We start from the raw sequence: 60948 nt of genomic DNA on the forward strand, positions 1-60948 counted from the left end.
AGCACACTTGTTAGCAGAAAGATGAAAGATTTCTACCCTAGGGCCATCACAATGAAAAATACAGAAAAAGTCCCAGTTTAAGGTAGTTGTAAGAGGTATGATAATAGGGGGGTTCTGATGATGAAGAAGAATGAGATAATAGTTTTAGTGAGATCATATCATGATCAGAAGCATCTAATAGTGAATGTGGAGAAACTGAGCACTGACTAGGATCAGAAGCAAGATATAAGTTGAGTAGAGAAGGTAAATGGTTTGGGATGTCTGAAAAGCGAGTTGGAAAGTTGACTATTTGAGTTAGAGATTGAGAAAGGCAAAAGTAGTGGGCTTTAAAAGTTGTGGGCAGAGTCACTGACACATTTAGCATTTAAATTGATTTATTCAATTTAACATACTCAAACAAGTCCAACTCATTCAGAAGTGTTTAAAATTAAAAGTTGTAATTGTCCTGCTATGTGGAGTTTTTAAAATAAATTAAATACTTGAATGAACTTTTCCATGATAATATTTAACTTTTCTGGAAAATTTTAAGTAATTGCTTATGGTTGGTTTTTCTAGTTAAAAGAGCATCAAATATTATGACCATCAAATAAGCACTGTGATGTCACACTGAAATAGCCTGCTATCTGGGGCTTCAGTACATACCTCAACTAATATATAGCCTGATGCCACAAATGAGTGCTGCTACATTGACTGAGGGTTTGGGATGGAGCAGCTATCTTTTCTTTTATCATTCTTCATTTTTTCTGCTTTTTTTGAAAAAGCTGTATGCTATAAAGGTAAGCAAAACTAGTTAGCATTTGCTGATCTATATACGCTATATGTTTAGTTTCAGTTAATATATATTTTTTCATTTTAATTCACATTCCCAAGGCTGAGAAGGTCACTATAGTCAAGGAAGCTACTTTAGTTATGGTTGCAACCCTCTCTTAACTCTATAACTCCGAAACATGAGCCTTGATAAACAAAACTCCTGTGTGGAAAAGTTGAGCTAAATAAGTTCAGCACGGTACCACCAAGGATGTGGTGGGGATTCAGCTTGGAACTTCTTGCATATGAGACAAGTGCTCTACCACTACACCACTACTACAGTTTTATATAATTTATATATTTATTAGTGCTGTTTATTATTTGTATGTATTTATTAGATTTACTACTAATAAACTAGAAGTCCATTTAGTTGGGTTATCATTTTAACAGCCTTTTTTTAAATATTTTTATTTGATTTAACTTTATCTTTAATTTTGTTGTAATAATAACCAATTAGTAAAGAAATATAAATAGTTTATTATATTGAAATTTATTTTATTAGATTAAGTACAAACCACTGTTATTCATTAGGGGCAACCAACCAGTGTTCATTTTGTCAGAAAATAAAAGTTGGAAAAAAATAAATAATAATAAAAGTTGGTTGGCTCAAATAAGTTTTAAAGAAGGGCTGGGGGCGACAATATCCGGCACCTATTCGACCCCTGTTATAATTTTATGGTTATAACTTTTATACTTAACAAAACTTTCAATTATGTGTTTTGTTAATTTTTTTTTGCTTACTTTAAATAGATATGAACATTTTACCTAGTAAATTTATTCACAAACAAAAATAATCAATATAAGTTATTCAAGTCAAATATCTGTGATAATATTTTTAATTTGATATATAGGTGTGTTATTTGCATGTGTGATTTTGATATTGGAGATCCAATGCGATTTCTTCCTTGTTTACACACTTATCATAAACAGTGTATAGATAATTGGTTACTTCGATCATTTACTTGCCCATCTTGCATGGAACCTGTTGATGCTGCTCTTTTATCAACTTTCTTTACATCCGAGTAATATATATATATATATATATATATATATATATATATATATATATATATATATATATATATATATATATATATATATATATATATATATATATATACATATATATATATATATATATATATATATATATATATATATATATATATATATATATATATATATATATATATATATATATATATATATATATCTGCATGTGTGCGTGTATTTATGTATACAGTATAAATAAGTATTTGTATATAGTAGGGTGTAATAATTTTTAAAATTGTGAATTTGAAAGATTTTAAGGATGCATTTATATATATATATATATATATATATATATATATATATATATATATATATTATATATATATATATATATATATCTATCTATCTGTGTATGTGTGTGTTGAGGCATCAGATTTCTTCCTTTTTTATTCTTTAAAATCTTTTTAGTTATATGTATGTATATATATGCATATAAATGTATGTATATATAAATAAATATATATATAAATATATATATATATATATATATATATATATATATATATATATATATATATATAAAACTTCAACGTGGATTTGTATTTATATTTATTTTTTAATTTGATTATTTTTATACTTTTTAATTTAAATTTTCTTTTATTCTTAGAGTAACATATGTTTGCTTTTCTTATTACATACATTTCATTATTTTTACATATTCTTATAAAAATATCACTTGACACATCATTTACTTTTCATTCACACATTTTATATGCATCTTTACATTCTTTGTTATCACTAAAAAATGTTTTTGTAGTTTGTAAAGATTTTGATTATTTGTAAAACCAGGTAGAAGAAGCCAGGTAGAAGTTTATGAATTGAGACTATTTGTGTTTGAGTAATTTATTATGCAATGTATATCTTATTGTAAATATATAGTGATTTTTGTTAAATATAAGTTATTTAACTTTTTATTGTAAATTACCGGAACCTTTTTGTGAGTTTCTTTGGGGAAATATAAAAAGGTTGAGAGTGGTAGGGAGAGGATAAAGATTCACATTTTTTGTAAATATTAAAATGTAATCTTAATAATTAATTTGGGTAACATGTTCAAGTTGCATTGAGTTTAATAAAAAAAAATTTTAAACTCAACCGGGGCCTCCAAAAAAAAAGGTGCACCAACTAACCTCGTTGTAAGTAACCTCGGGTAAGTTGTCACAAAATGTAAGAATAATTATTTATGTATTAATGAATGCAAAGTTTATTGAAGTTTGTTTTCTAACAATTTTGGCATTAATGTTAAACAAAAAGTTCATTATTCCTTTGAGTTGGTAGCAAACAATGTTTTGAACAATAAACCAAAACGGTAGCTTTGATTTTTTCCAGTTAAAAAGACCTGATTGATAAAAAATTTTTTAAATATTTTTATAGATAAAAAAAAAAACTTTTATAAAAATTTTCTTTTCTTTTCATAGTTATTAATACTTGCCGAGAGAAATTTCACTTGCTGGTAAATAATTGCCAACTTACCCATAATGCCTTTTTCTCAATAAACCAGTGCTACGCTTAAGGACTGGGTCCCACAATTTTGTGGGTTCCAAAAATATAAAGAGAACATTTTTTTCTTATGACACCTAAGACGCGGCACATAAAAATACCTCTATTTTGCTTTCAAAATAGCCCCTAAAAAGTCTTAATCCGGTATATTGCAATAAACAACCTACAAATACTAAAAAACGGCAACTATTAACAAAAAACATTAATAAAAGAATACAGAATAAAACCGGGTCAAACCGCACACAATTATCAATAATAATTAAATAACATTTTTACTTAATAACATTTTTTTTTATTATTAGATAGGTAATAAATAACTACATAATATAATACGAATATTTATATGTTAAAAAAATTATCGAAAATATTAAATGTGAAGAAAAAAAAATTGTGCGGTTTTAAAATATTGTTGAGAAAATATTGAATTTTTAAAATTTTTACTTTTTTTTATTATTATTTTTAAAAACAACTTTTTAAAACTATTTAAAAAGCTATATTTAAGTTTTTACATTTTTTGCAACAAAAAAATTTAGTTCTAACTAGATATTTCTATAGCAAACATGTTTCTTTGCACAACCGTTCCCGACACATCGAATTCTCGCATTGCAACTTTTCTGTGTGTAACTGTACTCTAAACTTTTTAATTTTGCAACTTTTATCGTTTGGCTGCACGTACTTGTTCTTCATTATTGTTTTGCTGAGGCTGCTCAGTATTGTTATGCTCAAGCATTTGAGTAGTTGGCATAGAGAGTCTACGCTTTGCGTTAAGTTTAGGAAGTTTTGCTGCTTCCTTTGTTGCTTTTTCTTCATCTTTTTGTTTGAGGAACTTGATCACATTTTCTTCGGTAATACATTTTCCGCCAAGTTTTGCACTGCTTTCTTAACATGCGATTGGTTTCTGGCTTGAAAAAACTACTTCAACTCTATCTCAGTACTGTTTTTGCAATGCTCAACACATGCTTGATACCTATCAAAACTTGAAGCTGTGTCTGAGCAAGATAATGTAGGTGCTGCGGAGGCTGCTAAAATTGATAAATGTGGATTAAATGTTTGTGTGATTGCTAATGCCTTATGATTTATGTTGTTTTTATTAAGTAGAATTAAGCCAGTGTACTGGAAACCAGCAATTACATGCAAGAGTGTAAAACATGCCACTCTCTTACAGCAGTTTGAGCAACGGTGGAAAATTTTCTTTCTCTAAATTCTTACATTTTGAGTCTTTGTAAGAATTTCTTTCCATGCTTGTTTGACATGACAATAGACACCTCTATCCAATGGTTGTAGAATATGTGAAGAATGCTCTGGTAGACAAATCAAGATTATATTGTGTTTTTTGCACAGCAATTTCGCTTCCAAAGTTACGTGATCTGTATGCCCATCTAATACTAAAATATGAATACCACCAATTTGCTCAGTTTCGGCTATAAATGTTTCTTTCAGCCATTCAATAATCGTTTCGTGCTCCATCCAACCTGATTTTGAAATTGAATATTTGATGCCAACTGGACCACCTCTGGCCCAGTCAGGACGAAAGTTTCTTTTGGCTTTGTATATCACAAATGGTGATGCAAAATGTCTATCAACGCTGCAGCAATTGTTTACAGTATAATGAATTTCTTCATTGTTGCCATTAAGTTTAAATGCACGTCTTGTCCCTTTTCGACACGCTACGGTTGCATTAGCCTGATCGCCCGAAAAACCTGTTTCATCATAATTCCAAATATGCAGCCCAGAAGTTATACCAGTCTGTTGATATTGCTTGGTGAGGCATTCAAAATAACAATCAATAATTTCTGGCGTAGAAGAAGCAGCTCTTTTAGATTTAAGTTATTCGCTTTTCTTGTTGAAATTTCTTTGGACCATCTCTTCATAAAGACATAAAACCAGTCTTTACTAGGCTTGTCATTTTTGAACAAGTGAAATTGATCTTTGCGTTTAAGGTAGCCACAAAAAAATTCTAGGATTTCATTTGGGGTAAACCATAACCCCAGTCACCAAGTAACTGGAACGCATGCACCATAAATCTTCTTCTTTATTTAAGAGTACCGTTGTTGTACCTGAGCCATGGAAGCCTTTATTGTTGTTATTTTTGCGATCTTTGAGCGTTGAGACTGGAACGCCATGTTTGAATATAGGTTTTCTTGTGATTGTGAGTGTTGTTTTGTTTACAGTGTTTACATGTTTCAATACAGGTTTTCTTGTGAGTGATGTTTTATTTTCTTCATATCGGTTAATGTGGCTAGTATATCGTCTTTGTGAGTGAGTTATTTTGAATTGAGCGAGTGACGATTATATTGAGAAATAATATATATATATATATATATATATATATACATATATATGTAATTATGTTTACAAATAACATTATAGTTCATTTTTAATTAAACCAAAATTAAGTTAATTAGATAAAGATAGGCGTTTAGTTTCTTGCGAAAAACTAACAAAGTAATTAATCGAGTGTGCGGTTTTATCAGAGAAAAGAGTTTTTTTTATTTTTTATTTAACATTTTGTTCTAGCTGTATAAAAGTTATACTATCAGAATTAAAATTAAATTTCCAACAAGATAGTGCTAAAATTATTTTTATATCAGTTTTGGTTCAAGCGCTATTTTGTTCGCAACGATACAAAATATATAAAAAATTTTGACTCTTTGTTAAAGTTGTATAAAAAATAAGAAAAAAATGGAGTTGAATCGGCATATAAATTTATCAACTTGAATAGAGGAGATGGTTCTGTATTTGAATCTATTTTTATTTTTTTCATAGCCATATCCGTTTTGTTCTTATTTGATAATTTCGATCAGTGTACAAAATGATATGGTGTGCGGTTTGACCCGGTTTAACGTTATTTGTGACTGGAAACTTAATAATTTTTTTTTTTTTTTTACTATTAGTTTCTTTGTGAAGTAAAAAGAAAACAATGTTCCAAATAAACGCTTTTTTCAAAAAATACATAAATCGCAATAGCTTCTATGCACATGCGCAAATCCCTTCATATAGTAGTATGAAGGGATTTGCCATGCGTAGTACAATAGTAGTATGAAGGGATTTGCGCATGCGTATGCAAGCTATTGCAATTTAAGTATTTTTTGAACAAAAACGTCTATTTGGAACATTGTTTTCTTTTTACTTCACAAAGAAACTAATGGTAAAAAAAAAAAAAAAAAAATTAGTAGTACTACCAAATATGAAATGGTCAACCAGAAAAGTTTCATATAATTTCTGGCATTTTCTAATGAAAGGCTCTGATATTAAACAGAATTCGTCAACTTACCCCTGTCAACTAGCCTTAGTATTCACCACTTCAATATTGGCATTTCCAAAAGATCAAGCACGAAAAAACCTGTATGTTTTTTCTATTATTTTTATAATAATAAAATTAGCACTCTCCTATTTATTGTCATTTAATTCCAATCTATATAAATGTTTTGTAAACAAATAATAGCATACATAAATGATGTTATCAAAGAATGAATTGAGTTTGAAAGGGAACCACGCTCGGAACAGAAAAACGCAAATTTGAGTTACTAGATAAATAAACTTTAATTCTTAGGAAAATACAATTTTTAGCAGTTTTTAGTAACTTTCTTTTAAATAACATTCTATATATTAAAGATTTCCAAAAAGTGACAGTATTGCAATATAATCATAAAGATTCTTTCACGTGGAAAGAATTAAAACTTCTATCCAAGAGAAATCAACTCGGCATAAACGTTCTCTGCATGTAGTTTCAATCGAAGCAAAACATGTCTATTTTTGTATTTGTAGAATATATCAAGTTACCTCCCTAAATAGTATTTAGCAACTAAATTAGCAGGTGTGGCGTAATGGTAGCGCACTTGCCTCAGAAACAAAGGATCTGTGGTTCAAACCCCACCTCTAGGCAAGTTTTGCGACATCGGTTAGGAAGGAGCTGTAATCTTCCAACTAAATGCTTATCCGTGGTGCTCTGTGATAAGACTGTAAGGACTTATCACAGAGCACCACGGATTAGAGCACCACCTCTTTGGGTACCTAAATAATATTAAAAAAATATTTTTATTTTAAATGCTAACCTAATTTTAACATGCTGAAAATAATAGTACTTGCGTCTCTCAATATTATGTATTCCCTACAATAAAAATAATAAACTTGCCTACAATAAAAATAATAAACTTGAAAATAATAATACTTGCGTCTCTCAATATTATGTATTCCCTACATTTTAAAATATGCCTAGTATTATCAGTGAAACTTAGGCTACTTTGGTTTCTTAATTAAATATTTAGTACGATGAGTAAAAAACATTCATGACAATCTTTAGAGATCTATGCCCTTCATCAATATTATTGCATACTTCAGAATTTAAAAATTTCCTAAAGAAACGCACTTCATTTGCAAGCATTTATAGGTTGGTACAATAAAGGTACATTAGAGTAAAATATCTTTTTCAAAAACGTTTTCTCCTGTTTTAAATTGAAATTTGAGATATTGTAAAATCTATCCAAGTAGTGTGACCTGTTTTCAACAAGTGTTTTCTAGTATTGCGGGTCTTCAATCATATTTTCTTTTTCATAATTCATAAAAGCGCACAATCTGGAAGTTTTTGATTTATTTTCAAGTTCAAGATGTTTTCAACTCATTCTTATTGGTTATGGGTGTTAACAGATGGAGGAGTGTTATTGATAATGGGTACACTTTAACAGCTTTTTCCAGCTGCAAGTTTATATTTGTACTAACAACTAACAATAGATATATCTTTTAGCGCACAAGAAACAACTACGTTAGCGATATTTAGAGTCTTTGAAGTAATTAAGGCGGTAAGATTTTAGCATTCTGAGCAAATTTCGACAGTGATTCTGTCGTCGATAAATTCTCATTAGTAATTCTTCTACAATCTAGTGTAAATTCCACATGTTTCAAAAGCTGTTACAGTATTGCTACAATTGAACTCCCCATTGTCTATAACTACTGTCTGTAACCGACTGTGTGGTACTACTATCTGTAATCACGTCATAAAGCACTCTTTGTAACCGATTTTAGTAATTTTATTGAAATTTGCTATAAAGTTACTTTAGATACCAATAACAACGTACAGCTAAGTTTTAATGAGATTCAACAACCATATGAACTTAATAAACTCAATGACAAGTACAGAGTTGTGGCTTTTTAACCCGCTATACTAATTAAAAGTTTTATACAGCATTGATTTAAAAAAGAAAATTTGTTTTTTTAAAAACTATAATGAAAATAATAATTATAGTAGGCCATACAAAGACCAAACCAGAGTTTTTGAAAAACAATTTAAAAAAGGTCAATCTGAAACTAGATACTGGATATCTTACTGAAAAGGTGAAGGTTTTATTTATTGCTTTACGTGTAAGTTTTTTTCGAAAGATATTTACTTTCTCACTTCAAAATATTGAAGAAAAGTAATATAAGTTATTAAATTTTTTTGCTTGCCACGTTATCTATTTACACATAATTTACAAATTCATTATAAAAAAAATTTATTTTTACGCCTTATCATTTTTAAAATAAATTACACATTGAAAAATTTTATATTTATATTGTAACTAATATATTGTAAAATAACACAAATTATAATAAAAATACTATATATTATAATATGCAATATTAAATTATATAAAGAGATATTTAGGCATCTTAATGCTCCATTTTGTTAAAAGTAAATTTTAAAATCTTCATTTTATTAAATCTTGCTAATAAATACATGAAATCTGAAAAAGTTTCAAAAAACAAAAGCGTTTGCCAATAAAATAATTACAACAGCATTTTAATGTAAAAAATGATAACACCAAATTGGTGTTGTTGGTGTCACAAACAACGGTATATCTGAACCTAACTTAAAAATACAATGAATTCCAATCGTTGCTTTATGCCATATACGTTTTATAAGGATACATGGCTACAAAAATAGCCTTTTTTTTTTTACTAGTGACAAAAAAAGCTGATTTTTTTTTTCTATACGTGAAATTTAAAAAGGTTTTTTTCATATTTTATATTTACTTTAACTTTGTTTAAAAGTTAAAAAAATTTAATTACTAGTAGCAATCTTATCAATGAGTTTTCTTTTTTTTTTATCTATTACCAACTCTGTACAAATATTCATCAAAGCTAAACCATTTCAGTGGAGGTCCGGAACCATGGGGCTTTTTCAGGCGCCAAAGTGAATAAAATGTGCACTCACATTCACATGAAATTAATGGAAAGGTAGCAGATAAGTTTTTAATGTTTTCACAAACAGGAAAATTTATCACTTTTAACAACTCGGTAATATTAAAATGGATACAATCTTTTTCAATTTAACCAAAAGGCTTCGTATAAATGAAGCTCACAAGGTAAAGCATAGGAGTTCAGTAAATCTGTTCCATAAAAGTCACTAAAAGATATGATGGAGTCCTTCTAGTGTCACGAAAAAACTGAACTTGTGAAATCATTTTTGTAGAAACAAAGTTTTTGAAAAGTATCCAAAACAAAAGTAAACTTTTTCTACTCAACGGAACTTTCAATATGCTCCTCTAACATTTATTACCTGGTAGGTAAAAGTATGATACCTCACTAATGTGTGCCAAGATACTTGACATATTGCACTTTGTATGAGGAACAAATAACTAAACTAAGTCTATGACTTTAGTTTAGTTATTTGTTCCATGAGAGTGACCATTAATTGTTCCAGCACCATCATATCAGTACTCTCTGTAAATATAAAATAATCCTTAATTAATAATACCATTTGTGCGCTCTAAAAAACTGATAAATTCTCTTTTTGAAACCATATAAATAATAGATGTTCTTTACTTTTCACTGTTAGAGGCTTCATTAGTAAAAATTGAAAAATGTTTAGAATTTAAATTTTTCTTTTATCATTGTGTCAATAATAACTTCTCCAAAACACTTTAATACCAGATGATGTGTTGTCTTAAACATGTAAAAGCATTTTTCTTAATAATATCTAAGTTGATCTTAAAGAATTTTGTTCCGGGCGCCGAGAGCCTTCACGCCGCCCGGAACAGCAACCCTGAGTGGCACCCTTTTTTTCCTAAATTTACCTATATTATCAGTGAAGAACCTTTTTGTTTTTAGGTGCCTTCTTTAGTATTTATTGTTATTTTATGGATAATAAGAAATTTTAATTAAAATACTGCTATATTTAACTAAAATACTGCTATAAGTTGAAGTCTAGAAATAGTCGCTATTCACAATCGCTATTCACGATTAACTAGTATAGTAACTTTTCCATCGTTTGACTAGTCGATACCAAACATCAATGATTGCATTTTTGTTAATTCTTGAAAGAAGGTCCCTTCTACAAGGCATCAGCATAATTGCTGATGATGTAAACTTGACTGGCTCATAAAATTTTTTTGGTGAGCCAGTCAACTGACCTTTGACATAGTCCCTGCTATGTCTAAAGGTCCTGGGCCCCTCTATAAATCAAGATACACAAATAAAACACACAAAAAGAAAAATTATTAATAACTAATTACTGTAAATATACATCAATTTTGCAAAGACGATACAATAAATAAAATAATTTCTACGATTAAAATATGAAATATTATATATAATATACATACATCGTAAAGTAGCCTTAGATTATTATTTATTAGTGGTAAATTATTTTGAGTAAGAGACTAAAAAAATTAATTTAATAAAAAAAAACATTAAATTTTGTATTTTTATTAATTTATGCGTATATATTTTATATAAGCCCAGGGTCTGGAGATGATAAAAATGTGCTGGTGAAAAATTATTTTTGGGCCCCCCTCCTTATGATGATTGGTTTACCAAGACTTATTATTTTTTAGGTTTAGGTCCCACACTGTAATTATAAAATAAATAGTTTAACATTTGTTAACTAATATTTTTTCATTGCATTAATATAATACTACTTTTGATTCGATCAAGATGACCCCCAAAAATTTATATAATTAGCCGGCAGATATGTTATCTATAGGTGGACATCTTTAGATGTTATCTTTAGATGGACTGATAGACAGACGGCAGATGCACATCTATATATTAGGAAAAAATATAATTTTTTTTTTTTCAAGCCTTTAATAGGTTATAGCCTATTATACAACAACAACAACAACAACAACAACAACAACAACAACAACAACAACAACAACAACAACAACAACAACAACAACAACAACAACAACAACAACAACAACAACAACAACAATAACAACAATAACAACAACATCAACAACAACAAAGCAATAAATTTACCAGAAATATTGACGGCTTTGATAAGCATGTTATAAATTACAAAAAATATATGTACAATCTACATTCTGGATGGCTCATTTTCATATAATATGGCTAAATTGAGGAGAGCAGCTGAGCAGAACAAAATAAAAACAAAACAAATAAAATCAAAAATAGGCTAGAAAATTAAAAATATTATAGGCTAGAAAATTAAAAAATATTATAGGCTAGAAAATTAAAAAATATTATAGGCTAGAAAATTAAAAAATATTATAGGCTAGAAAATTAAAAAATATTATAGGCTAGAAAATTAAAAAATATTATAGGCTAGAAAATTAAAAAATATTATAGGCTAGAAAATTAAAAAATATTATAGGCTAGAAAATTAAAAAATATTATAGGCTAGAAAATTAAAAAATATTATAGGCTAGAAAATTAAAAAATATTATAGGCTAGAAAATTAAAAAATATTGTAGGCTAGAAAATTAAAAAATGTTATAGGCTAGAAAAAAAGTTGTTGTACTTTTACTTACATTTTAATTTACTGTTTATATGATTTCTTCTATGACAACCGGCCCAACGGGAATCTCCCGGTATCGCGGCGGGCCAGTCCAAGCCTGCGTATCTTTACAAGAAATTACATTTTTTGTAATATACCTTTCAATAAGATTAATTTCGTTTCGCCATTTTGTAGCATGATGTTTCAACTTTATGATTAAGTGACATTTTAAACTAACACTTTTAACATCTAACATTAAGCGACATTTTAAATATTATAATAAACATTATTTATTTCAGGGTGTAAGTGTTGCAGGAAGTTTAACAGTGTTTTTTTATAAATAAAATCAAATACAAAAAAAATTAAATATTGAAAACTAAACTAAATAAAAAGATGAATTGTAGAAATAAATAATGTTGGGGACGTCCATTATTTTATTTTGACATGTATTAATTATTAAAACGCATTTCACCTCCTGATTATCGCAAAACAAAGGACTTTGACTAAGATTTTACTTAGGATGTACTACTTCGGGTACGTCCAAAAATTATTACAAGTGAAGAAATTAATATCTTGCCTTTTTAACAATAAAAAAAAAAAAATTTAAAAACGTTTCTTATTTTTCATTTTATTGGGGACGTAGATACTGTTCTTAAACTGTTTACAGAACAGAAAACTATTCAGAGAAAACAAGGAAGTGGTCGAAAAAAACGCACAGCAAATCCAAGAGCTTTCGAACGGTTGGAGACTTCATTGGAAGAACATCCTGATTGGTCTGATAGATATCGAGCGAAAAAACTGAAGGTTTTCAATTTTTTTGTACACAAATGGCGACAGAGACTTGGATATCAAAGTTTTAAAGTAGTTAAAATGCGAAATCGAAACGATAAACAAAATTCAACCAAAGAGTCGAGTTCGAAAGTTGTATGACAACTTGTTAACAAAACATAATGGATGCATTTTGATGGATGACGAAACTTATGTTAAAATAGATTTTAAACAAATTTCTGGGCAGTGCTACTATGCTTCTAAAATAAAAGGAAATGTGAGTGATAAATACAAGTATGTAATGACTGATAAATTTTCGAAAAAATTGATGATTTGGCAGACACTTTGCTCTTGCGGCAAAAAAATCGCCAATTCATATTTGTTTGGGCACAATGAAATCTTCGGAATACGTGAAATGTTGTCTTTCTCGTATAAAACGACTAATTAAAGCTCATAGAAGTACTTCAGTATTGTTTTGGCCTGATTTAGCCACAATACATTACTCAAAAGATGCTCAAAAGTTTTACGATGATAATGGAGTGGTGTTGGTTCCAAAAAAGATGAATCCTCCAAACTGCCCGAATTACGTCCTATTGAAAAATATTGGGCCATCATAAAAAAGAAATTGAAATTAAGTGGAAAAACAGTAAAATCAGCTACAGATTTGAAGAAAAAAATGGGATTACGCTGCTAAAACTTACAAAAATCACTCTGTCCAGAAACTTATGAGAGGCATCAAAAAGAAAGTCAGAATTTTCTGTAAAACTTAATTTTTTTTTTTTCTCCCTATTAATATGTAATCTTTACAGTCTTAATTTTTCAGAAATATATTGATTTAAATACATTTAAGCTTTCTTACATCCTTTTTTGATCAAGAAAGGTGGGCAGATTTTTCGGATAGCATGCCTTATTTTACTTGACGGTTACCCTAACCAAAAATCCTATGGATTTTGGAACAAAAAGAAGACAAAGCTTTGATAACTTTAAATACTTCTTAACTTATGTGTTTTAATCTAATGGGGTTCAAATCTGAAATTTTTTTTGTTACAAATTCTTATAAGGTCCTATAGGACTTTTTGAACGGGTTTAGTAAAAAATTATTTTTATATGCAATATTAAAATATTATATTAACTATTTTTTTGATTCAATATATATATTATATATATATTTATATATATATATAAATTTTGCTTTTAAACATAAAACAAAGTACGTTGAAAATAGTAACCTCATTAATATTAGGAGTTTTAATGTTAAATAAGAGACTTAGCATGAGTAAACAATCTTTTGAATGAATAAGAAGTGCAACATACTTCTTCTGACAATGTATATGTTTTAACTTACTTTTATGGGTACTCCCCCAGACAAAATTGTCATAAGTAATAATGCAGTGAATAAAAGAATAATGTCTCGTTAAAATGCTTTTAGATTTATAAAGAACTCCAATACTTCATGCAATTTTATTGCATAATTTACCAACTGGTATTTCCATGAAAGGTTTCCATCTATAATAACATTAAAAAAATTTGTTAATCTCTTTTTCTATGAATGTTAACGATAACAAGCACAGAGAGTCCATTTTGTTTTTTCGATGTTTAGCGTAAGTTTATTTAACTTAAACCAGTTGGAAATTTTCTTTAGCTCAATATTCATGTCATTATATAATTTGTTGATGTTGTTGTTGGATGAAAAATGATTAGTACCATCCGTAAAGATTATTGTCATTTAGTTAGAGGCTATATAAAGATCATTAATGTAAATAAGAAATAATATTGGTCCGAGTACGGAAACCTGTAGAACTCTACATAATATTTCTAAAACATCGATAAGACGAAGATGTATCAATGTTAAGAAATTGCTTACTATTTTTTAAGTAGTTTTTTAATAATACTAAGACTTTGTCAGTAATACCGTAATGTTTCAATTTTTTTATCAGAATGTTGTGATCGAAAGTATCAAAAGCTTTAGATAAGTCTATAAAAATTAAGCTAGTTGGAATTTTTTTAAAAGGAATTTGTAATGCATCGAGTGAGTTGAACTACTGCATGTTCAGTAGAGTTATTTAAAAAAAAAACCGTACTTATTATCATAGAAAATATTATTTGCAGAGAGATGATTAAATATTGATAAATACATAATGGCCAAACTAGTTTATTTTAAAGTAAACAGCTGGTTAGATGAAAAATTTTTGACAATTTAAAAATATTAGCCCATGATTTGATAGCTTTATTTATTTCAATATTTTAAATTCAAAACTTTTTAAAATTATTAATCTTAAAGTCCAAAAAAAGCTGTCTATGGCACTGATTTTAGAATTTTGTGTTCAAAATTTTAAAATCATTATTATGAACTCAACTTTAAAACTTTAACCCATTGCGACACGGATGTTCTAATTTTATATTCAATATTTGAATTTTACTAAGCACATCTAAAAATGATTTTAATAATATTTTATTGTTAAGGGCTTGCGCTATATATTCCTATTAAAGTCAATACAAATATTTAAAAAAAATCTTGAAAACTAAAAGCTTTTGATAAACGACCTGGTTTTAAATAGAGTTAGTTAGTTAGTAATGATAATTATAACATAATTTGGTTTCGTGGAAAATTTAATTGTGAATTAGATGCTGTAGTAGCTTCTAGTCCAAATCCAGCTTGTTTGTGAACTGGTTGTCAGAATTGACGTAGTTGTATGTCAATTCTGAGTCGATTGAGTTAGGAAGGTTGTTCCAAATTGATGCGTCTTGTTTGGTAAAAAAATTATGACTTTGATTGCAGTTTGTAAGTATTTTTACACTTAGCTTGCATTGATGATCTGCTCTTCATCCGCACAAAAATCTACTTCTTCCAATTTTTTTTCAAGTCTTCTTTTATACGTCGTTTTTCTAGGGTTGTAAGATCTTGAACCTGCCTTACAAATATACTTTTTTAGGGCACATTGGATCTTTTTTACATTCCGTAAAATTTTTTCAAGTTTCATTATAGCTTTTTTAATGCAGGGACACCATGCTGCAACTGCATATTCCTAATGCGGTCGTTTATAGGTTGTATAGAGCTTTTTCCATATCAAGATATCTCTTGACGTAAATATCTTTTTTTTAAAACCTACCATGTTGTTGACTTTTTGCGGTAGATGTTTGGTTTAAATTTTTTGGTAATTTGGATACCAAGATCTTGTTTAGAAATTTTTAAGGTAATGATTTTATGGTTTGTGTATCTAGGTGAAGTATGGTGTACTGTTTTCTCAGATTTCTGTGTCCGATGTGTATTGTTGTTCTTTTATCTACATTAAGACGTTTGTGCCACCTTTTTGTCCAATATAGTTAATGTCAGCTTGTAATGTGTTGAAAAATCATTTATAAATATCACAAATAGTGTTGCTGCTATCGCTTAACATTGTAGCATGCGACTTGTTACTTCAGCTACTCTTTGATATCTATTCGAAAAGAACGCCTCAATCCGGTGTATGATTTTGTTCCTAAGTTTATAGAGTGGGCTCTTGTGGTGCACTTTTTCAAAGGTTTGAGCAAAGTCGAGATATAGAATGTTATGTGGTATTCTATTTGCTAAGCATATTTTGACAGAGTTGAGATTTTTTGGGAAAAATGTAATGCAACTTTTTTTGGGACAAAACGTGTTGGTCTTTGCATAATAATTTGTTACTATTGAAGTGATTTACTACTCAACGGTAATTGTTCGGCGATCTTTCTTTTTTTAAATATGGTTGTCACGTTTACATATCAGAATATGCTAGGGACTTGATTGACTTCATTTTTGGTATTTCATTGCATAAAAGACTATCAGACTGGATAAATACTGAGTTAAATTGGTTGTCTGCATTTTTTAAGTGCTATTAAAAATTGTTGACCTTAACAACGCCTTAGCAACAAAACTAGTGCCGTTATTTAGCCCCTAAAATCTATGTTAAAGTGGGTTCTTTTTTATAATATTAACATCAAAAGGAGTTTTTAACTATATTTTAAAAGCACGTTTGTTTTATGAAATTTCAAAGCAATAAACTATTGAACTTTTTAATTTGATGTTTCCTTTATGAGATTTAATATTATGGTTTAATAAATTTAGCTGTTTAATTTACTATTTGTTGTTTCCTTTATGAGACTTAATATTATGGTTTAATAAATTTGGCTTTTTATTTAGTATATATAAAAATGAGTTTGCCGGTATAGAAATTGCTCAACAAAATGTTACCAACAAAAAACAACATTTCTAGAAAGAAAGAAAAAAAGGAATCGCATTTTATCAAAGAGAGTACCTTGTAAGACATTAAATACTACTCTCTTGTTTCAGTGAAAGAAAGTTACTTTCAAGTATTCGAAATGTTATTTTCAATGTTTTTTCAGATTATGTAAATGAAAAGTACTGTCACAAAGTATGCCCGCTAGGTGAGAACCAAGAGACTGTATGTCCAAACTTTGTATTTTTTCTGTTTTTCTATCAAAAACAACCTATAACTCGCCAACCGAGAACCTCCTTGTTTTGGGCTTGCAAGTTATAGAAGTCCTATACACTGAGTTGTTAATAATATCTTATATGCTCAAGTCTCTGTTGATGGTTCATAACAACATGAGACTTTCATGAGTGTTACTGCTTTAACAGGGATAAGTGTGCTGGTGTTGAATTCAAGTCAAGACATCGTATAGCTACAAAATATGAATAGGTAATAGAAGTACATTAACATATGAACAGTGGAAGTTAATTAGATTAGTTGGAAGTTAGCCAGTACTTTGGCATATAAACAGTGGAAGTTAGACCCCTGGTGTCTAATAATGTATGAACGCTCTACGCGCTCTATGGAATCATCAAGCGCTTTTGAATTATTCTCAATTATTTTTTTAATAATTGAGTAACTTTAAAATGTAATATCTTAATGTAACGTAATGATCTTTTGAAACGTAAAATCTTAATGTAATGTAATGAAACGTTAGCTGATTATTTGTGCATGAAATTTTAGAGTATACTCAGTATGCTATAAAAATTCTGTTAACAAATAAAGATTTAAAATATTTTTCTTCAATCTTTTTAATATAGAAATTAGTTCACTACTCCAAATGCTAGTATTTCAAGCAAATTTGCAATAATTCGTGATTAATTGTTAAATGAGTCATTTGATGAAAAATCTGTCGGAACCAAACATTATAATAAATAGACCTACAAAGTTGGAACGAAAAAGATTAATATAACGGAAGATGTTAAGTCAAAAAGTTATTTAATTTTAGGCATTTTTTCTTACGGGTGTTTCAAAAACTTTTAGAAAATATTTGTCATCAGAAATACTGCAAATATTAAAATAATGCAATTTAGTAGTGTATCCACACTTGTCCGAAAATGAGAGTAATTACTCCGAAAAGCACCGGAAAAACATTTTATGTAGTACTTTTACTTCAACAGTAAAAGTACTACATAAAATGTTTAGCATTTTAATAAGACTACTGCTTTTTAATTGTCTCAAGTTGGTGTTTTTCAAATTTCTTTCCTAAAGGTCCTTCAAACCCCAAGAGATTGTTTGGTGATGTGCCACTTCTACGAGCTCAAGATCTTGTCTGCATACAAAACAACACTGGTCTGTCAAACAACAACAACAACAAAAAACTTGCATTTACATTAAACCACAAATACAAAAGTTGTCGAGCCAAGATTTAAAGAAAAATTTTTTGACTTTGGAAAGCAATTGGCAGACCACTTCTCACTCACATACATATCCATTTCAAATGACAAGCACCAGTCCAGAAAACAACTTGTGGTTCACTGCAAAAATCTGTCTGAGCTACTAAATGATGTCTTGTTGCTACGTCATGTTCAAGGTGACTACTTGGTGAAGTTGGGCATCGCAAACCTTGTTTGCGGGCTTCAATCCCATGCCAGCTCCCATCTATGTAACACATGTGCTGAAAAGTCCTGAGCCTAACACATAGACAGCGCGAGTTTTATTGCAGTCGCCTTTTTTTCAGTTAATACTAACCTTTAAAAGACAGCTGTAAAAATCTCATTAAATTCTATTCATTAGTTTATGAGTTATTTTGCTAATAGTAACTTTATTTTTTTGATTTTCAGAACATTGGATCAAAAACAATTTCGTGTTATAATTTTACACTGCATATTGGTGGGAAAAAATACCGTTCAATCAAAGTAATAGTTTGAAAAGTGTTATGGTGACTCCGCTCCATCAAAAACAACAATAAAACGTTGGTTTGCTGACTTCAAACGTGGTTGTAGAGACACCGATGATGCAGAACGTAGTGGACGTCCAAATGAGGCGGTAACACCAGAAAACATCAAAAAAATCCACATTGAATGATCGAAAAGTGAAGTTGCGTGAGTTAGCTGACATCGTAAATATATCAAAAGAACGTGTTGGCTTTATATTGCATGAGCATTTGACTATGAGAAAGCTCTGTTCAAAGTGGGTGCTGCGTTTGCTCACTGTTGACCAAAAACAAGAATGTGTTGATGATTCTGAGCAGTGTTTGGCCATGTTCAAACGTAACAAACTGGAATTTTTGCGTCGATATGTGACAATAGATGAAACATGAATCCATTACTTCCCTCCGGAATCAAAACGATCGTCATCTGAGTGGACAGCAACTGGTGAACCTCGTCCAAAGCGCCCGAAAGCACAACAATTGGCTGGAAAGGTAATGGCTTCGTTATTATGGGATGTGCGTGGTGTAATATTAATCTAATATCTTGAAAAAGGAAATACCATCAACAGTGAATATTATATAGCGTTATTGGAGCGTTTGAAGGCCGAATTAAAATTTTTTTTGTTTCATCAAGACAACGCACCGTGTCACAAGTCAATCAAAACAATGGCAAAACTACATGAATTGAACTTCGAATTGCTCCCACATCCACCGTATTCGCCAGATTTGGCTCCCAGCGACTACTGGGTTTCGCAGACCTGAAAAAAATGCTCGGCGGTAAGAAATTTTGCACAAATGAAGAGGTTATCGCTGAAACTGAGGCCTATTTTGAAGCAAAAAGATAAATTGTTCTACAAAAGTGGTATTGAAATATTAGAGCGGCGCTGGTATGATTGCGTTGCTCTTGATGGAGATTATGTTGATGAATAAAGCTAATTTTGAACAAAAAAATCTGTGTTTTCTTTCTTTATTAGGCCCGAAACTTTTCAGCCCATGTGTTACTTGGTGTGATGCAGATCACCGTAACATGTCACAATGTGGAAAACTCCGTATTTTTGGCTCAATAAGAAAGTGCTTTGCTTCATTTCAACATTCAGGTCTGGACAACAAGAAGGCCAAGCAGTTTCAAAATGTTGTTCATGATCCACTCTTAGATGTGCATGACTCTACTTTTGTTCACGACAAAATCCCACCCATGGAACTTCATCTTTTAACTGGTGTGGTAAACCATTTGTTTAAAGCACTGAAAGAAACCTGGGATAAAGCTGATGAATGGCCAAAAGCACTTCACATTAAGCTTCACCTATTTCACGGAGGCCAGTTTCCTGGCAATGAGTGCCGAAAACTTTTGAAACATGTTAATCTTCTTCAAAGACTTGCTGAAGAAGACTCAGCATTCTAAGTTTTTCCATGGATTGATACACTCAGAAAGTTTGATGCAGTTGTGTCCTCTTATTTTGGAATTCAGTTGCAGAGTAACTATGCTGAAAAAATCACACAGTTCAAAAACTCCTTCCTTTATTTGCCAAGTGTGGCAAGTGTGACCCCTAAAGTCCAGACCGTTTTCTTTCATGTCAAGAAATTCATTGATACAGGAAGGAATCTCTTGGCAAGTACAGTGAGCAGGCCACATAGGCATTGCATCACAACTTCAGGAAACATTGGGAAAGATAAAAGAGGCCAATAGATCATCCTGAATATTTGCGAAACCTACAAAATTGTTTTGTTGTTTTCAACAGCAAGAACTTGTGAAAGCATTGGCTCCTCTTGAAAACCTGTTTAAATTTTTGAAGAAAATTAACATTTTGAATTTATAATTCTGATTAAAGTTAAAGGAATGCAGTTTGTTTTTTGAATTTAATATGTGGAAAGTGCTGTGAAGAAATTTTTGATTACATAAGAAAAAATAACCTTGTATTTATTGAGAATAAAATGTTCAGAAAAGCAAAAATTGTTTTTTTATGATTCTCAATGCAGTCAACATTCAATTTCTGACTTATTTTTATGTTTTTTTTTACAAAGATAAAAAATGTTACCAGCATTTTTCAACTTTTTTGACTATGCCGAAAACTTCAAAGTGAATTTTTTTCCTCGGACGGTCATAAAAGATTTCAATTTTTGGATTTTTCATATCAGGAAGGTGTTCCCACCAAAAGGTTTTTCCGGTGTTTGTTTCCACCAAAGGGTTTTTCCGGTGCTTTTCGGAGTAATTATTCTCATTTTCGGACAAGTGTGTACCACTTTAAACATTTATAAATACCAAACATTTAAATACGACCGGAAAATGGCAAAATTCAGAGCCATAAGATAAAAAACGTAAATAAGAAAGTACAGTACTTATTGAGATAAAACATCACAAAAATTCTTGACAATCATAATTCAATCATAATTCTAGTACATTTTGTAGTATTCAAATAAAAACTAAACAATTAAAAAATCGAATATTATTGATCTATTTCTTTTTAAAAAAAAGAAAAGAAAAGCAAAGCAGAAAAATTAAAAAGTTATTAACATTTTTCTTACACGAATAAGAGCCAAGAGTATCATAATATTAGATCAAAAAATATAACACAGTTAGTTTTTGGTCCGATGAATCTACTAAAGTTCAGTATGAGAGGCTACTTTAGTACACAAAGCTGGTGTTTGAAACTCCATGGCATATTCGCAACGACTTGGCTCACTTACAGCCAATAACTTGCTTTCTGCACCGCAACTTAAATTTACCTAAAAATAGCAAATAAATAATAAAAATAGCAGCAGACAATCCAAAATTTATATTACAATTTTATGAATATATTACAACTTCATGAATATATTATAACTTTATGAACCTTTGTAGACCGAGCAGGACCATTCCAACAGCCAGCACCATCCTTATAAAGCATTGTTGAATATTTCATAGGAAGCTCCCCCCAGTTGCCCCATTTTCTAAATTAAAAAAAATCATGCATAAGAATTATGCTAAACTAATAATAACGTTACTCTAAGAAAAATCCATATTAAAAACTTAACCAAAACTTCGCTTAAATCAAAACCCAAACACTGCTTCAATTTAACGAAACTTTAAAAAAAAAAAAAAAGTTGTTTTGCTTCAAAAGTTTTTATTATCATTTGTCTGTGTATGTACACTCACATTACAAAAATCAGTCAATAGATCATGAAATCTAGATGTCAGAATACCTTGTTACTTTAAATTTTTTTGCATTTTTTTAATAAAAGTTGTACAACAGTGTTTATTAAATAATAGAAATAAAGAATTTAGATAAATTATAAAATAAATAAAGGAGTGTTTATTAAATATAAATTTTTTTTTTACGATTAAATAGAAATTTCCATGTGAATTTTTAAACTTTGTGAACTTATATGAACATTTGTTGTGAACAATGTAAACATTTATGTGGACATTGAGTGAGAAGTAAAAAAATTGTTTTTTTAAAACTGAACATAATTTGTTGATTTTAACAATAACAATTTTAAATTACTTTTGAAATTAATATTTCACCAATTTTAAATACATTCTTGCTACCATCAACTCTCTAAGTGTGCCATAAGTTAAGATCAACACCAGCTGTTTGTTTTTAGGTTAAGCAGTTGAATAAAAAAACCATTATAAAAATTGTAGTAAAAATGCTATGGAGAATAAGCAATTATTCAAAGTAGACAAAAAATAACTTTGAGCAAGAACTATTCTTATCATCAAATTTTATAGAGAGTAAACTACCCAAGATGTACTTAGAAAAGTGACTGAAAGCTTTAATTCATCTACAGGGCTGACTGGTTTGGTGCTTTGATTTTTTCAACTAAATATAAATTTTTTTAACCGCAATGAATTTCAATATTGTCCCGAGGTTTTAAAATTAATGAATATATTTCATAATAAAAAGGGTATTCTTAAAGAGACAAATAGACAAATATTTTTAAAAAGATTTCTAATTATAAAGAAAATTTACCCTAAATCAGTCTCACTTCCACCACTCTTTGACCTCTGAGTTGTCTTACTGAATGGACACAGCTTGTATATATATCTTAAGAAAAAAATAATCAAGAAACTAATTTAAATAACAAACAATATGTTAAAATAAAAACATTAAGAAAGACATACTCTCTATCAGTGAATTCATAACAATTATCTTTTAATATAGCAAACTCATTGTTATAACCATAATCTATACTCAAATATTCCTCAACAGATCTAAAAATTCAAGATTTGAAAAAAAAGTTAATGTTAATATATAAGTATAAATAAAAGTAATTAACACTAATTAAACTAATGATACCTGCGTTCATTTTCTAACTCTTTTACTTCGTTGTCAATGTCATCAAAAGATTTTCGTGCAGCATCAGCACCTATAAAGATTATAGACTCGAACATTTATTACTTAACAAAAAAAAAAATGTTATACAAGACTATTTAAAACAACAGGTTTTTATTATTTTAATGAACTAAGAATTTATTAAAACTTTTATATACTTTAAATTAATTTATTCAGATTTTCTGTATTTGTTGTTTTTCAATAAAATATTAAAAAACTGTTTTATGCTATTCAACAACTAAACAGATATTACTTTTCGACCTTTATCAAATTTTTATTCAAATAAAATTAGTAAAATAAATTTATTTCTACCATTTTTTCTAATAAAATGTTTTATTAGAAAATAAAGGTAACAATATTGATTTAATCAATAAAATCTTTTAAATTCAATCACACTTTTTATTTTTTAAAAATCTTAAGATTTAAAAATAAAATAAAGCCACTTAATAATTTAAGAAAATACCCAGAAAGTCATAAGAAATTTTTCGAGGCCATAATTATGTATGTATATATATATAAACATTTTTGAAAATGTTTTTATATATATATGAAAAAAATTTTTTTTTTCCGGTCTTTAAAATTAAAAAAACATAAAACTGACATTTTATAGTAAAAACGACCATGCAAGAGTGTATATATATATGTATATATATACACACACACATATATATTTTTGACAGCGTCGACCGTATTTAGGCGCCACTCAAATTAAAATATACACACCCATGCTAATATTTATCATTTACCTTCAATAAGCTTTTTCGTTTCTTCATCGTAATCAGGCATAACATCTATGGCAGAGATAAATATTATCTATTAAATTTAATATTTCCCTAATTTAAACATACAAACTATCTACTATAAATACCATAAATAATAAAATTTTTATAAAAAACAGGATTTTTTTTATAATTTATAATCCAAAAATTAGTGTTATAATAAGCTTTGTTATTATAAAGCATAATTCATTTTTCCAAATATATGATGTTCGATAACAAGATAAAGCATCTTGCTGAGAACATAAAGCTGTTTCATAAACTAAATCTTTAATGTTGACATTTATTAAAGAAAAATCAGGAAAAGACATATCTTAAACATCATATATATATATATATATATATATATTTAACATAAGGAAAAGATATATTGAGTCTTTGATTAACAAATTTCTCACATTCCATCAATACAGTTTTCGATCCTCTCGCTCTATGGCTGACTTGCTAACTGCTGTGACCAAAAGATTTTATTATGTGTTAAATGAACGCAGAGAGGCTTTAGACTTTAGGCTTTATTTGCCAAGAGCAATAGCTTTAATTTCCAAAGCTTTCAACAAAGTTCGGCATGCTAGTCTTCTCCATAAGTTTGCTTGATATGGTGTATCTGGAAAAGTTTTTGAGATTATCAAACTGTTTCTTTCTAACTATTTATATTAAAGCCATCCTTGAAGGCCAACACTCTTCTTTATTTCCAGTAACTTTTGTGGTACCTCAAGGTTTTATGCTTGGTCCTGTTTTGTTTCTTATCTACATTTATAATATTCCTGACAACCTCACATCTATAGTGACTCTTTTTGCTAATGACTCAATTTTATACTCCTGTGTTGAAAAGAAGTCTTCTCTTTTTAATTACTTAGAATAGACATTTTCAAAGAGCATAAAATCTCATATTGCCATGAATCATTACATGTTAACTTTTTTAAAAAAAATAAAAGCTAGACTTAGATACTTAAAGTTTACTTTTATAAAAATTTTAAAATGAACATGTTTTAAAATGAAAATAAATATACTTTCACGAAAATAAAAGATTTAAAATGAAAATAAAAAGATAACTATGATAAATGTTTTAAAAACAAAAAATAGTAATAAAAGATTTATAATATATATTATAATGAATAATAATTTTATTAATAATTATTAATATTTTATATAATAAATTTATTATAATTATAATACAACTTTATTAAAATATTTATTTTGTAAATAATTTTCATGCTAAAATTAATATTCCCCTATTAGTTACTACATTGATTAATCTTTATTTCAATTAATATCTTCTGTCAGTTACTTTATTTATTAGCAAATCTGTCAATTATTAATTTCTTTCATGCATGTCAGTAACTTAACATGATCTTATATTAAAAAAAAAATCTTTTGTATGCAAAACATTGCATAAAAATAATTATAAGAACAATGGATTTATTATGAGTGCTTTTGAACTGAAACTTATCAAAAAAGTGCATTTGTAAATGGATGTGTGCAATTGACAACTTTGAAACATCAAAAACATCAGAGTTCGTACAGCTTTAAAAAGTCTTGTTGTTTCAAGTTTAAAAAATTAAAAATGAAACCTATAATTTTTCGTTTTAGGAAACTTAAAACTTAAAATTCTAATTTGGTAAATATTTAAAACAAATGGAAAGCATGTCTTCACAGAAGACCTTGTCACTGAGAATGATTTTTTTTACTAAAGAACAATTTAAAAAATTAGTTTAGGCTTATGTCTTATGAGAAAGAGAAAGCATTGTCTTTATGTTTTTTTTTTTTTGTTCATAATAAAAAATGCAAAGTAAAATAATATTTATGCACTGGATAAAAGTCATGCTTAAAAACTATGTACATTAAAAACAAAAAAAACAAAAAAAAAAACAAAAAAAAAACGAAACAGAAATATCAATCTGCATCAATGCATTCTGAAGTCCATTTTTGCAACAACTCGCAATTAATTTTTATCACTTTAGTTTTTTCTCTACAATTATATTCTATACACTACATATGCTAGTAATTTTAAAGTGAGTAATTAAAGGATGACTTTTTTATAGAGGTCAAGTATAACCTGACCTAAGAACTTGAATTAATTAAGGTAATGCTTCTTTTTTTAATTTTAAACTTTAGGTGAGAATATTAAGTGTATGGATTGTGATGTAAAACATAATATGTGAAATGCAATCAAAAAACTAGATGTTACAATTGCAACTATTGGGGATACAAATAATGTACTTTTCATTAATAGCTGTGACCTTTTTAACTTGTAATAAATATGTTATTTTAGATTAGTTTTTTTAAGACAAAAAAGAGAGATTCAACAACTACTGTCTATTACTGCATGTACTTTGAATAAATATAAAAATATTTATTTGCACACATTATTATTTACAAAATGATTTAGGTTTCATTTTATTTTAAAAATATTTTTTATTTATTTATTGTATATTATTTATTTTATACATAAATATGATTCTTTTATCTTTTATACAGTGTTTTTAATAGAAATTATAACTTTATAAAACTGAAATTTAAAATAGCTGAAAAAATTATGGTTTGATATAAATGTTTTTAATCCTGTCTATTTAATTTACTTCCTTCCAAATTTAATGATTTTTTTACATTATGCTGTACGAACCCTGTGTATTTTTTATTATGTCGTACCATCTTGGGACTTTCCTATCCCAGGCTCTTCACCAGAATCTTCTCCTTCCTCATCATCATCATCTCTGTCATCATTGTCATCTTCACCTTCCTCATGGTGAGAAATAAGTGAAGGGTCATTTTCAGCAACTGGTTGAGAGATACCTATTTCACAGTTTATTATCTTTAGCTTTAAGTTTTCATAAAGTTTTTAACATTTTAGAAAAAATTATGCTTGTATATCAGTGGTAAATTCTAACATGTAGACTATGGGGTGGGGTGGAGGTGGTAGTAAATTGACTACCCATAATCACTTGTTGATTTTTGCTTTTTTTTTTTTTAACCAATTATTTCAATTTTTAGAGATGTAAACAAAAATATATTCTAAAAAGAACTATAAAAAATAATTTTTTAAATAAATTTTCAAGATAAAGAAAAATTTTCAACAAGAAGTAGTTTACCTCTGATATACAAAACTATTTTATTTAAACAAAATTTTACAATTGTATGTATGTAAGTTTGTCAGGCCTTGTTTTAAAGAGTTAAGGTAGAGCGATTTATGTACGCCTTAAGCGATTTTATGCAAGCATTAAGCAATTTTTGTTAGGCGACTTTTTATCATTTTTAACTTTTAAATTATTCTATAAGCAGTAAGATAAAAGAAGTAATTAGATTTTAAAAAAATAACACTAACTTTTGAATGACGTTTATGTAAAAACATTTGTTACAAAAGTTTGAATGACAATTATGTTAGATGGAAGCGCTATTTACTAATGAAAAAAAAACTCAAATAAAAATTAAGATTTTATTTTTATTTTGTTTTTATTATATTGTAATAATTAATTTTTTTGCTTGAAAAACCCGAATACTTTAAGCTTGAAGCAAAGATCATATAATTTAATTCTGATAAATAATATATAATTTAATTTAAAACTAATTTAATAAAAATATTTTTTTTATCAGAATAAAATTTATTTAAATATATAAATTTTATTCTGATAAAAAAAATATATGATTTAATTTAGATTTAAATAATGTATAATTTAAATTTTATTCAAAAAATATATTTAAATTTATTAAAATTAAAGTTAATGCATTTTTATCGCAATTGTTTTTTTGGTTTTTCTTCCTAAACATTTTTTTTTACTCAAAACTAAATTTTAAATAAACTGCTACACCACAAATTTGTTTAACATAAGTTAATATAATAAAAACATAAGTTAAACTTTTTTTTTTTAAACGCAAGTTAAATCACAACGATTATTTCTTAATAAACAACACTGTATGATATAATTTTAATAAATGATGTTCGGAAAAATAGTCTTTGCTTTCACAACAAAATTGTAAATAAAATAATAAACTATTAATAAATAAAGTAAATAAATATATGCAATTTTTTTATTTGTTACTTGCTTATTTTTTTTAATTAAAAAATCATTTGTAGTTGCAAAACCGCTATTAGAAATTTATGAAATAATCATTTAAAAATTAAAAAATTAAAAATATTTTAATTCATTTAAGTAAATGTTGAGAAAAAAAAGAAATTTGTTAATATCAAACATTTTTAAAAATGTAATATTAAATTTAACTATTTAATATTAAGATTAACAAAAAATAAAATAAATATTCCCTTTAAGTAATAATAAATAAGAAGTTAAATAACATTTAACTTTTTTTGCGGTTATTAATATTACTGCAGTGATTTAAAAAAAGCAAAAAAAAAAATAAAAAAATAAAGAGAATTTTATATTTTAATTTACATTAGGCTATTGCTTTAAGCATTTTTATTTAAAACAAGGCCTGGTATGTACGTACGTACGTATGTATGTATTTATGTATGCATGTATCTATGTATGTATGTATTTATGTATGCATGTATTTTAGGGTTTGTCAAAAGAAGGTTATCGTTTTTTTAAGCATAAGAGTAGATTTATTTGGTGCCAAACTATGCTAATTAGAACTACTTTTTTTTTCATTTTTGACCACTTTAATGCCTCCCTCCAGAATCGACCCAAATTTTTGATTTATTATTTTGTGTTAGAATTGTAATTTATGTTGTTTGTAGATGGAAATGAAAATATTAGCTAATTTTGATAATTTTTTAATGTCTCATAAAAATCATAAATTCAATAAATCCTAAATTAACAACTAAAGCTTTAGTACAGTTAGGCATAATTTAATTGAACAGAAATAATAACCAGAAACTTTCTGGCAAGAGATAATTTTAAACCATAATTAAATATGTTTAAAAAAGCAATTTCTTGTAAGTAAAATCAAGGTAAACATGTATGATATAAAAAGCTTATTACAATTGTTTTATAACCTGATATACAACTATTCAAAAACTTATGTATTTTATTGTATAACTTATTGATATCAAATTATAAAAATAAATTTCTAAATTAAAAATTTTTTATTCTATAATAAAGAATTTGCATAGCAAAACATTAGAACAAAATATTTTGTTCTAAAACTTTAAATTCAAGTTACCCAATATACAGGAGAAATTTGTTTAATGTCAACAATTAAACAATACTTTTTTTTTTGAATTAATCAAGTTGTTTTCATTTTTACATACAGGATCATGTTAAAAGATTTTAAATTTAGATTTAAGTAAAAATATTTATTTTGGGATGTGCCAAGTAAAGATCTGAGTTATAAAAACATACTATTGGAAAGAAATACTTTTGTTCTATATATATCATACTTTTGAAATATTTCTTTATATTTAATTTAATATTTTCCGAAAAAATTTATGATATATATATATATAATAAATAAAGCATATATACTAAATTTTAGCATTGGAAAAACTCAAAACAATAGACAAAACATGCCTTCTTCATTTGTAGGAGAAACAGCTGGAGGTTCTATTTCCTCAGAACCAGCTTGTTGATTTGTTTTTTCCTCAGATAAACTATCAATCTTCTCTGCAGACTCATTTAACTTTTCTTCAGGAACCTTTCAAGCATTCATTTAAAAGATTATTTGTACATCATTACATCATATAAGCATAAAATAAACATTTAACAAAAATGCTCCTACAGGTCTTCCATTCACCAGTACTTTGTCTTTGATATGCTCCCAAACCTTTACAAAACCTTCTGAATCAACCATTTCATTCCCATCAAGCAAGTCCTAAAGCATAATATATCTATTAACTCATATTTGCTTCGTGGCAAACATTTACCACTAACTTTTGGTTATTTGCATACTGATAAATAGAAACATCACCAAACAAAAAAAAAAAAAAAAAAAAATTATTTGCCACTATCATTCTTTAATGAGCTTTTCAAGATTTTTGATATAAAGAATTTGAAAGTAACATAAATGAGTGAATAAATGAAGAAATGCACACAAAAAAGAAATTATAGTTGAAAGAAATATGAATCTACTCAAATATAGCTTATTGTAAAATTAGTTTTTAGAAAAATGTTTTATAAAACTTTTTTTTTGTCGAAAACAAAATTCTTCTATCGATATTTAAAATTGTAAAAAAACCCCTCTCTCAACTCTATAACTCCGAAATATGAACCTTGATGAACAAGGTTGCTGGGCGGAGAAACAAGTTGAGTCGGAACTTCTCGCTTATAAGGCGAGCGCTCTACCACTACATCACTACCACATCCATATATAATATAAATTAGTTTGTTGGCATATATATACTATATAAATTAGTTTGTTGGCCTACAGACTCATTCATGGTCTGAGTAGGACCCGAGCAAGACGTGCGGGTAAAAACAGCTCTGAAGACAGCAAAGAAAAAAGTTGCTTGATAAATTCCGGCCTGAAATATTGTGAATTCGGCCGGAACCGGATTAACCTATAAGTGACAAATTTCGGCTGGAACGGAATTCTGGTACATCCCTACATATAACATACTCCTTTTTCAGTAAGTTTGCGTAAATTGTGATAAAATGTGGCAGGATTTGTATCTATAATTATATATATAAATGTGTGTGCGTGTGTGTGTATATATATATATATTCTGAAATTTTTGAAACCTATCCCATATAAAATTAAGACAAGTAAATAGTTATCTAAAACTTAGACCTATGTATACTAGTATATGTATAAAAAAAAAAAAAAAAAAAAAAAAAAAAAAAATGGTAGATTGATATTCTACTAAAATATTCTACTAAAATACCTTTGCAACATCTTCTGTGTTATCACTCTTCATATATGGACTATTTGTCAGCTCAGTGTATGTAATCCTATTTGAAATAAAATGATTCAATGAAACTTTTTAAAGCAGATATTAAGCTTTTTTATTCAACCTTTTCAATGTAACCACATTCAAGAAAAAAATTCAAAAATTAATCATATTTAAGAAAAGAAATTAAAAAAGAAAAAGAATAAAAGTCAACCACCATCATCAAAATCATTAACATCTGAACATTTTCAATAAACTTGATTCTTACCAACCATTTTTGTCCAAGTCAAGCAAAAAAAAATGCTGCAAACATAAAGCACTTTCTCTCTCGGCTTTGCGTTTTGCTTGAACTTCTAAAATAGAAAATTAGCAAATATTGGTTAAATTGCTTAGAGTAAAAAAATGAAAACAAACTGAGTGATTCAAAAAATAAAATTCGAAGAAATAAAAAAAGGTTTAAGTAGCCCTAATTTTTTCCTTACATTTATTGCTTTCTAAACTAAGCAATTGTGAAGTTGGTTTAATTTCCCCAACCAAAGTTAAACAAAGTTAAACAGTGAATATTCATAAAACTTTGGTGTTGAAGTTTAACAAATTACTATTCGCAATGTGACTTTAATGTAACTTAATGTGATTTTAATTTAAACAAATTAAATTAGACAATTTGTAATTTGTTCTGGCTATTAAATTACTTTTGAAAATTTTTTACTAAAAAGAATTTATAAAATAATAATAAGAAATTAAGAATTTACAATATATAGGTTTAAAAATAAAATAAAATGGAAACTAATTTAAAACAATGTACACCAAATTTTTTTTTCCATATTTTCTGAACTTCATTTTTATGCACTTAAAAAAACTATGACAATGAAAAAAAATTCAAACCAATTAAAAAGTTAAATGTTTTATAGAAAAAAATATTAAGTTGATATCTTTTAGGGTTGCAAAATCAGAAGTAACATTTTCTATGCATAATCTCTTTATATTTTGTTTTATTTAATTATATAAATTTAAAGAAACTGATAAAATTGTTTAACAAATAAATCAAATTTTTATTTTAAAATGAATAAAATCTTTTTCATATTTAAAAAAAAATCTTTTAACAAATTTTGGGGTTGAAAAATTTTTAATACCTTATAGAAATAAGATAGTACTGTAATTTATTGTACAATTATGAAATAAGATTTTACTATAAATTATGACTTTAAGAATGCCTTTGTTTGAAATAATTTTTAAAAACATTTTTACAATAGTTCTATTGAGTTATTAACAATCAACAAATTTTTTTTTAGATAAATAAAAATGACCAAATTTTCTTAACTTGTTATTTCAAGTTACTTAAAACCAACATTTTATAACTTTAATTAACTTGAAAATTAACAAAGTCAACAAAAATTAAAGCTTCTATTTTCTACAATTTAATACAACTTTAAAAAAACCTATCAACATAAAAGTAAAATTGATTAGTGCAATAAATAGTGTGGCTGTGTTAGTAATTTATGTAAATTTGTGATGTTGAAATGTATGAGCATAGATACAGAGATTATTATTAGGATAAAAACTTTATGGATTTGGCTATTAGGATTTAACTTTGTTGTTTACTTTAAACAGAAAAATCACTCACATGACTTAAGTGGTATTTAATATATTAAAAAAAAAAAAAAGTTTATTTAAAAAGTACTTTAGTTCAGCGCTATAAAATTTAAAAGTTTTAAATAGCGCTGAACTAAGGGTTCTTTTTTAAACTTTACTTTTTAAATTTTAGGCCCATGACATCCTCTTAAAAGAGCATGTTGACGTTTACTTTCTATTTTTTTAGTTCATGCATTTTTTTAAAAACCTTTTTATCAAAAAGTCATAAAAAAAAAACAAACTATTAACACTATTAACGAAACAAAAAAGATATCAATTATAAAGAAATTTTTATTTTTTTATTTTTTATTATTACTTTTAAGTAATAATCTGAAAACGATACGAAAAAAAAAAAAGTTTTCATAAATTATTCAAATAAATTGTCTGAAAAATCTTCTTTATGTGTTTCATACAGAGAAGAGCTTTAAACTTTATTTGATTGTGAAAGAAATTTGTATTTTGACTTACTTTAAAACATAAAAACATATAGGTTTTTAAGTTTTTAAAGAGTTGCAATAATTTTTTGAATTGTGAAAAAAGAATATTTTCATTTAAATAACATCTGTAATTAATTATTGAATAAAGGTGTTTTTTTTAATGCTTGTTTCAAAGACAATTTTATTTAAACAAATAACAAAGAACTTATTGTCTACAATGAACATCTTTTAGTTTAATTTTAAAACCGTTATATAAACTAAATTTTTATCTTATTTTAAGTAACTATTTCTTAGTATAATTTTTAATTTTTTCAAACTACTTTTAAAATTTTCTTCTTAAACATCAATTTTTATTGAAAATTGTATAATGGATAAAGTAACTGCTATTTATCGAAATGGTAAACACAATTTCAGCCTACCTTCCCAATTTTTTTTGTGAAGTTCTTTGGCTTCTGTTTCTGGCTTTTCTGCAGCCTCCTTTGCAGCTAAAAATCAAAAATCAATATTATACTGAATACATTAGTTATTTAAACAATAAGTTAACAAATAAACCTCGTAATTCTTCAAGTTTTACACGTCTTCCTTCTAAAATATCATTTAGTGTAGATAGACGATTCTAAAAATAAATTTGCAAAACATTTATTTCATATATATCTTATACTGCATGCTTAAATATGCATAAAATACCACTGATAATGTCACAAATAACTATGGAAAAAGTCTTCAGTACAAAAATTAACCGACTGTTTGGGTTTGTACTGGCAGTATCTACATATATTGCCAGCGCTGCTACTTAGAACTTAGACATACACTTCATAGTACACCAGAATGGTGTGCTATGAAGTGAGATGAAAAATAGTTCTTTTTAAGTAAAAAAAAAAAAAAGAATTTAATCTTTTTAATTTGAAAATATTTTTCACAGTAAAGAAAGAATCTGTTTTTTAATAACAATTTCAGTAATATATATAAATGTCATTTTTTGCATATTAAACACTTATAAAAAATGGCATTATATATATATATATATATATATATATATATATTAAAGAAATTAATATAAAAAATATAAAAAATTATATATTATATAAAAAAGGCATTTTAAAAGCAGCTCACATCTTATTTAAAACAAAGTTTGATTTTTTAAACTTATTTTTAAATAAGATTTTTTTTCTTTTAAATTATCTACCAACAATGTTTTAAAAATTAAAGTAACTATATAAAAGTATTAAGAGAAATTACTAATCAGAAAATTTAAATTTCTGATGCCTAATACTTACACATATTCATAAAATCTAAAATATACTAAAAGATACAAACCTGTTTTTCAACCTTTCTTCTTTCACCTTCTTGAATCATTTCTTGCTTGTTTGAATATCCCTATAAAAATTATAAAATATATATGCTATGAAATAATTTCTTTTATCATCAAAATTTAAACAAAATTATCAAACGAAAAGCAAAACATAAGTGTTGTATCATTGTTTGTATCAGATTGATGGTTATCCAGAAAAAACAACAATAATAGTAATAATAATAATAATTATAATAATAATAATAATAATAAAAATAGTAACAATAAGTAGAATAACAGTATTTTAAGTGGAAAGAAGAACACTATTTCAAGAAGAACACTATTTCAAGAAGAACACTATTTAAAGAAAGTAATTAAAGAAAATAGTCAAAATTAAATTAAGAAATAAGGACATGATATAAATTCACCAGCAATAGTAACAACAACAAAAATAATAAAAAAATAGCTCTATTATAAAATAAAAGTTTGATTACAATATTGTTATGAACTTGATCTATTACCATAGATCTAATTCAGTATAAAAACATTAAACTTTTTCTACTGTTTGTTTTTTTATTTAAAATTATCTTATATTATTGTGAAATTTTTTTTAATTCTTTTTCTTTTAAATTACTTTTAACTTCTCTTCTTAAATTTCTTATTTTCTTTGTTATTTTTTTTGTTTTGTTTTAGATATTATGCACATTTCTTTTTTAATTTTTTCTTCCCCTTTTATCTAAAAATGATTATGTTTTTCATTCCTCCTCAATTATCCCAAAAATTATGATTTATCTCATTTATTCAGGCTCTGCTACAAGCCTGAACCCAGCTTTATTTAATAAAACCTGCAGTCAAAATTAGGCCCCAGTTGGTTTTTAGTTTTCAGGTAAAATCATTTTTTTGTTTTTAACCACTCTTTCCAGGATATTGTCTTGTCAACCGACTTGGAAAAGTGATTAAAAAAAAAAAGATAGCAGTCTCACTTTTTTTTATTTTGTTTTCTTTTATAAAACTGTAAAATGTATATAAACGAGGCTTTAAATTTTACGTCTTTTGAAGGCCAAAACACATTTTGATGAAATTTAAAACTTATAAAATTTGACTAATTTCAAACGTTATACTTAATAAGCTACTTAATAATGAATTAGTTTAGTACTTACAATATACTTTAGTATTAGCACTTACAATATTAGACATTTCTGTAAGTTGACGGTGCTTTTCAGCAGCTTCAGCTTGATGTTTCCTATAATTAAATGTAAAAAATTGAAAACAAATAAAACAAACAACAGTTAATATTGTTTAATATTCAAATTATTTCAAGTATATGGCATAAAGTATAAAGATAACATCAGGTTTAAGTGACAAGAGCACAAAAATACGACTCCAAAGAAAGACAGGCAAAAATACTGAAATTTTATAAACAACCAATTAAAGTTAGAGTTAATATTAATTTATATATTTTAATTTCTGAATCACTGTGATTACATACAACTGAATAATCGAGCAGTTCAGTTAGGAAGAAGTGAGAGAGGTGATTCTTAGAATTAATTTACTCAATATTTATGGTGTATCTTATTATTATTCAAACCTTATTATTACTCAAATCTTATGGTGTATCCGGCAACATCTTTAAGATCATTGAATCCTTCCTTTCCAATCGTAGCATAAAAGTTGTCCTCGATGGACAACACTGTTCTTCTTATTCTGTAACTTCAGGGGTTCCTCAAGGTTCTATCCTTGGCCCTATACTCTTTTTAATTTACATTAACGATCTTCCAGATATTCTCACATCTAAGGTGGCATTGTTTGCTGATGATACTACCATTTATTCTTGTCGTGATAAGAAACTAACACCCTCTGATTGCTTGGAGGGGGCATTTGAGCTTGAAAAGGATCTCACTTCTGCTACAGCATGGGGCTCACAGTGGCTGGTGAACTTTAATTCAGATAAAACTCAATTTTTTTCAGCCAATCGTTATCGCAATAATTTAGATCTTCCTATATTTATGAACGGTGATGTACTCGATGAGTCACTCATCTTCATCTTCTAGGATTAACTCTTACTTCCAATCTTTCTTGGAAACCATATATCAAATCAGTTGCAAAATTAGCATCTGCTAAGGTTGCATCTCTTTATTGAGCTCGTCACTTTCTTACTTCGGATTCTATTCTCTATCTCTATAAATCTCAAATCCGGCCTTGTATGGAATATTGTTGCCATATCTGGGGCGGATCTTCTAATGATGCCCTTTCTCTTTTAGACAAGGTGCAAAAACGCATAGTAAACATAGTTGGACCTGCTCTTGCAGCCATCCTCCAACCATTATCACATCGTCGTAATGTTGCTTCTCTTTCTCTTTTCTACAAATACTATAATGGGCACTGCTCTAAAGAGCTAGCGTCTCTTGTGCCATCTACTATAATTCATTCTCGTGTTACTCGTCATTTAATTAAGTGTCATCCTTTTTCTGTGACTGTTCATAAGTGTTCCAAAAACGCTTATTCGTCTAGTTTTTTTCCTCGAACATCAGCTCTTTGGAATTTGCTTCCTTCATCTTGCTTTCCTGATTCATATAATTTGCAATCTTTTAAGTCATCCGTCAATCGTTATCTTGCTCTACAATCTTCATCTTTTCTCTTTCAGTAACTTCTAACTTTAACTAGTGGCTGCTTGCAGCCTTGTTCGAAGCGAAGATGTATAAAAAAAAAAAAAAAAAAAATTTGATCAAACTATAACAAGTTCATAATACTTTTTGAAAGGACCATCTTCTCTTTTGAGGTGGTATCCGTATTTTCCAAAGTACTTGATTGATCATATTTCATGTTGCTTTAATGTACTCAGTATACTTGATGTTAACTATCAAAATATGAGGTAATTATTAAAATTAAGTAGTGGAGTAATGTAGGTGAAACTCCATCCGCAGGGCCACAATATACTCACTGATGATTTCTCAGAAAGACTAATAAAAAAAGGCTAGAATTGCTAGTCAGGGATGCATCCTTGCTATCTTTATCACTGCCTATAGTCTACATCATATAAGTCATTACTGCAAAAAAACTGAGGTCACTACAAAAAAGCCAAAAATACTGAAACCTCTCCCAAATTTGTGTAACATCAATATTTTTTAGAAAAAAATGTAAATAGAAAAAGAGATATATAGAGAAAGATAAGTATCTTATTATATTCGATAAGCTAATTTAATCGTAATTATATAGGAAAGAGCTGTGTCAAAATAAAACAATGAAAATTCAGTTCACAAAGAACGAAAATTTATAACAAGGAAATTTCAATTCACAAAAATTTAAAAAGTGAATTAACTTGAGTATAGTTAGTGGTACTAGTTATGGTATAGATAGAACTCAACACCTAAGAAAATAACTAGATAATTCGATTGCAATATAGGATTTAGCTTATAAAACAATGACCAAAAAATGGGTATGTTAAAATATATATTTATATATTTTATATATACTATTTACCTAAACCTATATTCTTTTAGTTATTATAGTGCTCCAAAAAGACTAAAAACAGAGCACCGTGGACTACATTGGTCTTTACTAATATTGCTTACCTGGCCAGAGCTGAAATTGAACCTGATGGTTCTGAGTCAGAACTCCAACCACTGCAACATGACTGCTACATATGTAGCTTAGCTGTATTACAATATTGACTAGCACGACAAATGACAGTGAAATGACTATATATTTTAAAGGATGGATATTTACCATATATCCAGTATTTAATTCTAATTTGTTGAAACAGTACCAACATTTTTTATATCTGCCCATACCAAATTTCAAAATAATAATAAAAATAAAATAATATAAATTTCGCTCAAATTTATATTCAAGTAAAGCTGAGCAATTACTCAGCATTTTTGAAGTAAATTGCTCAACTTTGCACAAATAAAAATTTGAAAGATTTTGCTCAAATTTTTATTCACATTAAGCTGAGCAATTACTCCAAAAACACTGAACTAAAGCAACTGATTTTTTTTATTAACATAAAGTCTATGGCTGATATAGTGTGCTTATTACACACTCACGTTTACCATTATAAATACTAAAATTTTTGTAATAAATTATTTTAATTGTTATTTTTTTAAATTTATTCAGCAATAAATAGTTTATCAAAAATTATCATCAAAAATGGCAAAACAAACATTTTATATTTGAATTCTAAATAAAATGATTTCTAAATAATTAAAATAAAAACAAAAAAAACAAACTTTTTAACTAACTTCTAATAAAAATAACAAAAAACAACAGCAAATTGAATGTTTTAATTAGATTCTAAATATGAACTTTATTAAAATATTTAAATTAAAATATTATTTATATTAAAATTTTATATTTAAATAGTAAACAAAATAGTTAAAATAAAAACAGAACATTTTATTTAAAATCTAGATAAAATAATTAAGAGAAAAACAAAAACATGTATGTTTTTATTAACTTTTAAATAAAATTTTACCAAAAACCAACAGAAAGCAAACATTTTATTCAAATCCTTAACAAAATATTTAAAGTAAAAATGGCAAAAAATAAGTTTTTATTAATATAAATTAACTCTAAAAGTTTCAAACAGTAAACATAACAATTAAAATAAAAGCGGAAAAGTTTCATTAACTCTGAATAAAATAATTATAAAACAATTTTTTGCCGACCTGATGCTGACCTCAAACAGTTTTAGGTGGGCAAATTTTTGCCGACCTTATTTTTCATAATTCTGAGAGCTTTGTATATAAATATTAAACAAAATAAATAAAATAACAACAGAAAGACAAAAGTTTTAAGTAAAATCTAAATATAATTGATAAAATAAAAACATCAAAACAAACGTTTTAGTTAAGTTCTAAATTAAAACAAATAAAAGAAAAATGGCATTAAAGAAAAATTTAAATTCTAAATAAGATAATTAAAATAAAAACAACAAAACAAACGCTTTATTTAAACTCTTAATAAAAATAAATGCATAAAAATGTTTTCATGATTTGAAAAGCATTTTTGCGCTCACGTGTGGGCGAGTGCAAAAATGCTTGAGCACAAAAGCAATGGCCAAACAGATAAGACTGATTATACTAAAGCAAAAAATAATGACACAATAAAAAGTTGATATTTTTATATAGTGAATTACTGTAAAACAACAATTTTAATCCATATTTATATCAACTTACTGGCATTCATTAAAACAGACTACATTGCTATCAAATTCATCACTTCCATCGCAACAATCTGAAAAATATTTAACTTATTTTTATAACTTATGTTATGATAGTATGTTTATATAAATATAGAAAATAGAAAAGAAAAATTTTTAATAAAAAAATAAACCTATAAGCTATAAACTTGTAATTAAAAAAGGAAGACTTGCAGCACAATGCCTCAACCTTTTCTTCTTCTCAAGTTTAACACCCATGGTTTCACTTGGGCGGTTTAGAAAAATATCTATAACACCATTTTCTTATTTAAATTTAAAACAACTGCTTAAAAACAATTGTCTACAAAAATTAAATTTTTTGCATACAAAATATGAACAGCTTGACAGACAGAGAAACAGAAACTTGCTCATGTTGGATGAGCATAACTGTTTCAACAGTTTTATCTACTCACACAAGTTTTCAATATAACTAGACAACTTAATAACTCAATATACTCAATAAATAACAAAATAACAATAAATAACAAGAACAAACAGAATATAACTGAATAATAAAGAAAAAACCTTAAACACAATCTGCCTAATAATAAAAAAAGGCAATTCTTTGGCAATACAATAATTAAATTAGCAAATTGCCTCAATCAGGACGAAGGAGCTGCTCTGTTAAATATTTGATCCTCACCTTGAGGCATAAGGAACTTCATATTTTAAAAGTTATACTTAGCTGATGTATATAAAGTTGTTTTTGTATACATTCAAAAAAGCACTTGCATTTTTAAATGTATTTAAAAACAACTTTAAAATACATCAGCTATATACAAAAAATAAATTTGATCAAATTATTTTTTGTAACATGTCATGTGGTTTATATTGATGTATAAAAGTTACTTTGGAACAATATGGAGAATCACACTTTTAAATAAAAATTCAGGTGATGAAAATTTTCTGGATGAAGCTATACACAATAAAGAACATAAAAAGTATTTATGACAGGTGTAAACCAGGATTGAGGTGATGTGCACTTTACCGCTAGCTGATTGCGATGTTTTAAAAGAAATATACATTCCCAAAATTTAGCAAAGGTCCAGTATGTTATGAAGATACTAAGAAATTCAAAATATATTTCTAGATGGAGTTTATGTTGATACAAGATATAGAATACAGTTAGAAGAGAACCAGATATATGCAAAACAAGGCTTAAAGCAAAACAAGACTTAAAAGCAATAAGCAGAAAAAATATTTAAAATGCATTTTCGTCAAGAAAAGAAAAAGCATTAAAAAAACAAACCTAAATATGACAACAGGGTTATTCCATATCAAATCACCTAGTTTTTAAAAGTGTCTCAGGGTACCACCTCCAATTTACTTCAAACTTTGACCACCCACAGCTTTTGTGGAAAAAACACAATCCTGAAAATTTCAATTTGATTGACCAAACCGTTCAAAAGTAATAATTGAATCAGTATAGACCATAATCGGCAAAATTTGAGTATCTGGGGCTTACAGTAGATTTTTTTGATTTATAACAGACCATAACTTTTTAAACAAAATGGATGATCACCTGAAATTTTTCATGGTAATAGTTTTTCACCTAAATTATCTATTTTTGCAGGTGTTTTTGACTGGTTTTAAACAATTTTCGAGTTCTTGTACCTCAAAGTTGCTAATTAATGCAATATTAGACAAAGTTTTGGAAACTTTAATGTGCTTAGTTCGATACTAACAGACAAGCTGTGCCAATTTTTATAGAGTTCATAGAAAGTAGCGTAGACAGTAAAAATAAATTATGAAACTTTTTATTGGCAAGGTTCTATATATAGACAATCACCAAAAAAATTTTAAAGACCTATACTATATCTTATGACATGATTTTAGCCCTACGACTTAGGTGTATAATTTTAATTTTTCACTGAATAAATATAATCAGTTTTCCCTACAATACAATCAATTCCCTACAACATTACCAGTGTCTTAATTTATTTGATATGATTTTATAATATGTATTTGTTTAATTTTATGCATATAATATAACTATAATGATAAAATTTACACATGGTTATAATTTGAGTGTAAAATACTTCAATTGCTTCAAGATTTTTTGGATCTTATTATTTTAGTTTTTAATATTGTAAGAACCAAAAACTAAAAAGTTGTGTGTATGCAAAATAGTTATATGTAGAAATAGTTTATTGGTTGCATTTTAGACAGTTTTTATCACATTTGTACTTGAGATTTCATTTTTACTGATTTTATTACTGGAAAAATATAAAAAAGTTTTTTTTTTAATTATAATGCTAATTAATTAAACCTCAATTTTAATATTTTTAGATTAGTAAAAAATGTCAGAGAAATGTTGCGTGGGAAGAGTTTTACATGTAGATTGTGATCATATTGTAGAATGATAGGAAGAATAAGACTAAAAGATATATTGGTATTGAAGTTTTAATTCAAAGGATAGGATACACTTTCGACCCAAATGAGGAGATATGTTTTCATCATGAAAAAGCCTATATTTCAAGATATGAAGCACTTCAAAAATATTGTTGTGATCCATTTAAAGTCCAGAAGAAAAAAATTATCAAGAGATTGTGTAAAGTCAACATATCAACAGCAAATCAACTTAGGATCAAACCTGGTCAAAAAGTTTGTACTAACTGTTTGAATAAATTCAAACTTGAAAAAATTACAGAAGTTAGTCAAGATGAAGCTGCTGAAGAAGATTTTAGTTGTTCAGACCTTGATAAGACAGTTCTTAATAAGAGCGTGTCTTTATCGAAATATCTCCACCCAAAAATAGGCGCGACAAATTAGGATATGAAAGACAAAAAGCTAAAAAAATTGCAACAAGTATGACAAACCTAGTAGCATCACCATTGGATATAGACCCAAAAGATATAGAATCGGAAAAAGGGCAAAAATGTATAAACTGTAATGATTTAGACAAACTGTTAGATGCAATAAAAAATAAAATGAAAATAAGTTTGAAGGAAGAAAAAGTTCAACTACTAACACTAACTCCTGATAGTTGGTCAAAAAACTTGCAAAACATTTTCAGTTTCAGAACATCTCACTAAGAAAGCTCGAAAGTTAAAAAACGAAAAAGGAATACTTGCTTAACCTAAGTCTAAAATAGGACAGCCATTGGAAGATATTTTTAAACAAAAGTTTATTGAAATTTATGAATCTAAAGAGTTTATGAGACAATGTCCAGGAAAAAAGATTTTGTTTCTGCGCGTATAAATAATGTAAAAATTCATAAACAAAAGCGATTAATATTAATTCGATTAAAAGAACTCTATCTTGAGTTTATATAGTTGTACCTCAACTTTGTGTGCACACAAAGTTGAGTACACACAAAGTTGGATTCAGCAGGTTCTGTAAACTAAGGCCGAAGTGGTGCATCACATTTGACAGTAGTGGAAGTCACTCAGTTTGTGTATGTTCATATCATCAAAATGCTAAGTTGATGGGCACTGCAGAGATGCTGTGCAAGGATTTTACTGGCAAGCCGATCAAGCTACCTTACATCCATTTGCTGTTTATTACAAAGATGAAAAAAATCAACTCAAATGTGAATGGTATTGTACAATTTCTGACCATCTTCGCCATGACCAAACAACAGTTCATTTTTTTTTCACAAAGTTATTCCCAATGATCAAAATCAAACTACCCACAATCAATAAAGTAAAATACTTCAGTGATGATGCTGTGTCACAGCACAAAAATTACAAATGTCTGTTAAACTTAATGTACCATCTTGAAGATCAAAATATAAATGCTGATCATCACTTCTTTGCTACATCCCATGGCAAAAGTCCATGTGATGGAATAGGAGGAACTATAAAAAAAGAAACAGCAAAAGCAAGTCTACGAGTAGCAAATGACCAGTTTATATACCAAATGAACTGTTTATATGGGCTGAAAAAAACATTAAAGGTGTTAACATATTTTACATTTCAAGTGATGATATCAATAACCATGAAACTTATTTTAACCTAAAGAAATGATATGAAGAGATAAGCAGTCCCAGGCACACAAAGCTATCACAGTTTTTTACCAGGTGGAGACAAATTACAGGCCTCGGAGGGAGTAAATGGGCACGAGAGCGAAGAAAAGCTCTCCTAAAACGAAAATGGTGACCATGCGAGCTGCTCCTCTAAACTGCTTTTTACAAGAGCTGTTTATTTATATAAAAATTGCTTATTAAATACAAAATTTGGTTTTATACTTGTTACAAGCATATGTTGGCAACATTTATGTTACAATAATATACACATAACAAGCGTCATTTATTGCAACGTGAAAAATTCTTTAAACGTAAAATTTGTTTTTTGCAAAAACCGTGCCTGTTTATTATCCAATTAAATTTTTTTGTCTTTGCATTTTTCATTTTAGTTAGAATGATAATTATACTTTTGAGAGAAAAAAAAATACTTTTGCGAGAGCAGTAAATTGCTCCCATTAAACTTTTTAAGGGAGTGTGGGCGAGAGCGAGAGCTAAAGCTCTTGCTTCTCGCTGAGGCCTGAATTATTTTTACGGAGAATCTCTAGTGATACCGTCTTTGATACCCATTTGCTGAATAATATTAACTTAGCAAAAAAAGATCCTTCACATTTTCAACCTGGTAAATACATTGCATATTTTACGATGATGAATGGTACATAGGGCTTGTGCTTGAGATTTGTAATGGAAACCAAGATGTTAATGTAAAATTTATGCACAGAAATAAATTAAATTTAAAATGGACTACTGATGCATGATCAAGTCAGTGTTGGTTCCATTTGACAAAGTAATATGTCAAATAAGTGCTCCAGCCATTAAGGGTAGAAGTGCTCGTAACTACAAACTTGCTAATAATGATTATGAAAGTATCGAGTTATGTAAATCAGAGATGAAGAAATTAGTGTATTTGTGTTTCATGTGTACATACACTTCTTCTTTTAGCATTTTTATTTTTCATTTTTTGAAATGTAATATAATTTGCGCTATTAGGTATCCTTTTAAACTAAAAAAAACATTGCACTCAAAATGCTAAAATTATGTCATAAAATAGAGTATAGGTCTTTGAATCTTTTTTGGTGATTGTCTATATATAGAACCTTGCCAGTAAAAAGTTTGATAATTTATTTTTACTGTCTACGCTACTTTCTATGCCTACAAAGTGGATGTAATTTATCATATTTTTTTAAAAAAGTGATATTTTAACAGGCTGCTGTAAGTGTTAAAATAACTTTCAACACATAATTTTAATTTTTTCCGCATATGGTTACTTTAAGCACACAAAAGTAACAAAAAATTGGCACAGCTTGTCTGTTGATATTGAACTGTAGCACAATAAATTTTCCAAAATTTTGTCTAATATTGCATTAATTAGCAACTTTGAGGTACAAAAACTCAAAAATTGTTTAAAGCGGTCAAAAATACCTGCAAAATTGGATTATTTGGGTGAAAAATTATTAACATACAAAATTTAGGATGATCACCTTTCTTATTTACTAAGTTATGCTCTGTCAAAAATCTACTGTAAGCTCCAGGAATTTAAATTTTTCTGATTTTTGTCAATATTAAATCAACCATAACTTAAGAACGGTTCGGCCAATCAAGCTGAACTTTTGAGGTTTGTATTTTTTTCATAAATACTGTGGATTGTCAAAATTTGGAGCAAATTTGAGGTGGTACCCTGGGGACTATTAGGTGATATGATATGGAATAACCCAACAGCATTCAATACAGGGACGAATAAGAGATTTGTAGAAGTAGAGAATGAAATCAGGAGTAAAATAAAGGTAAGCACGATAAAGACAAACAAACTAAATAAACAGATGCTAACTTTGCAATCAATTGTTTAATGGACATAAGAAGAGGACTCAGTGGAGTTAAAAAAATTAAATTATAATTGTAGTTTTACGCCCTGATGTGCAGGGTATAATGCACCTTAAAGTGCATAAATTCATTGTTTCACACTAAAAGATAAATTTAAATGGATATTTCAAAATGACTTCGTTAAAAACATTTCACACACAACTAAATCTGCATCTCTGTGTTTATGCACTAGGTGTTAGTGAACATAGTTTTTCTTTTTCATTTGCAAAACTAATTATGTATATCGATAAAACAACTCAATGCAGTTCTATACTGACCTTTCAAGATTACAACAGAAAATGCTTAATTTTTCAATGTTATGTTGAAAAAAAAATTTTAATCATTTTTCTAATTCAATAAATTGAAAGAAATAATAATAAATAATAAACACATTTATTTTTCTTTAAAACTTTTAAAATTTAAAAATAGTAGAATATTTGTAATGAAATAATAAAAAAAAATCTGATTAACATCTGCAGCTCTATTTGCAGTTCTCATTTTTTGTTTAGTAGAAAATATTATGATCATTTGGATGGCATTGCCATGGGTTCTAATTTACCACCAACTTTAGCAAATGTTTTTATTAAGTTTTATGTGATAATTTACTTATAAACATTTAAATACATCTATTAAGTGTAAAAAAACTAAAAACTGAAAAAATTAAAAATTAAAAAAAAACAACTAAAAAAAATAGGATTGCTTTAACATTATGGATTTTTTTTACCAAAAATAAAATATTTACAAAAACATTTACAGTTCAATAATTTGTAAAATAATTATTTTGTAAAAAATTTGACCATTATTATTTGGTAAACTATATACAAAGTTATAATTATAATATATGAGTATTTATACATAAAACACAGTATAGAAGGAAAAAAAATTAATACGTGATTTTCTACTAATTTGCATGCATATATATATATATATATATATATATATATATATATATATATATATATATATATATATATATATATATATATATATATATATATATATATATATATATATATGTACACACACAAACATATATATAGAAAAAATACATACCACATATACCATCATTCACACGAGATGACTGGATATACTTTCCCTCGTGGCCAATATTAGTGCAATAAAACTTTCCATTTGGACATGCAGCAGTTCCTGCAAAAATAAAAAGTTCAGCTCTAATTAAACATTTGTACTTTGTTTCAGGCATTCCCCCTTTAAAAAGATATGCTTTTAGTGGAGAAATGATAAATTAAATCTTTCCGGGAAGTGTGTGCGGTCGCACGCCTTGTTCAACCACGCTAAAGTAAAAGTACCACATTTTTATATAGTAAGCGTTTTAAAAATTTGCGGCAAAATAAAGCTATAAAAAAGTAAAGAGAATTAAACAGCAATGGAAGAAAACAACCAAAGACTATATGAAATAGAAGAAGACTATATGAAATAGAAGAAGACTATATGAAATAGAAGAAGACTATATGAAATAAAAGAAGACTTTATGAAATAGAAAATTTAAGTAAAATAAGCTAAAAAAATGGAACATTAATAAAAGAAAACTTTAGTTAAAAAAATAAATCTAAATATTTTACAGTTTTTGCTTTCATATTTTTAGGGCCTTTGTTATTTTTCACTACCAAAATTGATACAAGTCGAGGAGATATGAATATAACAAAAATAAAAATATTTTTTGTTATACAATATTTTTGCGACTTTTTCAGTCAGTGTATTAAGGAAATACTTTATAACTTGCGCTTGAAACATGGACAATTTTTAAATTTGTTTTTCAAATGTTTTTGCTAAACTTTACTGTTTTTATCAATGCATAAGTAAGCGAGAAAACTAATTGCTATTTATTTATAAGTTTTTATGTAAAAAAATAAAAAGTCATTAACCTAGCAGAACCCATTGGTGACATTTGTCACCACCTTTTCAAAATAAATTTTTGGCTAAATTATTAATACATTTATACTTTTATGTTTATATGTAAGACAGTTCCATTATTTATTAAAAATCGTTTTTTTAAATTTTCTTTGCAAAATTTACTCTTTGGTAGAGTATAAAACTTGAAATTTTTTAACTATTTTAAAACCAAGGAATTCTTTCAGGTTTTTATTAACCAATTGGTCTGTATTAGCTCTAAAAAGTTTTTTTCAAGTTAGTTTATGAAGATTGTACAATAAAGGTTTACTTAAGTTTTTATGAAGTTTTACTGTTTTTTGATAAGTTTGAATCATGATGGTGACAAAGGTCACCATTGGGCTTTGATAAGTAGTTTCTTTCTTTTATTCTTGTAAACACTTCATTAGGAACAAGCCTATGCGATTAGGTTATAAGCCATGGGTTATAGCAAGTTCACGTGGAACGCCATATAAAGTTACTATTTATGAGGGTAATAAAACTACTGACAAGAGTGATGATCCACTTGGAACTTGTGTGGGTATGGAATGCTTGACTGTTTGTAAATCTACCAATCACCATATCTTCTTTGACAATTTTTTTTTCATTTACTTAATATATTAACTTCGAGAAAAAGGGTTTAGAGCAACTGGAACACTTAGAGCTAATCGCGCAAGTGGTTACCCTTTGACAGATGTCAAGATTATGAAGAAAATGTCCAGGGGTATTTTTCACTATATAAGTTGTTAGGTAGAATGATAATAATGTAGTCACATTCTGCAGCAACAGCATTGGGTCTGAACCAGTTGAAAAAAGAAAACCTTGTGTCAAAAATGAAGGTCATATATATGTAACACAACCAGCTGTGGTCAAACACTATAATGAAGGATTGGTGGTGTTGACCTTGTTGATCGTGCACTTTCAAATTTGCAGCCAAATAATACAGGGAAAAAAATGGTACTGGCTACTTTTTGTAAATGTCATAAGCCAGATCGTTGTATACAGCTGGAGACTATACCAGCTTTCTTTGAATATCAAAATCTTGCAGAGAGAATTTAGGAGAACCATTGTAGCTGCTCTACTAAAAATTGATACACCTAGAATAGACACCAACTCTCGTGTTGATCCTAGCTCTGCCGTTCTAGATGACATATCGTAGACATTTGATAACGTAGAGTATATTGCAATTACTGCATAACAGAAGAGGCGCTTTTATCCAAAAGCAAAGTCGTATTAATTGTAGCAAATGTGAGAAGCTACTTCAAATAAAAAATTGTTTCTATTTATATAATCAAAGATAGTATGTGCGAACCTGTAAATCGTGATATTGCATCAGTAACATTACAGACAATTTCTAACAATTGTCTGTAATTTCTAAATTAAAAAACAATTAACTTTCCATTATTCAGTGTTACGTATACTTTTTGGTTAGTTAGATATGTTGATTTTTTGTATCCACTAATGCCCAATGGTGATATATGTCACCATATAAAAAAAACATAGTTGGGACAAAGCAAACTTAATAAAATTTGAAATTATTCTTATCTAATACATCATAAGTAAAAATTTTGTAATATTGAAAGAAATTAAATAATTTTAAAACATGTTGGGTTTTTCTGGGTCAATACTAATATTTAAATATAAAATATTTGGTTGTTTTCACTATTCTCATTGAAATAGTCTCCATTTTTGGAGACTATTTTATCCAAATTGTGCATTTAAACCTGATAGTTTATTTCTGATAAACCATTATTATTGATGATCCTCCAAAAGCGTGTGGGTTAGTGCATTATTACTTTACTGAACTTTTTTAACGAAATGTTTAGGAGCCTATTTAAAACTTTTTTTTAAGTTTTCAAATACGTTTTTTTAAACAGAGAAATCGTTATGTTCATTATCTCTAGTAATTATTGTTAACATTGGAATTAGTCATAACAGTGGAATCGTATTAACATTGGAAATTGGGCATTATAAAAGAAATAATTTCAAAAAAATTAATTTTTTTTTAATTATTACATTTTTTAGTTTAAAATTTACTTTTTTTAATTATTAGATTTTTTAGTTTATTTAATTAAACTTGATATTTTTTTAAAACTTTGTTTCCATTTTTTAGGATTGCTTTTTTTTCTTAGTAGATAAATTTAGCTTTGTGCAGCGAATTATTGAAATGCTTTATAAGTTAAAAAAGATGCAAACTGCCGTGGTCAGTCTGTCTAAAAAAATTACTTTAAATGTGGATGAACAAGGCGTGCGACCGCATGCACTTCCTGGGAAGACTTGATAAATTGTAAAAATGCTAAAAACTTTTTTAGTATTTCAGCTTTTATGAAAATGCAAGAACAAGTGATTAAAAAACAGTTTATTTAAAAAAATAGCTAAGCAAAATTAACTGTTATTTGTTAAGATAAATTAAGATCCTTTCCAACCATGTAATTATTTACCAGGATTCATCACAAAGATCTCAAATTAAATACCTACCCTCTTTGACAGCTATATAGCTGCTAATAACACAAAATAGTAGCTAATAGCTCCAGGTAGCTATAGCTTCTTACTAATGGCAGTAGCTATAATCAAATCTTATACAAAACACTCTCATTTGACTTAAACATGATTACTTATCTTCGTAGTATTAATGAGCCAACTACTGAACTTAACGCTATAAATGAGAATTAAAGATTTACAAAACCTATATTATACACTATAGTGTTTTGAGAAATATATTAACAATTCTTTATTACTAATATCCTTTATTATTTCATTATTCAAATCCATCCAATCATTAACAATTAGATGACCTAAAAAAAACTGGAAAAACAAACACTGATACTTTTTTTTGTTTTCTAGTAGTTTTTACATTTTGATGTTATGATTTATTTATTTAGCTTATTACTCATATTCATAAATAAAAGCAATTCCAAGAAGTACAATAAAATATTTTTTAAAGATTAGAGAAATTTATTTTCAAAACAAATTTACTTCTAACAAGGAATCACTTATTAAGTTGAGAGTTAGCAGAATACAAAGAAAATAGTTTAGGAGCAAGTAAGTGGTCAATAGAAGACATAAAAAATGGTAAACTATTACCATGGTAGTATTTGTATAAAGATGCAACTTTACAACAATGGGACAGACGCTCGAAGTTTACAGCTAGAACGCCTTATATGCGCACGCATATAAGGCATTCGAAGGTCGAAGACTTTACTTTGTTCGGTTGATGCTGAGTGACTGAGAAGTTAACTTTAATATTTAGATAAATTTAAAATTACCAAATGCGCGTTTGCTTTTTTTTTCTACTATTGAAATATTAAAAATATATATATTTAGTATAAAGTTTTGTTTTAAGTAACATAAATAATTTTGATACTATTTCATAAAACGATTGTCATGATTTTATTAAATATTAGTTCAGCATCTGCCGGCGAGAGGCATTAACATTATTATCAACTAATTAACATTAGCAGTTTATAAAATGATTTAAAATAAAAATGAATGAAAGATATAAAATGATACAAATGAGATATAAAATGTGCAATCATTTTTCTTTTTCAACGTCGGTAACGATTGAAGTTCTTATTTAACTATCATTTAAAATTAATGTAACTAAGAACATTTTCTCCTTTTTTTTCGTTTACTTTTCTCGTAACCTTAATTTCCGAAGTCATAGCAACGAATGAGTTATTTTTAAATAAATTTCAAATTAACAATTGCGAATTTGCACATTTTTTATATTATTAAATTGTAAGAGAATTGTCAAATATAAACACTTCAAAATGAAGGCGACTAAAAAGAGACAAACAACACTTTCATTTTTAACACAAGCAGGATCGGAATTAAATTCACCTGATAAAAAGAAGAAAAAACTCAATAGTAGAAAATGACAGCTAACAACAGATCAAAAATGGGTAAACACTACTTTTGCAAAATATAATGCAAATGAATGGCTAGAGATATTAAATAATGGAAATTATATTACAGCATTAAAATGTACTGTATGTAGTCAGTATACTAAGCAAATTGATATTTATAAAGGATATACGCCAGAATGGGGAAGCGATGAAGGGAGTTGTAGGATACAGCACAGTGCCGCAGTTGATCATGCAAATGGTTTGTCACATCAAAGAGCCTACGAATTAGCAATGAAACGTGAAGGAATGGATGTAAGCGAACGAAATGATAAATTAAGCAACCTGAAGAAAGAAATGCGGCAAACTGATATTTTATTGGGCCTGAAAACCATGACCACGAAAGATCTAAATTTAACAAGAAAAAAATTTGAGGTAGCATACTTTATTGCCAAAGAAGAGCTTCGGCATAACTTAGTTGTTTACACTGTCAAATATTTAGCAACAGATAAAACTGAGTACCATAAAGTATGGGGTCAAATTTTATCGAGTTGTATGAAAAAAGATTGGAGTCCAGTTCTACTTCTTTTTGAATTGATGCTCGTATTGCCTGTTTCAAATGGAAAGGTTGAGCGTTTTTTTTCTCTAATGAATAGTATTAAAACTGACACAAGAAATTGCTTAACTGAAAAACGGCTAAATAACTTAATTTGGTTGCGCACTGATGAAGTAAATAGTGAAGAGTTTGATGTGAATCCTGCCATTGAATTATGGGCCGAAGATACGTTGCGAAGGCCTACATAAGAAAGTCGAAAAATTTATTCAAAAAAAAAACAACTGTTAAAACATTAATTGATTTACAATCGCTATCAGACGAGTCTTTAAATTTAAAATCGTTTTTCAATGAAACTTTGGATAATGAATCAGATGAAACGTATCTTTAAAAAAACATTTCTAAGTTAGATAAAACTTTGTTTTTTGTAACTCAGGCAATTATCATAGTGGTATTACATAAAACAATACTTGATTAAGTATTCAGTTAAAATTATTTTGATATAATATAAAAATGTTTATTTTTTATTTTTTCTAAAAATAGAATACAAATAAAAAAGGAATACGAGTTCGTTCATTTTAAAGTTATTATTTTTTTATTTACAAAGTTTCGTCATGCAAAATAATTACTACAATGAAAATTTAAACCAAATAAAAAATTAAAATTTTTGACCGCCCAAAAATAACAATTAACCGTCAATTTTATGTATTAGCCGGTCAGTTTGACGGCTTGCCTTTGATTTCTTATTTTCCACGCTGATTTAAATAATTTATTTAATTAAAAGAAAGGCTAACATACCTGGTTCATCTGATCCATCAGGACAGTCACAATAATCATCATTTATACTTGTAAAAGGGATTGTAGCTGAACGATCAAAACAGGTAAAATCTTGCTTTGGGTTATAAAAAGATTGAACTAAAGAATATAAAAAATTTATAAATATTAAATCGGTGAAAATTTATAAATATTAAATCGGAGAAAATTTAAATGACAATCAAGCTGGTCCTCGTTACATGTTTAAAGTACATTAAACATATTTAAAGTGCAATGAAACAATAAATTTACTAGTGTCTAAAATTAGGTAGAGAATTACTTTAGTGCATGCTAATTCTTTTTTGAATAATTTCTTTAATGTATGTTTCATTAAATTAAAGGTAAATTATAGCAACTACAAAGTTTTATCTATTTAACAATCATGCTAAAAACAATAGTCGAACAGCAGTCAACTTCTTATTTCCTTATTTTTAATACTTTTTTAAACAACTTCACTTCCAACAAGGCTACAAGCAACCACTATTAGAGTTGGAAGTGACAGCCACTATTAAGTTGGAAGTTACAAAAAAGATGAAGTTTATAAAGCAATTAACAACAAACAGACAACTTAAAAAGATTGCAAACTATATAAATCAGGACAACAAAATGAAAGAAGTAAATTCAAAAGAACTGATTTAGAGGAAAAAAATTAGACAAATAAGAATTTATGGAGCATTTAAGAACAGTCACAGTAAAAGGATGAAATTTAATTAAATGATAAGTAACATGAGAATGAATTTTAGTAGATGACACAAGAGATGCTGACGATTAAGAGCAGTACCCATTATAGTATTTATCGAAAAAGAAAATTCTAATTTACTCCCAAAAAAGCTACAAGCAACCACTACTATATTTGGAGTTACTAGAAAACAAAGAATAGAGTTAAAGAGCATCATAACAATTGACAGAAGACTCGAAAAATTGTTTAAAATGTTGTCTACTATGTTTACAATGCATTTTTGTCTAAAAAAGAAAAAGTACTATTAGAAGAACAAGTCCAAATATGACAATAGTATTTCATATAAATGGGGTAATGAAATGGGAGAATGGAATCAGGAGTAGATAATAGCAAGCTCGATTAAGAGAAGCAACCTAAGCAGAATCTAACTTTGCAATGGATTTGATATATGGTTTCCAAGAAAGATCGGAAGTAAGATTTATAAATGGTGTTCATGAGGGTCAGAAGTAAAGATAATCCAAGAAGACATGAAGAGGACTCAGTGAGTGGTTGTCATTCATTAATAAAGGAATGTTAACAATACTTTTATAGTTGTTTGCAGTAAATAAGGTAATTGTAACGACAGTAAGTTTTTTGACTCAAGATGATATGTTAAAATTTTTTTAATCAAACAACTTGCTAATAGAGATTTAGTAAATTGGGAATAATGGAGCTTAGCATCAGACAGGACTTTTTTATACTGACTTCTTCCAATAATAAAAAGATGCTTATATTAAAGAGACTTTCTTTTGAAAAAGATGAAAAAAATAATTATGATTAAATATAACAGCTGCAAAAGGTGAAAACCATGAATTAGAATGAGGCAAGAGGCCGAACCTACAGATTTTTCCTCTTTATTAACTGTTCAATTAAAAACACATTATCAATAAATAAAAAAAAGGAAAATTAAGGATTAGGAGATTGTATAATCAAATTTTAAAATGTGATACAAGATGTTAAAATCAAATTTTAAAAGCTTTTAAAAATGTTACTAAGTAATTTTCATTATATTTAACTACAATGAGATATCAGAACTGTAAATACAACAATGGTTCCATTGCGTTTATGTAATGTCATTTTTTTTCCCGTTATAGCTAAAAGAAGAACTTTCTATTATTCTCTCTCAACCTTCAATCAAATTTAAATTAGTTGAATGTTTAAAACATGATGTCTTTAAAGTCATTTAATTTACTAAGAGTTCTTTTTTTAGAAAAAAATTACAATGTGAATCACTAATAATGTTTTTTATTACGTTAATTTTGTTTGACAAAGTTTAAACAAATATTTATTTTACTAATGAAAAACGAATAGTTCATTATTATTAATCATTTACCTCCCCAGTCACGTGATTCAAAATGCAATTATTATCTTTAAAAAAATGATACATTAGTACTTTTAATTAAAAGAAAATGTCATTTTGAAAGTTATTTTGAATTGAGAAAAAAACGTGATTCAAATTGAGAAAAGGATTTGTCTCATGCCGCTGGATGACCATGAGGTTTCACTCCCAGAGGCTTGACTTGGAACCAATGATAAGGAATAAAAGTATCCATACCTAGCTGGATCCAAGAGCCATCAAACCTAAGGTACTACTTGCTAAAATTATAGAAGAACCTACATAGATATTAAATTTGGGTTTGATATTTTTATATATATAACATTATTTATTTATTTTTTATTTATTTATTTGATTCAGACAACAAGTGCAGTACAAGGTCCATAATTATTTTTAATTTAATTTTTTTTTCAAGCTTAAAAATTATTCATTTGATAATATTTTAATGATAAAGGAAAACATTTTTTTTTTTTACCTAATAACTTAACTTTTTAACTAATTTTTTAACTTCTAGACTTTCTTTTATAGAAAGTTTTAAGTACATTTTTATCTAAGTTTATACAATGAATTTATTATTCACATCAGTTTAAAAATTTGACAGATCAATTCTGGAAATTTTACATAAAATAACTGGTTAAAAAGATTTTTTTTTAGTTATCATTCTACAATCACTCTTTATTAACCTAAAATAAAAACATTTAGTAATCCTGGAACTAAATGTTAAATTTATTAGGTTTACTGTAACAGTTTGTACAGTATAAACCTAAATGCTTTATTGCTTATCACCCAATAGATTGATAAAAATTGGTCAATTTCACTTGGGTGATGTCTATCGTTCAATTGAAGCCGATCATGTAATAAAAAGTTAACACACTTTGTATTGTATTTTTCTTTTTTTTTAAATTTGGTCTGATGGTCAAAATTTAAAAAAACATCTAATTATGCTTATTTATTAATAATAACTAAATATAATGCTTTTTAAAATGCTGAGTAAATTAAGTTTTGATTTAAGTAGTTTTAAGACAAGATTTACCTACCTTTAGCTACATATTAGCTAGGTGTAATTCATTTTTTTACTTACTTTAATTAAGTTATGTATTGCAAAATTAATTATAACACAGTAATACCCTACATCTTAATTCAACGCCTCTTATAGTGACGACAGAGCAGTCTAAATAACAGATGAAGATTGATAAAATATAAATGACACACACGTAGCCGACCGCCATTATTGACCTTCATATACTCTCTTTACTTACTGAGAGGAGGAAGTTGGGGGGGGGGGGAGGGGTAAATTTATAGGAGGATAATAGAAAAGAATAATAAATAAAAAGATAAAAGTTAGGATGGAGATTCAAAACCTTGTTTGGGAGTTTTAAATTTGGAGATAAGAGATTAAAGATAAGAGTTGTTTAAGATTTTTAATTTTTTTTTAATTTTATATTATATATTTTATATATACTACCAGAGGCGTAGAAAGAATTTTTTGGTGTTCGAGATAGGTAACTTCCTGACATGGAGCAAACTCCAAACATTTGTATGTTTATACTTATGTCAAATAATGAGGATTTGCAAAAAATTGCGATGATTGGAGGCTGGGAACAAAAAAGCCCCAAAATTTTCGCCCCCCCCCCCTGCCCCAAACGTGAGAGCAACAAGTTGATGAAGTATTTTTTGTACTATTCTTAACTAGACTTATATTCATCGATAAATTTTAGATTTCATTTTAAAATATTTTAGCGTTCAAAAAATATTACTATGTAAAGTTTATACCCCCCTCAATTTGAGGGGGTTTCAAATTTTATATGGTAATAATTTTTAAACGCTAATAGATAATACTATGTAAAGGGTAGAAAAGGTTGAAGAGGGGATGAACAAATTACATAAACGGTGTTGCACAAACCAACGCTAGGTATGGTACTGATTATGAATTTGATGGGGATAGTAATTTTTCGGACACAGAAAAAAATGAGAATGATTTTTATATTGGAAATGATGCAGCCAACACTGCTATCAAAGATGAAAGTATGAGCGAGTATGAGCCAATAAGTGATAATTAATTTTTAGCTTACATTGTATCATGACTGAAAGTCCTAAAAGACGGTTCTTACACTTGTAAGAATAAACCAATTATTCACAGTTAGATAGGTTACAGTTTGAAAAGAATAATTTAAACCTTTACATATATGAAAAGGTTTAAAGTATTCTTTCTTTTTATTTGTTTTTATTATGTTTATTCTTATGTTATAGCGTTATAACGTATCTTTCAAGGAGCCTGAAATGAGAGCAACACTGGATGTAAAATAACGCACTTTGAATATTTCAAGTTGTTTGGTAATGGTAAGATATAGAACACAAAATTTTTGATGCTATTTTCCATTTACTTAATGAATGCAAGGTTTACATTATGCAATTAAAAGGTTTAGAAAAAATCATCTCAAGGAAGAACATTGAGAAGAGAAAAAAAACTCTGCCAAAGATCATAAATGTTTCCCATCTTGGGAAACATTTATGATCTTTGGTAGAGTTTTTATCCGATGGAATGGTAAAGTTGTTGTCTCATGGAATGCGCTTTCCAAAGTAGAAGTGAACGCTCCATCAATCAATGCTTTCAAAGACAGCATAACAAAGTAACTTTTAGAGACACAATCGCTGCTTTGCCTGTAGCTTCTGTGTTTTTATTTCCGTCAACATAGAGGGGCCTGGTGTAGCACCACTTCATCAAACTATTAATACATTTATGGTATTTGTTTTTAGATAGATAGACAAATAGATTGATCGATAGATAAATATCAATAATTTTGAATGTGTTCTACAAAATGGAGTACTCAATTTTATTAGTAATTGAAAGAATATTTAACATATTGTTGTATATTTGCTAGTATATAACTACTTTATAACACTAACTTAATCTTTTAACACTAACCTAATCTTTTACATCTCTTACCAACACTAACCTAATCTTTTACATGGCAGCACTATATTTGGCGTTTATTCTATCCCAAATTGTCTGTGCAGGTACGTTATATTTTATACTTGACTTTCTCCAAGAAAAAATTATTATCTCGGACATCGAAAACAGCGGCCATTTATAATTTCTTTATTGTATTTTTAGCATTTTTATATATTCTTGGTATTTAGAGTCAATTGAGTGTAACAACTTAAAAGAGTTGTTAACAAAGCCAAAAATAGCAAGGCCAAAAGTAGCAAGACCGAAGACTTAAATTTTTGCCTTACGTTAAGGCAAATTATTAGCAAAACTGTAGGCAGCAAATGCTGTGACAATAAAACCACATGTTAAAAAATAGACCAAGGTTAAGCGCAGAATTTAACGAAGTCAATAAGAAAATATACTGGTAGATATATATGAAAGCAAAAAAAAACATAAATACATAAAAATAAAGAATTAAAAATTTTATACCTTAAATTTAATATATATTTTTTTGATGACCAAGGCCGAAAAAATCGAGGCCAATGCCAAAATTTTCAACGTCAAGACTAAGGCCAAAGCCAACAATTTCAAGTAAAAGACCAAGACCAAGGGCAAGGTCTTTTTTTAAAGGCAAGGCCAAGGCCAAGGTCAAGGACTAACAAATCTGCAACTTGATTAAAAAATTAAAATATATTTATTATGCAATCGTTCAGTTTTTGAAAATAGAAATGAAGAAGATTTAGAATTAAAGAAATATCATTTCAACTTATGTTCAAGATATTTTCCATAGAATGTTGCAGTCATCAAATATGTAATAAACGTCTAGAGTTTAAAAAATCATTATATGATTTACAAATTGTTAGTTCAGTACACCAGAAAAGCAAAAAGTAATTTATATATATATATATATATATATATATATATATATATATATTCCTCATAACTACTCATCAACTGAGGTGCAATAGGAGATTTGACTTAGAGATTTGATTTGGAGACTAGGTATCCTGTAACAGTATTTAATAAATCAACAAATAATATCGGCCTAATTAGCTTTTAAATCCTAATTATAAAGTTATCTCTGTCTCTATATCACTTTCTTAACCTTATCAATTAGCCCTCGACAACAACAACACAAGCAGAAGTCGCTTATATAGCCTGATACGTCCAAAAACGATACGTTTAAAGGCTTTAGTGCAACTTTTGCATTTCTTATTATTGTTGCTTATGATAGCAGCTGTGTTCCTGGACGTAATATTATAATAAATGATAATATAGCTCGTATCGTCTTTCTTAACAATATTGCTTTCATGACCATGTTAAAACCAACAAAAAGAAACAGTGAAGAGTTTGAAAACGTTACAAGTTCTCCTTACAAAATAAGAATCGAAGCATTTTTTAAAAACCGATAAAAAAACTTCCCTAATAACGGGTGGTTACTAAAGATCCGGACTTACTTTCAAGGCAGAGATTAAATAAAAGTATCAGTAAATAGAGTTTAGTTATTTATTAATTTGAATAAAGTTTGCTTTCAACCAGTGTGTTTATTCGGATTCGGCCAACTCTAAGATGACCCTTGCGGAAAATTTCCATGGAAAACCCATGAAAAAAACCCATGGAAAAACCATGGGTATTTGGAACACGTTTTCATAGGAAACCCATAGTTAACCATGGAAAACCCATGAGTTTTCCAATGATAAACCCGTGAGTTTTCCATAGAAAAATGTTCCAAATACCCATGAAAATTCCATGATTTTCCATCCATGGAAAAACCATGCAATTTCCATAGGTATTAGGAACACCTTTCCAAGGAAAATTTATGGATTTTTCATGGTAAAATACCATGTTTTGTTTTTAAGTTTTTTTGATCTAATGTTATTTGAATTATCATATTAAACCATAAAAAGCAAATATTATCACGCAAGTCGCTAATATTATTGAGTTCTCTTAATCTATGGGATCGCTTTCGCCGAGTTAAATCAAGAAACAAAATAAAATTTAAATCTTGTTGAATCCTACAAATCTTTAAAAAATAATAGCTATAATGCATTTAAAACATTAAAACTTGACTTCTCCACCATATTTAACGCATGCATACGTATAACATACTAAAAATAAATAAAACAAAAAATTACAAGTAATATAATACTATAAGTGATATACATAACAATTTACATGTTTATTATTTTATATTAACTATTTGAAAAAAGTAGTATATATAAATTTGATAATTAATAACTTCAAGTTCCAACAAATTATAAAGAATCATCAGTCCAACAAATTCAATCCAAAAAAAACATCAACCCCATTTATAAGCGCGATTGCACCGCCAACTGTATCTGTAGAACCAGGTAGACGTCGAACAGAGTACCATTCACATTTTGATATTAATTATTGTTTTCACCACAGTTAGTCTCATTGTCCATTTCACCAATCCAGACAATACATTATACAACTATTATATACATACTAATTTTCTCTATTTACTAATTTATTTTACTTATAATTATTATCTATTATAACTTACTTTATAATTACGCATTATACACATTTATAAATGTTGTCAAATGTTGGGTAACATTTATATAGAAAAAGTAGCAATGAATATATCATTATTTATAAATAACTATAAGATTATTACCTCTTTTTCGCCTAAGCTATCTGCATTATGCACAACATCGTTTACATTTCCAGTCAAACATTCTGCCTATAATGTAACTAAAGTAAAATGATAAAATTAAAATAAAAAGATTTATTCAAACTAATATATATATATATATATATATATATATATATATATATATATATATATATATATATATATATATATATATATATATAATATATATATATATATATATATATATATATATATATATATATATATTTATATGTTACCTGCATGTTAGTAACATTTATATGGAACAAGGCAGCAACAAATATTATATTACTTATTCATTTTTGTAATTAAAAAAAACAACTTATTTCTTCATCTAAGTTATCTGCATGATGTACAACATCACTTAAAAACCTATTTTTTTCCGGTCCTTGCCATCTTTTTATATATTATAAAACACGGAACTTGTTAATGTACGGCTAAATAAATGAATTAAAAATTTAAATTGCCAGTTAAACCTGCCTGCTGATAATGTAGTAATTTAAATGAAATGATAAAGTTAAAATAAAAAGATTTATGCACATATATAAATGTTACCTGCATGTTAGAAACATTTATATAGAACAAGGCAGCAACAAATATAGTATTACTTATAAATTGTAATTTTAAATAAAAACTTACTTTTTGTCCGAGCTGTCTGCATGATGCACAACATTATTTATATTGCCAGTCAAACTTACCTGCTTACAATGCAGCAGTTTAAATAAAATGATAAAGTTAAAATAAAAGAACTTATGCACATACTATTAAATTCAAAAGTTTATTATATTTTTACTTTACTATTTAAAACATAACAAATATAATAAATATGTAATTTATTAAGTATAGTAATGTAAAAACATAATAAATATTAAAGTGTGTGCATAAATTAATTTATTTTTACTAAAGACGAGCACTTCACATTAGTTAAATATAAACAAATAAAAATAA

The 60948-nt window shown here is 27.5% G+C and overlaps 2 protein-coding genes and 1 long non-coding RNA gene across 4 annotated transcripts in view; 1 reads left to right on the forward strand and 2 right to left on the reverse strand.

The window, feature by feature from the left end:
• LOC100205481 (RING finger protein 11) overlaps window positions 1–1907 on the forward strand; it is a 12552-nt gene extending 10645 nt beyond the window's left edge. Inside the window, exon 3 of the mRNA XM_065818574.1 lies at window positions 1659–1907. Within this exon, the coding sequence (XP_065674646.1) occupies window positions 1659–1833 (175 nt within the window). The 3' untranslated portion in view covers window positions 1834–1907. The remainder of the gene's footprint in view (window positions 1–1658) is intronic.
• A 19417-nt stretch (window positions 1908–21324) lies between these two features.
• On the reverse strand, window positions 21325–55680 carry LOC100203932 (glucosidase 2 subunit beta). Of its 2 annotated transcripts, XM_065818173.1 has the most exons (19): window positions 55542–55680; window positions 52341–52457; window positions 46311–46406; window positions 39411–39468; window positions 35419–35476; window positions 34260–34319; window positions 33495–33558; window positions 33362–33427; window positions 31142–31226; window positions 30868–30934; window positions 29766–29858; window positions 29558–29681; window positions 26742–26885; window positions 24063–24107; window positions 23281–23350; window positions 23106–23195; window positions 22954–23028; window positions 21835–21931; window positions 21325–21727 (listed from the first exon to the last, which is right to left on the reverse strand). In XM_065818173.1, exons 1-19 carry the CDS (start codon window positions 55636–55638, stop codon window positions 21602–21604), a joined length of 1632 nt encoding a protein of 543 aa, XP_065674245.1. In that variant the 5' UTR covers window positions 55639–55680; the 3' UTR covers window positions 21325–21601. The 2 variants fall into 2 exon arrangements, with proteins under 2 accessions (XP_065674245.1, XP_065674246.1); XM_065818174.1 differs by lacking the exon at window positions 26742–26885.
• Window positions 55681–59332: 3652 nt separating this feature from the next.
• LOC136091174 (uncharacterized) lies at window positions 59333–60055 on the reverse strand. The gene is made up of 2 exons (XR_010643760.1): window positions 59983–60055; window positions 59333–59449 (listed from the first exon to the last, which is right to left on the reverse strand). It is a non-coding gene; the product is annotated as an uncharacterized LOC136091174 (long non-coding RNA).
• Between the last annotated feature and the right edge of the window lie 893 nt (window positions 60056–60948).

Source organism: Hydra vulgaris, chromosome 14 (assembly GCF_038396675.1).
Source record: "Hydra vulgaris chromosome 14, alternate assembly HydraT2T_AEP".
In the NCBI taxonomy this organism is placed as follows: domain Eukaryota; kingdom Metazoa; phylum Cnidaria; class Hydrozoa; order Anthoathecata; family Hydridae; genus Hydra; species Hydra vulgaris.

Bases quoted from the DNA above. Each gene is read 5' to 3' on its own strand.
- LOC100203932 (XM_065818173.1), bottom strand. From the start codon at position 55,638: ATGGCGGTCGGCTACGTGTGTGTCATTTATATTTTATCAATCTTCATC. The intron at 46,407-52,340 runs GTATGTTAGCCT...TTATTTTTGCAG, and splicing joins TGATGGATCAGATGAACCAG to GAACTGCTGCATGTCCAAAT. The intron at 30,935-31,141 runs GTAAGAATCAAG...TATTTCAAATAG, and splicing joins GACTTGGACAAAAATGGTTG to GATTACATACACTGAGCTGA.